A 70,379-nucleotide genomic window follows, 5' to 3' on the forward strand; every position below is an offset into this window, starting at 1 on the left:
AAAAGGAAGGACTAGAGACAGTTGAGTCAATCTCAGCAGCCCCCATTGATTGAAGACAAATCAAAGAACAATCAAGACATTTATTACAATCACGGCATAGGAGCTTGTTTGTGCAAGGCGAGAATAATTCAGTGCATGTATATATTTTTCAAGTCCTTTTTACACTATTTACCCTGATTACCACATCTCCCTTAGGACAACTCTTCAAGTAAGGGTACTTGGTACGGGTATCCTTGGCATGTGTTACCTCTGGTGAGCTTACATGAGGTTGGAAAGGCTGAAGGGTAGGGGGCAGTATATCCACTTCACTCAGCACTACAACAGCCACATGCACCCCATCAGTTATTGTGTCTCACATGATGACGCAAGGATTTCCTAAAGCTTACTCAACTTCCTCAAACTTTACCACAGTTACAGAAGCAGAGGCATAGAGACCAAATAAAGCTTTCTGACCATTCATCTCAAAATAACATCTACTTTACGACAACTACAGCTGAGGGCATTTCTGGCAGGGGTGCTAATGCACGCTACTTTATTTTCCAGGTCTGACTGGAAATGAGACTGAATGAGAAATAAAAAAATTAGAAATACTGCTCTCCATTTAATGTGTTGCTACACAAAAAGTGACAGTAGTTCCTCAAGTAGAAATACAGAGAAACACTGAAGCTACAGCCAGCCACAAAAAGGTGTATTATTGTTCAGGCAATAGTTAGTTCAGTGTAAAAATTAAGTCAATGGCTGTCTGCAGCTAAGTCTATTGGGTTGACTCAAACTTTCTGATTAATATTTTTAATACTCGCCTACTTTTCATTTCCTTTTTGGCATGCCCAGCTCAGTGCACTTGCCTTTGCATATGCTGACAATCATATGGCAAAGTGATGAGGCGTCACGCAAGGCAATCCTTCAGTCTTGTTTATGTGCTGTAAACTCTAAAAGGACCAAACATCCAGTCATGTAAGGCACTTGGTGTTACAGGGTTCAAACCCCACTAAAAATCAACAGAGGTCAGACTACATGCAGTCATTGCAGAACTGCTACTCTGAAGATGAACATCTGCTAAGGGAAGCCACAAAATGATGAGTGCTCAGATTAGAATAATGCTATTGTTGTTATACCCCTTTTAACATATTTTTTCATTTACTATAAATGTTACTAGATATTTATTACTAGTATGGCAGAAAGTGCTAATGGGTTGCACAGCAGGGGTCAGCAATGCATAAATCCCTGGGATGATACTCTCCATAAAAAAGGGAGATATCATGTAATAACCCTCCTCAAAAGAGTCGTTAGGAGAATTGTGTGGTTTAATCACTTTCTCCTCTGAGGCCAAAGTTTGATGATATAATAAATCCAGCTTTGGGGCTCATGGTATCAGATCAAAAAAAGCTGTGGTACCCTGACGCAAAGCAATGATCTGCTGCAAATTTATTTTTAAACGTATCAACTGAGTAAGACCTCAGGCAGCTCCAATTTGTTCAAAAAATTCTGAGTGGTTAACTTTGAAACCTTAGGCTTTATGCTGGAAAAGTTCTTACTTCTTTCCCTCCACGCACACAGAGCCAGTGTTAAGAGTGCTGAAAAAAAAAAATCATTATCACATCTTACAGCTGGTTTGTCATAAACAGAGGCAAATACTCAGCTCTGGTCCACATCACTGTATGACTGTGTATGACTGGGTCGTCTAGCAACACACAAGTCCAGTGAATGACAGCCTGAGTCAATCAATCACGTACTAATACATACTGCAAGAGATGAAATCCCTACTCAGAATAGGGCCACCCTCAGATAAAGCTACAGGTTGCTTAAGGCCTTGCTCAGTCTATTTCCAAGTACTTCTAAGGACCAAGGTTCCACAACCTCTCTGGGCCCTGTACCAGTATCTGACCTCCCATTACGCACAAAAAATAAACAAATCTTAGTATTTCACTAGAATTTCCCTTGTTGCAACTTGTGTACATTACACAAGATCAGCACAGCCCATTGCACAAGTCACTGGATACTTCCAAGCTTCCTCTGCTTAAGAGCAGCTGTTCAAAATGCAGGTTAAAGATCCAGACACGTTTTTGAGATTATATCATCCAAGAACAAAGAAGAGGTTCTGCAGTGCAAAGCGCCAGTGCTGTTGAAGGGAAAGGATGAAGTTCCTTCAAGCAGTTAAGTCCGTGGCAGGCTATAAGCCACAGCATTAATACAGTGGCTTTTAGTGACAGGAACAGCAAAGACCAACACCTTTCCTGAGAGAGTGATGGAAAAGAATTAGATCTCTGCTCAGGAAAGAAGCAGTTGACTACACCTGGTATAAAGAAAAGTACTTCTGACTCACTGACTTGCACAACCACAACCACAATTTCTGCTCATCAAACAAAGAACGTCTGAAATTAATTAGGGATAAAGGCAACCTAATCCTGTAACAACTTTCTTCAAGCATGAAATCAGATAAATTAGGTTTTTATTTAGAATATAAAGATTTGTTTATATATCTAAATGCTGAGCACATTAAAAAGATACCATTATTAAAATACCAAAGCAGCTTACATTATACCACTCACTGAGTCTGTTTCATTCCTGTATCTGAGAAATTCTACTCAGAAGTCCTACAAGTACTGAAAGCAGATGAAATACTGTAACTTTAACAGGCCACAAAAAACAGAAGTGAGAGGAAACACGGGATACTTATTTAAAAAATAGTTTTTAATAAAAATGGAAACAACAGTTATCATACTAACGAATGAAAACTAGTGCTTAAAATTAACCATATTTAGTGTGCTTTACCTGATCCTTCAAGAATGCTGCACAGGATTTACTTTAGAAGCAGGAATACAAATACTCGACAGGTTGCCTGCATCACTAAATCACCTTAAATTTGAATTAGAAATAGCATTCATATTTCATATCTGAGGATGGAAACTAACAAGTACTAGATGCAGTCATTTCTGGTTTACCAGAAAGATGAGCACACACAAGGAAAAACTACGTGCTAGTTTCCATGTGAAACAAGCAGTGCTGTTGCTAATCAGCAAGAACTTATGTCTCACTGAAAGGCTTTTGAAATTTGCTTTGAAGAAAAACTCTTGGAACACGCAAGTCTTCTTTTCTATTCACAGTTTCTCGCTGCACATATTCATTGACCACTTGCTTGTATCCCTCAGCCTTGAAAAGCTGAGACAAGAACTCTGGAAGAGAATTTAAAAAAACAAGATGAAATATTACATTTAAGCTATTTTTAAAACACTAGTCAGCATTTATATAAGCATATGTTCCTATGTGTTACAGCACGAAAATCACACAGGCCTTCAGATTTCAAGCTGTTCTATGCAGGCAGACTGCTGAATAAAAGTCAATACAGATCTCCTTTAGAAACACCAATCTAACCAAAACAGCTTGCAAAACTGGGGCTTAAGCTAGTTACCCAGTTTAGCTTCCAAAACTCGCCACATCTCTTATTTTTATTGAGTCTCGTCATCCTCCTTGTGACTGACGCCAGTGCATTTTCACTTCATGCAGCTGAACTTTGCTAGCTGAATACATTGCTTATTTAAAATATTTCAAAGGTAATCCAGCCTTGTAGATGTATCTCTGCTTGAGGAAGAATACCACCCTACGTTACCATTCACATGCCATTGGCAAAATTGCAAAGGAGATATGGTGGTACCAAGCCTCCACTAAGTCAAACAGAAAGTATTTTCCATAAACAAAAGGATCTTACTCAAAGCATGTCTCCCCTTAGGGAAGGCAGAAGTACCTCACAAACAGGGTGACCTACACAGCAGAGAGGGCTGCTCATGCCATTAACTTGTCATGTTAACTAAAAATCATCCCTTTTCCTTTCCTGCACCTTGTTTCACTTACTCAGGCGGTATTTCACAATAGATTTAAGCCATTCTAAACTTGTGCTACTTGATAGAAAACAAAGACATGCCATGTTTTCATTGCTCAGGGGGATTGGCTCAGTGAAACAGCTGATCGTGTGGGTACAGGAACCCCAGCACTAGAAGGGGTGGGGTGTTGAGGAAGGACACTAAAACCACCCACTTTGGCAGTAGTACAGGCTTATCTAAGCCCATCATGAAGCCACATGCACTGGTTGTAAACACAGTGTGTTCATGTAAAATGGGGGACTCAAATCAATGAAATATAAATAAACAGCACTTAACTGTGGACCTATTGAAATCTCATTGTGAGGAAGTTACACATATTTCATAATACAAAATTACAACCATCCATTCATCATCAAATTTAGTGTTATTTCAAACAGTGGAGTGGATTTTTTTTTCCATGGAAGAGGCCCGGTGTCGTTATCTGAGGCCAGACAAACTATAAATAAGCATTTCAAATCATCCTATGCAACAATTACTTGGTGTACTAGTGTAGTGCAAAACAAATGAAAAATAGCACAGGTTGCAAACTGCAGAAATTATGGGAGTCATGTTTCTAGTAACAAAAGAATATTCAAACATTAAGCAATATTTATATGAAAATCAGCGAGATGAATGAGATCATAATGATGAAAAATGGGAGCAGAGGTGGTCCATGAGGCAGTCACAGACCAACCCAAGGCAAAACAATTGCTAACATGAGCAATATAATATAAATTCTCTCTTTTCTCCTTCCTTTCTCTTCCTCCTCCCTACCTCAATTCTTCCCCCAAAGCAAACATGCACACTAGCAAGGAATTTCTCAGTCAGAAACAATTCTAACACACCATAAAAATGGGATTTAAAATTCCACAGCTAGGTCAGTCTCTTAGTTGTTCCCTTTAGCATGCATCCTCTTTGTAAGAGCTAATTGTTTAAACAGAACTAAAAATGACTCAATAACAGTTCTAGAAATGCTTCAATGAAGCTGTAGCACAGCCTGCATTATCTTAGATTTCATCATTGTCCTATAAAGAATAGAGAGAGCTCAGACAAGATTAATGGGTTTTATATATCAGAAGCAATTAGGTAATATGTCATAAAATATGAATAACATTTACTTGGCTCCAAATCAGTCTCTTCAGTGGCTGTATTTGGCTTTAGAATAAGAACAAAGAGCCCCACAGAAATAAACACACAGCTCTTATTACACAGTGCCCGGTAATTGATAGGGGGAAGTAATGGCTCACTAAAGTTTAGCATGAGGAATTGGGAGTTAGAAGACAAGCTATAATCCCAACTCATTGTGAGAGTCTAAGCAAATTCCTTCATGTCTCCATGCTTCAAATTCTCCACCAGTAAACTGCAATAATTACCTTCCTTCCTAAAGCATTATGAGCACTGAACAAAAAACTGTTTAAATATTGTACCACACGGAAATGTTTTTTGCATCATCTTTACTAAAGTAACAGAAGACAGAGTGGCCACTGCTAGCCAGTGTTATCTCAGCATGATTTGTGCACAAGCTTCTCAGCCCCGTAGTCATGTTCTGCTTCAGAAGTCATCGACTTCTTCAGTAGACCTCATTCTGCACACCAGGAATAGCCTTGCAAAAAGAACGATGCCAAGACAACTGCTTAGTTGCTTCATGAAGATAATCAATTTTGTTACTGAACATCGGATTTTTTTTCCCCTTAGATAACAAATCTGAATGATATCCAGCAAAATCAGAAACTGCTGCTCTTGGCACATTATAGCACGTACAAGAAGCTTGTAAACAAGAAAGTGCTCCAAAAAGTCCTGCCAGTCTAAATACCCTCTTCCTTCCAAAATGGATGGCAAATGAAGTACACCACAATTTTAACAGTTCAACTGTTTAAAACAAAACTTCCACGGGCATGATGGCAATTCCCTGAAGCAAATTTCAACAGAAGATTCACAGAAAAGAAAGCACTCTACAGGATGTCTTACCTTCAGTAAAAAAGTATGATCTTGTCCCATCTTGCCTAACATAAAAGTTTTCTCCAAGTTTGCTGCCAGATTTAAACCTGAGCATTGCATGATCATACAGTCCATAGTCTCTGAACAAGACACACTTGCCTGGTTTTAATACCTGTCACATAATACATATATGCTTTAATAAGGTAAAAGGATTTAGCCACATATATAATTTTTTAATTTGTATACACATACACATATAACTAAGGCAAGGTATCCTAACACATTCAATACAGAAGTGATATATATATTGAATTAATTCCCTGTGCAACAAAAAAGTTGTATAAAAACTGGATTGTCTGCTCTTAAAAATGCTTCCCCATGAACAGTAGACTACAAATAGTTTTAACATATCTGTTTGGGTGCTGATCAGCTAAATAAGCTTTTTGCAACACTCTTCAAATACAGAGGAAAGAAGAAAATAATACAGTTTAACAATAAAAATTAAGTCCTAACAGGGCATTTTCTTTGTTGGGTAGTACACAGTCTAGCACCTGATTTTGCTTCACGATTAACAATAAAGAATATCACGACATTTCTTTTTTCATGTGAGAAAGAAAAATGTTTCAATATAATAAGAAATAAAAAAGGAAAAATTTCAAGACAATGGTTGCAGGTTTTTGTTTTGTTTTTTTTTTTTTAAATTGCTCTTCGATAAAGGAATCAAGCCATAAAGAGTTTAAAATTTAGAAATACATGGTCATTGGCCATGCTGACTTAAGATATTTGATGCATGCCACTTTCCTACCTCATCAAATGCCAGCTGTATTTGTTAGAGAAGAAAAGGAGTACTTGCCACTTGCAAATTTGTGCAGAAACCTACAAGCCAGTTAAAGGAACCAGGCATCTCCACAGAGAAAACAATAATTAGCCTTTTCATGTGCAGGAGCTAAGAACCAATCCTGACTTTGGAAAAACAGCTGGAGATATACCAAAAAAATCTAACACTCCCTTTTCAAACTACTGATGATAAAACAAACAGGTCGTCTGATAATATAAATCCCCAAATACACACATATGCATAAATAAAAAAAATATGTGGACTATTTCCCTGTGCAGTCAATATATGACATCTCAGGGAAATTCAGAACAATCACAATTCACACTGTTTAAACCACCCTCTGGACGGGCCTATCCTAGTCTATCAACTAACAAAGGCAGCCCAGGGAGACAAGTCTCTCTAGATTAATGTTGATCTCTGAACACCCCACTTCTAAATTACCACAGATCAACTGTGTTTACGAATAACAATAACTGCAAGTCACTGTATGTTTCACTGTCATTCACACCTGATCAAGACGGACATTTCTGCAGTCCATAAACATTATTTGTGGCATACAACCTAGGAGCCCAAGTCACAGGTTCAAAATACCTTTTCATTATGTTGATGGCATGCATTAGCTCAGAATCCAAACAACCTCACAATAACAAGAGAGAGAAAAAACATTGTAAAACATGTTGTAGTCCCATATACTAGGTGAACTAACTAAATACATCCATGGAATATAGTATTAAGAATCACCATTACAAGAGGGGTTATTTTCTCAGAAAAAAAATGTACTTTCAAGCTAGAAAGAAGGAAAGTGCTTTAAAGGCTGTAAAATCAGCTGGTTTTACCTTGTAAATGTTCTTCAAGACAAGATGCATTTTGTCAGGGTGAATGGCAGAAAGTACAAATATAAGTGTGACAACATCCACAGAATCTGCTGGAATATTTTCTAGAAGATCATCTTTGGTAAGATCACACTGGAACACTTTACATCTTTCAGTACTGTACAAGGCATTTTTCTAGGGAAATGAAAAGAGTATGCTTTCACTGAAAATTACCAGCATTTGTTATTGCAAAAAAGTAAAAAACTTGTGAAACTAATCAGTAGAGTGACACAAAGCATGGTGGCAAAAGCACATTAACTTCCAACGGGTGACTAATGCAATCGGAAATTCTTTGCTGCATACCACAACAGTGAAACTACAACTACCAGAATACTCTGTTCTCAGGAGTTTGAGAAGGAATGTGTGTTAAGACAGTTCAGAAAACATACCGTTTCTGTTTTACCGCTGCTTCTACTCTTTAAAAATACAGAAATATTATTAAAAGAACTTCTGTATTACAAAGTGATCGAAGTACAGCTCTTGAGCTACAAGTAGACTGTAAACAGTTCGAGTTCATGTCACATAATCTGCAGTTGGGCTGTTCTAGCCCACAGTTTTGCAGGGTAAAAGGAAACCTGCTCTTGGCAAGAAAGAAATTCAGCAAGAGCTGTGGAGGCTCCAAAACCCGGGGTACACACTCAGCCCAACCTCATCTTGCAGCGCAGCAGTGGTATCCCAGGGAGCTGCTGTCCCCTCTCCTGTTTGCCATACATATTTCTTCCCATCTTTTCCATGAGATATGCAGCATGTATCTTGTGGTTCTCAGTCACAATGTCCCACAAGAGAATGCTTTCAAATAACAGATACATAGAAATCTACCTGTGATTACAAACTTAATAAACCAGAAGACTTTTAAAGCCCAAAGCCCCCACCAGCCTCGCTGGAAGACTTAACTTCAGACTGCAGTACCCCCTACATATGAATAAGCATAAACATACTATTTCTATTCAGGCTACAAATTTCCGTAACAACAACTTTCACAGCCCTGTTTTCAAGATCCTCCTTGAGACTCCCTCTATCCCACAAATATCAACGGCAAGCTTCCACGCCAAAAAAATTTTCCTGTACTGCACAGTGAGCAGAGACATAGTAGTGCTCCCCAAAAACAGAGTCTTCACAAATCATTCAAGTAATATACATATATTACCATAACACTACGCTGAATTTGATGCTGAAAAACTAGATCTTGAGCAACGATTCGGCTTCTTGGATAGGAGCTCCACTGAAATGGACCAGTCTCCATTTTTTGGCAAAAGCTATTCTACCCTTCTTAAAAAAAGGGAGGGAAGAGAAGTCTGTCGTTCCAGTCATTTGTAATTTCAGATGTTTCTAAAGACAGTCTAAAAGAAGTTTTAAATATCACACCAACCTTCACATACTCAACAGCTCTAGGAGAGAAATCACAGGCATATGCAAAAATATTCAGATCTTCTTCTAAGAGTGGAAACAAGCAGTTCCCAACCCCACAGCCTGCTTCCAGAATGGTCAGTTTCTGATCTGCAAACTGGGGAAGAAGAAATCCAAGATAAAGCACATCATTTTTGTTTTCCTCATTATATGAACAGAGATGTTGTTCACTCAACATATTAAAAGCTACAATCAATTTTAATTACCATTGATTCAAAAACCAAAGTAGGCATCCATTGGATAATCTGACACTACAAAATAGAAATCTTGAGTTCTATAAAATTACAAATCTTTTTAGAATGTATTAATATTTCTTTAGTCATCTACCCCTTAAGTAATCGACAGATTGTTGTACCATTTCTGTCTTGTCTTTCATTCAACTATAGAGAACAACAGATGCATCTGGCTATTCCCCTTAATCATGTTTTGCAGTTAATCTGTAATTCTGGATGTTTTTCTTTAAAAAGCGTTCTGAAGTGCACCAACTTGTATCTGAAAACGACACATCACAGAGAGACAAGTTGTCTATTTAGGACACAAAACAAACATTCCAGATTTCATTCTCAGTATCCAGTATGGGTCAATTATAAACTGAAACTGAACTGATGCATCTGATTCTGAGCTGGGGTCTTTGATATTAAGAGAAACTACGCAGGGCACTGCAAACTTAACATGGGACAGCTCTTACCCTAATGGCTTTGTTATAAGTATTATTAAATCATTTGGAAACAATCAATCCCATCTTTTACAGAGGATGGAATCTTATTTTTATAGATTTATAGATCTCACCTCCCGACATGCTTTTAACTCTTGAAACTCTCTGGTTGTCCAATGTCTGTCTTTGAAGAAGTTGGTGCTGTTTCTTTTGTAAAATAGATCCCAGTTCTTCTGTGCCTCATTCTCCAGTTTTAGTTGTTTGAACTCAGACACCAAAACCCGGTCTTTTGCCAGTCTCTCAGCTTCTTCTGGGCTAAGGATTCTTGCACTATGGGTTTTTTTTTGGAAAGCATCATCTTCAGTAGATGTCGTTATATTTAAGCAATTCGCTGACACCTTTTCTTGGAACATCCTAGATTCTTTCACACAAATACGAATGCCAAAGACCCAAAGGTGATTTGTTTTTCTTTAGTGTATGCTTCCATCACTTAGGTAAAATAGCTGAGGATCTAGAAGCAGAAGAAAAAATGAGAAAGAGTTACAGTGTGCACTTACTACAATCTTACAGTGATCTGTCCTACCTGATGGACTGCAATGCCATCAGATTTCTCTTAATTTCAGAAATCCGCCATCCAAACTAACAACTGCATACAACATCACACTGATGTCAAAGTTAAAGAAGATACTTAACAGAGTCTGCTGGTCTTCCCTCTGCATCCTAGAAAGCTACCTAACAAAAGAGAGATGGTGCAGCTCTAAGCTTATTTTCACTAAAACTGACTTTAAAAGGAAAGCTAGGGCTTTGTTTCCTGTTAACCCCAGTTAGAACACTTCAGAAAAATCATAACTGAAAGGTGACATTTAAAAGTCCCATTAAAGTGGATGAAACAAACTGTATTCATGTTAGCATTTCTCCTTCCAGCTCTCACCTCTGCGAGAAAACACTGGTGAAAACATCAGCATTTATAACACCACGTCACTTGAACAAGAGCGCAAAACCAGTACTGTGGCCAAATTGCCCACAGCCAGCTTTCCACTGACTCCTCCTGAGGATCCACACCAATTTTAACAATTACAGGTAGTTTCATTTTCAGAAGTTAACAAAAACTGAGCAATGAAAAGAGTTCTGCATAGGCTGGGAAGGGATCCAAATCTTTTCTCTGATGTTAAACTAGTTCTGACTCTTGCCTTGCCAGACATCCAGATCCTGGATGATGGCACATGTGAATTAAATTCTGCATGGCCCAGTAATGCCCAAGGAAGCCCAGTAGCCAAAACGTGCCCCTCGTTTATGTCCATGTCCAGAACCAGGCATTGGTGTCATTTACCAAAATGAGAAAAACCCAACAATACTCATCCTAAAGCAAAAAAAATAATAGTACTTCACTTACATATTTATCTTACACGATACAAATACAAAATACAAACTTGTGCAAAGGAAATAAAGAACTGTCAAAATTTTGTCTGTCTTCACGGGAGTCACACCCCCTTTTCCTTTCAGAAACAACACAAAAAGTTACGGAGAAGCAGGTTCCCTTGATATAAAGTCTTCTCAAGAGCACGTCCTCAAAGCTTAATCACCAACTTTTTTCGTATATGCCTGGCACGCTACAAAAAGATCAACGTTTATATTTCTTCACAGGACAACCTAGGAAAAAAAAAAATCCGAACTAGTCCTTTCACTGACCCATTTGTTCCCAGAAAAAGCTGTGGTGGGAAGTTAGCACGATGATAACACGGTTTTAACAGCCTACGTTTAAGCTAAAGAGCCTTTTAAAGGTTAATCCAGCCCTAAAACCGCAAACAGATAGCACCTCTATGCACGCCCCCGGTCCCCCCACAGGGAAACCAGTTTCCCGCCAACAGCTGCTCCCTCAGAGGGGCCGCGGCCGAATACCCGGCAGGGAAGGCCCCTCCTGCCCTGCCCTGCCCGGCCCTGCCGAGGGCGGGGAGCGCCGGGCCCCCACCTCTCCTCTGAGGGACGCCGCTGCGGGGACCCGCACCCCCCCTGCGGGGACAGCAGTCCCCGATCGGCCCAGCGCCCCCGCCCCGCCTGGCCCCGCCGCACCTGCCGCCGCCGCCGCCGGCTCCGGAGCAGTTTCCCGGCTGCACTCGGTCCCCGGAAGGGCGCCGGGCGGCAGCGCACGGAGGAGAGGAAGGGACTGGCCGGGCAGGGAGGGGACGGGACGGGACTGGGGACATGAACGGCTCGGCGAACTCGGTGCTGGACAAGGAGGAGCACCCGCTGCAGCTGGGCGAGAGCTTCGAGCGGCGGCCCAAGGCCTTCTTCCACACCATCCGCTGTGAGTGCCACCCCCTCGCCCTCCCGACGGGCCCTGCCGCGGCCGCCCCTTCCTCCCCCCTCTCCTCCCGCTCCCCGCATCCCGTTCTCTTGCCGCCTGCCGCGGCGGCGCTTCCCCTTCTGCCGCACCCACCGCTCCTGCCGGCAAGCCCCCTCTCCTCGGGCCCCTTCCCGCCGGCCGGCCGCGGGGCGGGGGGCAGTACCCGCCCGGCGCCCGGACACCTCACCGAGGTTTCCTCCCGGTGTCCCGCCGCGGTTTCTAACTCCTCGCCGGCCTCGGGGGGGGCGGGGGTGGGGGGCCGCTCCGGCCCGCCACGACGAAGCCTTTCTCTCGCCCTGGACGCTCTGCTCCCCGCCGCCTTCTTCGCGCCGCCGCCCCAGGGCTTCGTCCCCCCCTCAGCGCCCGTTTCCCCCCTTTCCCTCCCGCTCCCCTCAGCGCCCGTCTCGTTTCCCCCCTCAGCGCTCGACCGCCCCCCCCCCCTTTCCCGCTCCCTCAGCGCCCGTCTTCCCTCCGCGCCACCCCCACGAGTGTTTTCCCCACAGACGTGTCCCACCCCGGCAGGCAGCCTGAGGGGGGAAGGGGAAGGTGGATGCGGGCCGGGATTGTTGGCGGGGAGGAGATTTGAGCGAGGCAGACCAGGGCAGACGAACATTTTAGGAAGTTTTCCATGAAGCGTGCGTGAATCGCCCAGGAGCATAAAGCGATCCGCTCCGTGAGGGGGTGGCTTGCGGGTTTTTTGGGATTTTTATAGCAGTCGCAGGACAGGTTGCGGGAGTGCTTGGAGAGGAGCGCGGCAGGTCTGTTTGATCGTTAACTGGCTGTTTTCGCGATGAGGCAACGTGTAGCCCAGCAGGCCCGTCCCTGGCTGTCCCCACTCCAGCCAGCTCTGATAAGTCACTTCCCAGGAAAGCGAGCAGAAATGACTCAGACACATACAGTGCTGCCTAATAAGTGTAAGATAAATCCTGAGGTAGGGTCGTGAGCAGTTATGAAGTTGTGGAATAATTGGAAGAACGTGGGTTTCTTTTAAGGCCACCAGATTTATTCCAACTGCTGTATTTAGCATTGAGTACATTTAATTTCATATTAGAAGATTGTTTTGAAGAATAGCTCACTCTTACCTTTGTGGGAAAGAAACTGCTTTTTCTTCCCTAAATGAGTCCAGGATTTAAAATGAGTAGTAAATCACCAACAGTAAATGAAAGTGATACTAAACATAGATTTAAGTAGCTTTGTATTAAGGTAGGAAATTTATATGGTTAACAGTAGGAATTTTTTTTGTTTTATGATGCATAATCCTAGGCCCAGTCTCATGGCCCGTATTCATACACTAGGAGTAAGTAATTTCAGTGGTATTAGTCACCCGAGTACGACTTGAAAGAACAGCTTTCTAGTTTGAGCTGTTACTCAAGCAGATGGTCAGTGACAGAGGCAAAGTTATTTTGCTCAACGGTAAACTGTCTAGTGGATTAACACTTAAATTTTGTATGTCTCACCCCTCTGGTTATACATAATGCCACCGTGCTAAAAAATACCATACCATATGTTTGGTACATTTAACTGTTTATACAGAACTCTGAACAGTTTTATCCAGCACTAACATACTAGCAGATCTACGTTTACAGATCAAAATTTTAAAATAGTCCAACTATCAAATGAATGAGATTGTTGTCTGATAGTGTGTGAAGCCAAGCCATATCCAGATAGAAATACACTGTATTTCTAGAATTGAAAGTGCTTCAATAATCAATTTCTTAAGGGATTGCAAAGCCAAAGCTCTTAAAACTGCATTCTTCCAGTCATAGTCTGATTTCAAAAGAACTTTCTGTGTGCTGTATTTTCCATCCATGACTTTCAAGTGAGATCTCTCATTTCCTGGTTATAAATTTTTTTCAAACTGTTGATCTGGAATTATTTATTTGGGATCCAAGCATTATATTGTTCCCGTAAACCTCTTTACACAAACTACAATAAGAGGATTTTGTAGGCTAAATTTGTTTCGGCCTTCTTAAAATACTTCATTCCTTTCCATAATGTTTATGAAATACTGTACTGAAAAACTGGATTATCCCAGGAAAACCCATCTTAAAAACATTGACTTTTGGAAAAAGGACTGTGGGTCCATTTGGAGGGACATATGTGCACTCGATCTACAGCAAGATTAGCCAAGCACGTACACCTAGTGAGCTAACCAAATGAAAACAATTTGAGTGTTTGTTTAGAGTAGCTATATTCTGCTGATACCAAGACAGAAGTCTGATAGTAATATTCCTTTTAATTTAGTGACTGCGCTGTTGAAAATCTTGATCCCTTTTTGGCAAAGACACTAGCTCTTGTACAGCTGGTTTGGTTTTTTAGCAAGCTTGCACATAAAGTAGGTGGGAAACAATAGCTAGAAATAGATTGCTCGGATGAAAATGAAGGGTATGATTTGGTCTGGCAGTTAAGGCATGAGGATTAAGTCAAGTGTGCCTGATTCTGCTTGTTGTGCTGTCAAACTAAAACTCAATTAGACATTAACATCCTCTTAATGAGAATTTATTACAAGCTGGGGTTTTGGGTTTTTTTCTGCAAATGTGCTTTTCATAGTGGAATTACATTTTAAATTTGTTCTGAGATATTAATTTCTTAACTAATGTAGTAATTAAAAGCCTTGATCGTGAATATAATTGCATCTCTTCATATCCAGAGATGCTAGAATTGAATGGAGGCTTATTTTAGAAACAAACAATGCAAACCAGCCTATATCTTATTTCACTTTGTCTAAATCCTCTGTCAAAATATTACAGGTTCTGACAGTTTTTTATGGGTTTTTTTTATGGCTCATCAGCACGACAGAATAATGAGGAGAAAATACTTTTAAGTTAAAATGTTCTTAGTTCAAATCACTAAACAGAAGTGCCTTGTTTGGGGGACAAAGCATTCTATACAATGCAACAAAAATACTTAAAGCTAGGGTTAGTTTAAAGCTATTACAGTGTCTCACCTTAGTCATGCTTTCCATCCACAGTGGCACTGGACTAGCAGGGAGCCTGCTGAAGTAAGATCGGCACCTTTTTTTCCTTATAGGTGAGAGCCGAGGTCTTGTCTATGCTTGAGGAGGTATTGTGGAGGCAGAATGGCTGCTAAATAGCCAGAAATATCAGCAAGGCTAAATTAGTTGGTGTCACTAAGTCAGTCTTTGTCACGGAGAAAGTCCTCAGGTTTGGAATTGGCAGGAGCCACTCAGAGCCCTGATTCGTGAAGTCAATACTCTTTTGAGATGCATGATACAGTTTTACCCTTGCTTGCAAAATTAAGTATCGCTCTAAGCCTGGCGTTTGGAGAAGTCTGCTTTTGGTCTTCAAACACAAGATCTAGAACCTTATTTCCATTTTAAAAAGGAAGTTTAGAATCTGTTGCCGTCAATGACTGAGGCACTGAGCATAGACACATTGTACTGGTGTGTTATTCCACTCCTGCTGTAAACACTAGCATGTTTTTAGCATTCTCTATTACTACAGTAAATATGCAGTGACTCTTTGCAGGGCAGGATGACACTTCTGAAGACTCCGAGGAATGTAATCACAATTGTTTTCCTCTTTAGATGATTTTAAGCCAGCATCACTTGATACAGCTTGTGAGGGGGACCTGTACGTGGGTAAGGGAGAAGATGTAACAATCACTTTGCCACATATTCCGGTAAGTTTGTTATGTATGTGTCCTTGTTTACTCCAACGAATTTGCAATGTAGTTGCAGCCTCATGTAAATGTTAGTTTCACTTTCATCTTTGTTAATACAAGTGGGTTCAATATTTGAGTTTGAGCAGCCAGACTTGTAGTGTGTTACCTCAGGAAAGGACTGTACAATTGAATCTTTGTAAAGGGTTATATTTTTTAAGGTTCCAGTCTGTTCTTTACTTTTGATTCCTTCCTTCCTGCTCTTCCTTGAATAACAAGATGACTTTTACTGTTAGCTGAAGCTCTGTGCCTGGTTTCCATCTATTTTTAGTGCTATGGCTTAAGGAAGAAAGGCAGAGTAATTTGGGCTTTAGTCAAGATTCAATGTTTAGAAGCCACAGGTTGGCCTGTAAGCATGTTCTTCCCTTTACTAAAACATGTAGAGATCATAGAGGGTTCCCTGCCGTTAGCTTCATCAGTGGAAGCGAGGGGGGCGGTCCTGGTGAGTGGCAATGAAGTGTTTTCCTATCCGCTTCCTCCTCAAATGATGCCATAAAGATCTACTGTGTGAGGATGATGGTCAAACAGCAATAAAACAAGTGATCAAACTTTATAGGTGCAGCTGTTTTCCAATTGAAGATTCCGTGGTTTCCTTACCAAATCAAAAGAAAGTGCTTGCATGCTGGAACTGGATTTGTTTATTAGCTGAAGTTAATGCTATGTGTCAAGCCAATAAACCAGAATTCACAGACATCGATGGGTTTAGTGGCTTCAGGGGGGCAGCAGTCAGTTTGGAAGCTGAGTGTCAGATCCTTTTGGTATTGTTTATTCTGGCATGTTGGTGTTTTTAATTGGTAGGTGATGATACTGTGATAATTCTTGCTGAATGAAGCTTCAGCTTGCTTCCCCCCACTCCTGTTTCTTATATGGCTTTGGTCACCTTTAGTGCTGCAGAAGGTCGCAATACTGGTTTTTGTCTATAAAAATGATGAGCACGGTAGTGTGATTTGAAAGCAGGTAACAATACGATTAGTAGCAGTGGCATTCATCTTGGGTTGACTGAGAACAGTGTTGTTCATTCATCTTTTGTGTTGAACAACAGATCTCTGTACTGATGAGTTTAATTTGATTGTCTTCCCATGAGTATGAGCAGTTTTAAGCTCCTAGTGTGCTTTGGAGGCTTAGGCAGCTAACTGCACTGAATGCAGCCACTGTGCGTGCGTTGTTCCAAGGCCTGTGGTCCAGACAGAGAGCTGGAAAACACTGAGCACACTGGAAAAGAGTGAGAAATTTTGAGATCATTTCATCCTGACAAGATTCACTGAATTTCTTGGACCTGCTTTGGTTCTCAGTTGCCCAACGACTGTATAGGATTCATATTCTAAATTGTTTCTTGAAATTGTCTGGTCCCTGAGGGTATCTCTGATAATTTGTTCAGTGGAGATATTTTGGTGTTCCTTGCTGCTTGAATAAATTGAAGTACTATTTCTACATGTGACTTCAGTGGCTTTAGTATTTGATAAACAGTTTTGGTTGGGGAAGTGAAGAATTTCTGTTTGTTAAAAAAACCCTCACACATGAAAACCAATTGATTAAATGTCACCTGTTTCACCTATTGTCTGTAGTCTTCTATCCTGTACTCGGCAAAATCTGTAAGCCAGTGTTATTTAGGCACTAACATAAAACCTAAACATTTAAAGTAGAAGGGTGGGATGATTAATTTGCTTAATCAGGGTTCTATTTCTGCTTATTTTTTAAGCCAGAAATCACAGTCTTTGAGTTAGGAGGCTTCTGGGTAGCAGAATGATAGCCAGCAAACTTTGACCAATTTTCGTTACATTTGTGCATTATACATTTCCTGACGTAGTTGTCAACAGCGAGCAGGATTAGACTTTCAGCTTGCTTTTTATTCTCTTCAATGTTGCTTTCCTCTCTTAAATGTAGGAAGGCTAAAAATGTAACATGCCTCTGAAGATTAGACTTTCTTGAGACTGAATTTCTGAATTGTATCTGTATCTCTTACTGTATCTTTGTGGGAATTCAGATTTTTCACCCTTACGGTTCTGAAGCCATTTTAAATTCAAACGTATTCTATTTATTAGCAATATGGAGAATAGGAATTGCATTCTGAGTGGTTAAAATATGATTGCTCATTTTTGCTACTCGGAATAAAAGGTAGAAGGGTGTGTTTTTTCCTTTTCTCCCTGATTTTGGTTGCTTTCCTGTGGCACGTGCAAAGATGCACATGAATAAACCTTTTAAAAAAAAAAATCTTTGTACAGTAGCTGTACATTACAGAGAAGTCTGAGGCAGTTTCATAGCTGAGAACATATTTCTCTATATCCCCTTTGAGTAACATGTCCTTTTTTGACATGGCCCTGTGTGCGTCCATGCTTCTGTGTGCAGATAGACCATAGATTCTGCCTCCCTGTAACCCCAAAACCAGGCGTATGAGCCAGTGTGTGTTCATGGATGCAGTTTACCTGAGCATAATCTCAGCAGTGTCAGTTATGCACCACCACATGAAGTTTGTCTTTATTGCTTCTCAGTCTAGGCCTTTAGACTTTTGTGGTTCTATGTAGCATTGTGTGGACTGGGGGACTTTCTGGAAGGCATCAAAATACCCTATTTGCGTTTGAGAAGACTTTTTGTTATAATTGCATGGGATCTATGTGCTAATCTGACTTTGAAGAAGGCAGCTGCTGTTACATAGTTTGTGACAGTTGCTTGTAATGAAAATACTGCCTTTTTATATATATATATATATATAAAAAATACAAAGCAGTTTAAATTATTTTTCAATTGACCACATATTTCTTTAGGCAGCAGTTCTGCTACATGAATAATTAGAACTTTATTTCTTATTCAAAGCCAAGATTTCCAGAGGAGAAATGTCAAGAAGATTTCTGACACTTGTCGGGGCCAGCTATGCAAATTCAGTTATGTTACCATTTTGGGAATGAGAACTGTAAATAATGGCAACCATGGAGATGATGTTTTGTCACTGCAGAGACACTTAAAATGATGAAAGGCATAATATTACTATGAGGAGATGTCTGATCTACTGCATATAACTAGTCTTCCCTTTTCATGAATGAACATCTTCTGTAGGAACTAAACATTAACTGCTTAGCCTCTTGGTCAGAACAATACATCTATTCATTTCTCTTAGTGTTTATAAACTTCGGTGTAGGGAAATATAACCAAACAAATGTGTGCTCTTTCTTTGATACCAGGGTTCAACTCCACCAATGACTGTGTTTAAAGGAAATAAAAGGCCATATCAGAAGGACTGTGTGCTTATTGTCAATCATGACACTGGGGAATATATGCTGGAGAAACTTAATAGCAGCATTCAAGTCAAGAAAACAAGGTAAAGCTGGGGACAGGACTGTTGATAGGATTAATTCTTGCTGAAGTTTCTTTTTCAGACTGTCTTTTGAACCAGAACTCAGTTTCCTTTTATTTTGTAGTGATGTTTAATTACTAAGCCTTATGGGCTTTACATGGGCAATTATCTTGCCTAAAAATGCAAATAGGAGTGCAAATCCAAGAGTGAAGAATTTGTAAATTCTCCACTGCTGAAAGGACATAATTATAGTTTGCGGTGAAACACCTCTGATGATTTAAAGCCTTGGAAGCTGGCTGAAGGATGGGATATGTTTCAGGAATCTCTAGTTGGCTGAAAAAGACCATGGAAATATTAGGCTGTCAAAAGGATTGTTAGACTTTCTGGGTTTGTTCCCTACAGCTTCCAGTGGGACTCATGATGCTTTAATAATACAGTCTTAGGGAACAAGAAACACTCATCCCTGTATTAGATCAGTGATATATAAAGTGTAACACAAGTCCAAAGCATCCAGCTGGGGGGGGAACTGTAGAAATAATGGTTATGAGGTTTTGCCTAGAAGAATTGCTGAGGCCAGAAATCCTCTCTGAGCCAATATTCTCACTTCACTGCACAAATGCTACAAGTTTTACATTTAAGAAAACCCGCTTTATTGCAGTGTAGAACTTTCAGCTGCTAAAACTACTGAAAACATGGGTTGCAGCTCATCAGAGGTTGGCTGGAAGCTTGCCGAGAACACCTTGAGTTCAAAGTAAATGGCCTGTGACACTCCTCTGAGTCACTGATGTGAAAACTCATCCCTGTGGCATTCATCTTGTCCAGTGGATATGAGCACGTCCTAGATGAGATTTGAATTCCCAATTTAAATTCTGCTGGACTTTGTCTAGATGAAGCTTAAGTCAAAAAGGAGCAAAGAAGTGCAGGAGGGCTTGGATTCAGTGAGGTGTTTGGATCCACTGAGTTTTGCCTCTGGTGAGGTGAAAAACGTTTCAACTTTTCTCAAGCAGAGGCAGGGTAGTAAGAAATTGGGGATCCCTGTTTTGAGGAACAGTGCTTTGCAAAGTCATTCAGTTTTCTAGATCAGAAGTGTCTTTTTTTTTTTCTTTTTTTTCCATGGCTACTTTAATCTGTAATGACCTGTTGACACTCTGTGGGAGCAGTTTTTAGTGTTAACGTCCTGATGACATCCAGGGGGGAGTAATTGCACTTTTTCTACATAAAACCTTCTGTGGTTCCAAGAGCATAATTAATACTAGAAACAATCTTTTGCTTTTACCTTTCACTTGGTACAGTGAATGTATTGCCAAGTCCTCACTTCTATTGTAAATGACTGTGTAAGCTGCATTAATGTGGTATCTAATAGCTGCATTTCAGTGATGAACAAAGAGGTGGTTCTATGATTAATTTTTGAGGTTACATCTACAATTCAATAAGGCACAGAGATACCTGAGTTAGTGCTAAATGTACGAGCTCAGATACCAGAAGCAGTTTAGGTGAAGTCCAGGAAGTTCCTCATGGGCTAGTTTAACTTGTTTCTCAGTGGGATTAGCTCACAGGCACAAAGTGTCACACTGCTGAGCTGGGACCGTCCTAGAACCAAAACTGAGCTCTAATACCCACGTAAGCTGCGTCTGTGCTGCACGACATAAAGCCATACCCCCAAAGGCTTTGGTGGTATGTGATAAATACACCACACACTTTAACCTCATCATGGTGTACCGCAGAGGGGGGTTTTTTTCTGCCAAATTTTTTTCTGCCAAATTATTGACTGTCCTACAATCTCAGTCACATCACTGATTCAGTAAAAGGAAGAAATACCTGATTTGAATTTGAACAGCTAGGCATAGTGTTATTCTGGAGACTATTGCCCACTAAGGAAACAGCTTAAACTGTTTTTAAGGGATAATAGCAAATGAATGAAAAACAGGAACTAAATGCTTGTATGCTGTATTTAGCAGTAAGAATGATTGCTCTAGTCAGGTTGACCTCTAAGAGTTCGGTTTGAGATGATTTATTTCCAAGTGAGAAAATTGTTTCTTTTGCTGTGATTGTTTTAAGTAGGATTTTGTTAGGAGTGGATTTGTTTTATCATGCAGTTACTTTAAATTACTGTGATTGCTTATTCTTTTTTAAAAATACAAATACTAATTGCTAAATTTAAGCCTTCATTGTTCTTCAAGTAGAGAATTTGGCACCACTGAAGCACATCTGGATTTGAAAATACATTTTGTAAGAGTGTTGCAGTGTAGCTGTATATGTTTATTTGTATTGAAAGCAAGTGTTGCATACAGAAAGCTGTAATTCACCATTTATAAAACAAAGTAGAGATCTGTACAAAAGGAAGTCACAGATGATTCATTAGTACAAGGATACTGAAAAAGCTGGACATAGTTGCTCAGTACTGCTGAATGTCTCTGGTTGTTTTTTCAGAGCAGAGGGCAGCAGTAAGATCCAAGCCCGAATAGAACAACAGTCTGCCCGAGCATCTCAGCCTCCTTCACAGTTCAGAGCCCCAACCAAGCCAGCAGCTGGACCTAAAACTTCTCCTTTGAAAGATAATCCTTCTCCTGAGCCTCAGCTGGATGACATTAAAAGAGGTAAAGAAGGGTTTGTAGTTTCTGGAGGTTTCGTTGGTTTTGTCTTTCTTCTTTCTAATAAAAACTATGACTGTGCAATTTATAAAAACGTTAGAGTGTTCAGGGATTAAAAGATGGTACTTGACAGCTGGTTTGTCATCTTTATATCTCGTTTTAAGGCATCTTAGTGAATTATTTATTCTCTTCTGCCAGCATAGATATTTATACTGCAGTCTTCTCTGGCATGAGAGAACTTCCTCTTTCTGGATTATTTTTACTCTTCCAAACTATTTTTCTGTTCTGAAAAGAAGACGAAATAAGCATGAATTCAGAAACCTGTAGCTGAGTGCTAGACAAGCTGAATGGGTGTCTTAGGCAACAACAACAACAACAAAAGCTAATGGTCCAAGATCTAGTTATGCAATCAGATAACTTGGACAAAAGTTATTCCTGCACAGAGTAAGGTTGGAGCCATTTGTCAGTAGGATGGAAGGGCTGGGTGGCTGTGTTCCCATCACAAGACCTGAAGCTTGTGCCGTGCTAAGTAGTGCTAGTAGGGGAGGGATGAGGGAGTGAACAACCCTGCAGCTTCCCCTTTACCTCAACCACTCCTCTGTAGCTTTGATCACATCTGCCATATGGTTGCTATACTTTTGTTAAAGTACCTTGAAGGGATGACTGGCTCAGCTTAGTCTCCTGCTCCAGCAATGCTTTGTCTCATTGTTCTGCTGTGGACGGGGCACACTTTCTTTGTCCATGTCCTTCCTTTCACACTGGTGTGATAACCTGGTTTTGCTGTGGATACCACAGTCAGAATGAGGAAGAGTTTAAACTTAGATTTTTATTTGCTTGTCTTATGTTTCTTGTCTGGCACCAGATGCAATTATTTTAAGATTGCTCTTTCTGTCTAGTGGGTTTTTTTCTGAGTCTCTTTTTCTTTCTCTTTTTTCCTCTGTCCCATGTAGCTATTTTTGCCTGTAGACTTAGCCTATATTAATTGCCCAGACTATGTTAATTACTTAGCAGGGTATTTTTTCAGTTCATGGTAATCACTAGGTGACATTTTTACTGCTAAGCTATCTGTGTGTTTGCATAGGTGCTGACTGGTCTCACTCTTTTGCAGCAGTAGTATTTTCAATACCTGGATGCTGGTCAACAGACGGAATCAACATCTGAGAGTCTGTTAGCTACAGTTCCCTTAGCTGCATTGCCATTTTTATTTTCTGTAAGGAGAAAGATAACAGGTGATATGTCAATTTAAAAATTGAATTAGTTGTGCATTTTAAATGTCTTGTAGTGTGTAATAAGTTACTTAACCATTGGGGCACTCTTGTATACATACAGCGATCTGTAAAGGTCATGTTATAATAAAATAATTATGTTTGTCTGGGGTGACATCTGTTCTACAAAGACTGTTTTCTAGTGGTCTAAAATATAAGTCACATTGATTAGAAATGTCTTAGGAATTTTTTGCCACCTGATCATCTTTTACTGGAAAAGTACCCCCAAATAAATAACCTTTAGAGTTTTGTTTCCAAAATCAAGCAAAAGAACACCTGACTTTTACCAAAAATAGGACTTTAAGTTGGTGTTTTATAGGGAAACTTGTTCAAAGCCCAAAAAGAGAGCAAATCCCTGAGCAAGTTCATTTTTGCTTATAGTATATGCTCTCTATAACTTTTTTTCCAGCATTTATTATCTAGAGCATCAGCATTACTAAACCATTTATATCATAAGAACCTACTTGGGAAGGGTAGAACTAAAACAGCACCATTCTACAATGAAAATATAAAACGTAACTCTAAAAGCTGTGAGATAGTCTTCAGTCCTGTTATCTTCCCTTAATGTGTCTTTTTATGAGCAAAGGCTTGTAAGTTCTGAAGAGACTGTGTTCTTTCCATTGAAGCAGTAGATTTCCTTTTGGGTGAAGTACCTCCTTTGTATGAAAGAAAGATAAAGCTGAAATTCTGTGTTTTTTCTTTAATGGATGCAGCACAGACCTTACAATCCCCAAAAGAGGTGGTTGAAAGGATCTCTGGTGCTATGACACTCTCTTGCTCCTAGTGTGCCCTACTTAAGGGTGTGCTAAGACACGCAGTCTTCGTGATGTTTAGCAATAGCTTTCAGGTAACCTCAGCACAGGTTTCTGCTTTCCCCGCCCCCCCCCCCCCACCACCACCCGGTACCCTCAGCTGTGCATTCCCATAGCTCCCCTTACAGACAAGCTGAGAAACAAACTTTCAGGTAGGTCAGTTCTCAGTCCCATTACACAACTGTCCAAACAGCGGTGGTGCCTGAGGACAGAGTCAGAGCCTGTGGGATTTGAGCCAGTCCTTTCCTTCATGCAGAGAGGCCTTTGGGAGCCGGTGTCTAGGGCCCTGCAGCAGAGGAGTCTTTTTCCCTGCAAGCTTTTATATTGTCCTCCTGCATGAAGGGAGCAAAAGAGAGGATAAGAGCTTGTTCTTTTGAATTCTTGGCTACATCTGATAACATTTCATTAAGCAGTGAACATTTGCAAACATCTACCGCAATCCAGCCATTTATGTGCCTGAAATTATCAGCATTTATCAGATGTATTTGACCACAACAGAAATGTTTTCAATAACATTGACATAATTACAGCATGATGTACTTGGGGAAAAAAACCCACAGAAACATATTTCTGGTTTGGAGACTGTAAATTCAGTGCTTAAAAATCTGAGCAGATCTTGTTTACCTAAAATGCAGCTGTAGCATGTAAGGATTATGCCATAGCACTGTGTTTGTCTCTCAAGAACACCTCAATCAAATTTTTTGCACTTCAGTGTAAAATACTGCCTCTTCTTGCTGCCGTCTCTGCATGCTCAAAGTGCCAGTATCAAGTTTATTTCGCTCCACCTTGCATACCATTATTAACAGTAAGCGTTCTGCTATAGGCATGCAACCTTATCCTCCCTAAAGCTGAATGACTTTATTTCCAAAAGTTCTTGGTATTCTTGCAACCCAAGGTTAGGGCATTAGTTAAAATTCTGCATAGCTTATTGGAATTGAGAGAAGCAGTAAGAACCCTTAGACGTGATTATGGAAAGAAATTAGGGCATTTGATACTGAATATATACAGAAGACAGCCCTGTTGAGAAGGGCTGTTCTGTTTGTATAATGATTTCTGACCTTGGGTTTGTTTTTTTTTTTTTACTCTAAAAACTGCTAGTGTAAAACAGTAAGCCATTTTGTTTTCTTGAAAGAAAGCCTACAGTTGTAACATGATATGTGCACAAGTTAAGGTTCCCCTAGCAATGTCAGCCTTTTCAGATGATGTAGACTCAGTTAAGGCAAGTGTTCAAAACTGTACTATATGGAAAGCTTTTTTAAAAGTAACTGCTGCACATCTTAACACTTGTCATCTTTTAAACCTTAAAGGTGCATCAACATGAAGCATTTGATCTTACCATGCAAAAAGATCTAGGAAATGCCTGACTCTTTCATTGTTCAGCTTAGTGTATACATACACGTATACACACAACTATGTTAATTGGAGGCACCACAAGGAAATGTTTAGCCAAGGCTTCAGTACCTAGGACTGCACTAAGCGTAACAGGCAAATAGGAAAATGCAAAATTGGACAATTTTAAAGCAGATGTGTTTTTCCTACAAGGCTTTGGTGTCATCGTTGGCTTAGCCACCATCTTTGACAGTGTGACACAAGAGGGTTTTGAACAGGCTTCCTTAGTGGTCCTCCTGGAGTTCTGCCTGGCAGACTTGTAGCGATGCAGCAGCCACCATAACATTAGTGAAAACTCTTACTTTTTTCTCATCTGCACAGATGAGATGTTTAGAATTTTGGGCTCAAGGAATTAAGAGATGAGAGAGACCTGCGGGTAAGCTGACAGTCTGAGGCAAAAGTTGACTAGAAGATGGCTCAGGCCATGTTTCCACCCGTGACCATTGTCACTGGTAACACCCTTAACTTCCCAGTCCTTGAAGCTTGTGATATTGGCTCTGTTTTGCTTTTTTTGCCTGTATTCAGCGTAGTGGGCCTTAGCACTTCTTCCAAGGCATTATGTCTTCCCCTCCTGATAACCAAACCTCTTCTATGGGCTCTTAGTTTTCTGCTTTCTCAGCAGAAAACCCTCACTTTTCAATCAGACACTAATCTCTAATTCTGTTTAAAATTAGCCAGGCTAATCTTCCTTTCCCCTTCACCAGACTGCATCACTTCCTTCAGTTATCTCCTCACCTACTGTATCAAGATCAAACTTCTTGTTTAGGTTTTTTTTCTCTAGTTCTCTGGAGTGCATTTCTTGTTGTGTCTTTTCCCTTTCACCGCCAATGCCTCTTAAATTACTTCACCTTCTTTACACTATTTTATATGCTGCTTTCTGGGCTGCTATGTTCTCAGCCCGTGTGCCAACACTCCTCCATCTCAGCCATAGACTCTCTAGCTCTGTAAGTGTACGTGTGTAATTCTCAGACACTTGTCCTTTATTAGCCTTGTTTATTGAATCTTTTGGCAATATGAACTGTGGTCTGTAGGTGATTGTACTTGCTACAATCCAGGATATTCTAACAATGTATTATCATCACTATAACTTACAACTAACAACTCCATCACTAGAAGTATGTGGAAATTTTACATTATTAAACTAGGGAGAAAAAACTTTAAATCTGAGCATTTTAAAGGGAAAGAACCTTTATTCCTGTTTACCTTTCCTTTAGCTTTCCCCTGTGAATACCTTAGCCTTGAACACAGGGAACATTTACAATTTGAAGTCCTCAATATGGGTGGACGGAGAACAGTGACTTACAAGTGTTCATTTGTCTGTGTATCAGACTCCAGGTGTGAAATGGATTTTTAAAGCCTGCATGACTGTGTTGGAAGGGAATAAGGGAGAAAGACATTACAGTGCAAAATAACATCTTCTGTTGGCCTAATCATATATTCTTTCTCCCTCTTCCAATGCTCTCTCACACTATGTCTTCAAGATGAATGAGTAAGCTTTACCTGGCATACTAATAAAGTACAGAGAGCACGGGTGGTCTAGTCAGTGATCTAGATTTAGGAAGTAAGTTGAGTGAAGAGCCCCACTCTTTTAAATACGCCACTTGTTTAAATACGCAGCTGGAGTTAGTCATAGGGTTGTTCCCTTTCAATACACCTTCCTTGCCTCTGATTCAATATAACTATAGCAGTTGAAATTGAGCTCTTAACTTTGAAATTGAAAAACAGCAATTTTAAAACCGGCAAAAGAAAACTTAATTTCTCAAAACAATACATGCTCATCTAGAGGAGCTCTCTCCAGCAAATAATGTGGTAGTGTTAAGTAGCCCAAGGAAAATGGGTCTTATTAAAAAAGGGAAGAGTTCCAGTTGCTCAGACTTACTCCTGCAGGGCCTGAAGATAAGAAGCATTAAAATTGTGCCATTTTTACATAAAGTAAAGACTCATTTTAGATGATCTGCCTGTGCTATACACAAGAAGGATGTCCCCAGCTGAGGAGCTGGGATTCATCTCACTCTGACACACATCTGACCTCAGGTGAATGACTTCTGGCATCAGCTCTCCATTTGTCAGGTAGAGATGACAATACCTCATCTCTCCCTTCTTTCATTCTTGTCCTTTTAGCCTGTGACTTCTCCAGGGCGAGCACTGAGTTCTAACCCTGTGGGTATAGAACTGCTAACACAATAAAAGCCTAAATTTTGAGGGTTTTACATCCTATACTTAACATATATGTGAATATTGTTCTCTTGTGGAAACCTGCCTAGGTGAACTGAGTCATTAGATACTCAACTTTGTGGGTGGATACAAAAGAATTGTCCTCTAATAGTGTTTAGGCCACTTATAATTATGACAAATGATTTGGGGTGACTTACCTTAATAACTGTTTAGGACCAGTCATTCAGCCAACACTAGCTGTTGCTGATGTGACTGTTGTGGTGCTGTCATGGTATTCCAGTGTTTCTTTGCACTGGAAACCCTCGAGTTGGGTGTGTCTGACTTGAGTAACTTCCCAGTTTCAGAGTAGTCCCTGTATTTTCCTGGCTACTTGTAAGCTCTATAGCAGGTTAAGGTATTATTACCACTCCCCAGCATGTGGATATTCTCATCTGCCCCACTGCAAAGTTATCTGATGTCACCCATCTGCTTCTGAAGTTTGTTCAAAATTAGTTGTGTGGCTTTGCACTGGAGCAGTTTCATACACTATCTGAAGTCAAGGCAGTTTCTGTTGTGATCATGTGCCTGTGCCCCCCCCCCCCCCCTTTTGTGTTTTCCAGAAGCCTAAATGTCACTGACACCTACCAATTTAGATTCCTCCACGTTAAGATGCTTTTTAAAAATGGGCCTGTAAAACTCAATCAGGAAAACTCAATCAGGAAATGTACTTACTTTGTTTGTAAAGCATATAACCTGTCGAAAATAATGAAGCGGGAAGTGTTTTCAGGAGTGTAAAGTATATAAATAATAATGGTGGAAGTGAAGGTTTTATGATACTAACCTATGCTGTTGCTTCTTTAAATTTAGCTACAACAACTAAGTAAAAAAGTTTTCAGAATTTTTTTGTTTTCCTTCCTGTCTCTTTCATGTGAGATATTTTTATGTGATAAATTATATTTGAGAAAACTATTGCATTTTCACATTCTTTTCCAAAATTCCATGGGCCCCTGTTTATGGTTTCAACCAGATGAATGTCCTTTTATTTCAGAGCTGAGAGCAGAGGTTGAAATTATTGAGCAGATGAGCAGCAGCAGTGGAAGCAGCTCATCGGATTCAGAAAACTCATCTGGGAGTGAAGATGAAAGCTCCAGCAGTGAGGGGGAAGAGCCAGCACATGTTTCCCCTTCCCAGCCACCGCACCAGCAGTATAACAACAGGAATGCTGTTGCTAATGGCACTAGCAGGCCACAAGGAAGCAATCAGCTCATGAACACGCTCCGTAAGTAAAGGCTTGTGTCTTATCGCTGTGGGAAGCTGCTTGAGACCACTCATTTTCTTAGCATGTTAGGCTAACTCCATGAAGTGCAGTTTGCCATCCCAGGGAGCTGGGCTGGCTGAAATATGTGGGCAGGTTTTTTGAACAGAGGGCCGAGACCTGTCTGAAGGGGTGGAGATTGCTTCAGGTTGGTCTAGAGCCTGTGGGCATGAGCACAATGCCCCCCATTGACTGTGCTGAGCCTGGATTCAGGCCTCCGCATGGAGCGAGTGGGTAGAAGAGCATCAGTGTGGGAGGATCTGGTGCACCAGAGGATGGGAATTATTTTATTGTGAAAACACAGATTAGACATAAGCAGTGGGGATGTGTCAGTTAAAGGCCTGTAAAGCATTGTGAATAGCACAAGGCTGTCCTGTGCTCATAAATGCACAGTCTCTGGGGTCTTCGTTATTAGCTGTATTGCATTGTCAGAGTATTTACTTTATACTGTGTTGGTCACAGCTGCATTTTCACAAATACCACATTTTGAAGGGAAATTTGAAGTGTCATGTATTTGGTTAAAATATTACAACTATGGTGTTTGCATGCATTGAATCAATACAAATTCAATCCACCCTTTAAAAAGTGTAAAAAAAATGTTTTTAAAGCATAGTTTTGTCCCGTGAGACTTTCTCTGGGGAGATGATGTACATCTGTGTTGCTCTTTCCTTATGCTAGATCCGGTGTATTCTAACTCAATGGAGTTTAAATAGTGCATTTACAAGAAACTAGAACTTAGTTATCATAAATTGTTCTTAATTCCTCCTGAGGCATGTTTGCGTACATCTCTTGGCACCCACACACTGGGAACTGGTGGAGTTTAAATACAGATAAATGTAGGGTTTCCAGCTTCAGGAAGACAAGTATATTACACAGACAACACTGAAAAGGCCTGCTGTGGAAAACTGGAGAGGGCCCTCAGTCTTCCTGTCAGTAATGAATGTCTAAGTGAAATGCAAAGTTAACAAAGTCAGTAGGACTCTTTCCATTTCCCTGTTTCTGGTTGTGAGCTGCCTCTTCCCTGCTTCTCCTGGGCCATGATAACAATACTGCAGAGGTCATGGAATGTCCAGAAGCCTCTGACTCCAGGAGAATTTGGGAACTCATAGGGTAGCTCCTTTTTTCAGGCAGTGATTTCTGCCTTTGGATTTACAATCCTTTTGCCAAGGATTAATAAATATGTCCTTGAGCATTCAAGTCACTGGTGACCATCTACATGGGGAGAGTCACCCCTAATGCAAATTCTTGTTTCATAGAAGGGGAGAGGACATGAAGAAATCAGGGTATAGCCATTGCGTAGCTGCTCGGCAGGTCTTTGGGACAGGGCTCTGGGAGAACACTGGAAGAGCTAGGTTCAGTTATCAGAACACAGGCGTGATTCTTTTGCCCCCTTTTATCCCCTCCACCTCACCAAATCACAAGTGCTCTGCAAAACAGGGTCTGAGACTGTGGGTTTGATCCATATCCTGGCCTTCTTTTGTCTGCTCTCTCTTTGCACTTTTTGGGGGGGGCCTTCACCATCACAGCATTTGTCAGCTTAGTTCAGCCGATAGCCTTAAGTTGTGATGGCTTTAACATTTCTTTTGGTTTATTGACATGTGGAGGCCTTGCCTTGCCTACCCAAATGGCCCTAAAACAAAAAAAAATCAATTTTAAAAGGGCCGACAAAGCCAGGGGATTTGCCAGTGCCTTGTCCCAGAGCCATACAGGGGAGCTTGGCTGTGTGGAGCAGCTGCTAGCATGGAGAGTGCTGTTCTCCCACCAGGGAGCAGCTTTGGTGGCTGTGGAGCCGTGGACACTCGGTTTGGTTTGGCCTGGAGCCGACCGTAGTGTTCTTGGGCATGGAGAGCAGTTCCATTAAATGACAGATGATGTTTGCATTCATTTCTTGTGATATTCTTATTTAAATCTTCCAGCATAAATGTGACTGTTCTTTGGTTTGATTGCCATGAAATGTGAATTAACACCTACTCGCTTGTTGTGTTTTGTTGTTTTTTTTGTTTTCCATAGGAAATGACTTGCAGTTGAGTGAGTCTGGGAGCGACAGTGATGACTAGAGGCTGAGCTTTTGCTGTTTCTGTTACATGTACATGAAGAACTAATTTACCTTGGAAGTGATCCTATTGCTTATGAAGAGGAGCTGGCACAGAGATAGTTCCACTTGCAGAATTTCAGTAGAAGAAATGCATAGGCCTACAAAATAGCAGATGTTGAGGGCTCTTTTACTATGTGAATTAAGTGTATATTTTGTGTATATTCTTATTCTTCCAAAACTTTAAATAGATATGTACAGTGGTAAGCCAATACCTGTCCGTCATCTGTAAGTTTAATGTGTAACTATATGATGTCATCTAAAAATGTCTTGTTTGTAGAAGATATTCAGCCCATCATGACTTTAGGGGTGGACTTTTGTATATAGGGTGAGCATGAGCCAACAATGAGTTTAAAAAACCGTGCAGGAGCTAGTGTGTGCACTGAAGTGGGACTGTTGTAAACTAAGTTTCAATAAGTTGATTTCTTTGATTTGGGACTTTTCTAATGTCTTTTTATTGCTATTTATGGTTGATTTAATGGACTTACTTTTAAACAGTTGGAACATAGAAATCATAAAACCATGTTCATCACAAACCTTGCTGCACCAGTGCCTTATAAGCAGGTTTTTTAAATAGTGCTTCCATTCCTACCACCTTTCCTATAGGGAGCAATACTGAAACCTCCTCAGATTACTTTTGCAAACAAGAGCTGTATTTCACATACAGCCAGCTGTACTCTAAGAGCAGTTACTCTAGCAAGATAAAGGATATACATCAGTCACCTGAACACATCCAAATTAGAACCAGATCAGCATTTTCTCTTGCAACTGAAGTGTCTCATTTAACTCAGACATTCAGACCTGGTCTTCAGAAATACTTAGGAGCCCAATTACCAATGAAATTGCAGTGTCACAAACACAAGATATTGGACTTACTGAAATTGTAAGACCAGAGCCCTCTTTGCAGTTTCCTAGAGAATGCAGAAAGAAGAGATAACTAAACATTTAACTGTGAAACAGCAGAAGTCTCTCTCCTACTACAGTTGTCCAGGTAGACTTTAGTCCATATTATTTGTTGGATAGGATCTCTGTGCTTGGCAGGAGTACACAGAACGTGAAATATTTGCCTGGGATGAAATTCACCCCTGTTTAAGGGGGTTTAAAGGGTGCTTAGTTGGATTATCATTAACTTCTTTTGCTTGCGTGGAAAATGAGTGCCACAGGCAGCCTCTTATAGCTTGAGCAGCGGGCTGACTTTTTAAAACCAAAACTTAACTGTCATAGGACAAGTGGCACCATAGTGGTGGTGTAATCCAGGGGAATGGGAAGCTGAATAGGATGCCTCTCCATTCTTAAGTGTCTGCTTTGCACTGCTTTTGCCTGTCTGTTAGTTTGTGGTTTAACTCCTATTTGTTTACTGAGCTCTTTCCTTTATTTTTTAAGGTGTTGAAGAGCAAGGGAACATTTGAAGGGAGATTTATTAAATGGTTTATTTTTCGCATTAGATACATATTCAGGCATATTTTTGCATTGTTGTACATACATTTAAAAATACTTGGTTTTTTAAAAGTGTTTTGTGATGTGGGTACATATTTTAACAGACAATTTTGAAATATACTTGATGTAAAGCCACAATTGCTCTCCTTTTTTTTTTTTTCTTTTTTTTCCCCCTGTTCTTCCTCCAACAGTAAAAGTGCTCTGTTTTATCCAGCTTGTACCAATTTGGGGTTTTACACTTCAGTGCAGGAGATCTGAATGGTAGTTGGCAGCCTAATTAATGCTAATACTGCTCCTGACTTTTCCCCAGCTGAAGATCTGAATAAGCAGGGAGACATTTCTCCATGCCATTTCCCCATTACTGGCGCTTATTCCTGAGTTCTGTTGACATTATTTGCCCTTAAATGAAAAAGCAGCAGTGCAGCATTTTCATTGCTTAACATTCACTGGCTACTCATGCATTCTAAAAATCCAAGACATGTCATAGGAAATTTACTATCTATGTGTAAATAAAATATATGAAACTGAAGAGGATAAGACAACACCAGGCTACGTTGATTTGAATCGCCAGTTTAATTATCGTTCAGATCAGCAAGTGGGAAAGCTTCATTCAGATAATCAATTTCTGCCTTGTTTTGTATTTGTCCTCCAGGTCACGTTGCCCTGCTATCCCTCCCTAAAAGATTTCTTCCCCTCCCTGTTTGTTGGTAACCAAAGCAACAAATTTTCACACAACCACACACGTTTAAACTACGTTTGGCCATCCTTTGTATCCCCGGAGATGCATCATATCAAGGGTGGCCAGGCTGTTGGTCGTGAGCTGCGTAGCTGCACATCCCACACCCAGACTACAGCACCTGGCTGCCCACGGGGCTGGTGAGTAACAGGGTGGCCCGCAGCCTGCCCGTGGGCATAAGGAGGCCAGTCCCTACACGTGTCTGACCAGCCTGTCCCCTCTCCCTGCCACTGTGTCCTGAGCAGCTCCCGGCAGCTCCTGCCTGAGAAGCTCTCTGGGATCTCCACCCTTCCCACAGCAATGGGATGTGTTTTGTGAGGGCGAACCATGTGGAGACTTCAGTAGGCAACTTAAAAGATCAGAAAGGGTGGCTGCCACTTTTTTTTCCTTTTTCTAAATACACACGAGTGTGTTTTAAAGCCATTACCAGCCTGACATTTTGATTTGGGCTCTTAAAATTTTATGTTTCATACATTAAGAAATAGTAAACACTGTCTATCTGCTCCTATTAGATGGTTGTTTACTTGTTCATGATTTGCGGCAAGTTTTATTCAGATGGAAATTGAAATTCAAATTCCTTGCAGAAAAGCAGTCATTTAGAATTCTTTTAATTAGTTGGCAATGTCTTTAACGTGTTCATCTCTGGGCCTCCCAACATAAGAAGGACATGGACCTGTTGGAGCGAGTCCAGAGGAGGACACGAAGACGATCAGGGGCTGGAGCCCCTCTCCTATGAGGACAGGCTGAGAGAGTTGGGGTTGTTCAGCCTGGAGAAGAGAAGGCTCCAGGGAGACCTTATAGAGGCCTTCCAGTACTTAAAGGGGCCCTACAGGAAAGATGGGGAGGGGCTCTTTATCAGGGGGTGTAGTGATAGGACGAGGGATAAAGGTTTCAAAATGAAAGAGGGTAGATTTAGGTGACATATAAGGAAGAAATTCTTCCCTGTGAGGGTCATGAGACACTGGAACAGGTTTCCCAGAGAAGCTGTGGCTGCCCCCTCCCTGGCAGTGTTCAAGGCCAGGTTGGATGGGGCTTTGAGCAACCTGGTCTAGTGGAAGGTGTCCCTGCCCATGGCAGGGGGGTTGGAACTAGATGGTTGTTAAGGTCCCTTCCAACCCAAACCATTCTGTGATTCTATGCCGGAGAAATAAGTTGACTAAAGTATGCTTTGATTAAACCTATTAATGAAACACAGTATTCCTGACTATTCCTGGAAGGTTCTAATCCTGCAGGATTTTAGCACAAACAGATTTTACCACCTTATGCTAATTTTTCTGCTAACTTTTCCACATAAACTAGGAAAATCTTTTGTATGCCAATTAGTTTAAATGTGAATTAACAGTGCATATGGAATGCAATTATCTGAATGAATTGAAGCTGAGTAAATTTTCTTTGCATTCGTGGGAGAGCTGCCTGCTGGCTATGGCGAGGTTAGCAGTTCAACACAGCTCTGGTTTCTGATGGTTTCTTCTGCTCACTGACTTCATCCATTTCAGTGGTTTGACTTTCCTTGAAACTTCACCAGCAAGCATGGCCTGCTTGTGACTTTTCCCATAACTAGAACTGCTTTAGGAGTAATAATCAATAATGATTTAAACTGATTCAATTAGATTGTCACAATTTCAAATATTGTTACGATTTTTTTTTTAATAAAAGGGCTTGGTTTCCAAAGGGGCAAATTCACTCACCTGCTTGTCCATGTTGGCCACCTTAAAATACGATTGCAGCAATGCCCAAGCTGTGTTTCAGATTTTAGTCATGTGCAGAAAAGCTTCCACCCACCTCTGCCCTTGTTCCAGCCTGGAGGGCTTACCAGCCCTAGGAGCAGGCACAGCTTGACTCACCCCAGCTAAACCACAGGCATGGTCACCTCCAGGCGAAAGGTGTCCCAGTCCCCTGCTGAGAGTCACACCACCCGTTTGTAAGAGCATGCCGCACTACCCTTTCTTGTTCCAGCAAAGCATCCCCCTCCTGTCATAAGTCTTGGCTGAACTGATTTTGTTGAGAAGGCAGACTGATAGGAAAATGTTTGTTTTCTTCAGCGTTGCTCGGAATAGCTCAAAGCTTAACTGTGGGTAGTACATCTGTTTTGAAGATACTGTGCCTAAGTAGATTTGCACAGTTTGCTTTATTATAGACTAGCTATGTGCCTGTTTACAGCTATGTATAGAAACAGTTTGCTGTGCAAAGCTTTATAGTCTCCTTTTCCTCCTTCAAAGTCCGTTTATTTGAATAAAAAAGAATGAAGTTCAACAATCCATGAATGTCTTTTTTTTTCTTGTCTCTTTTTTTTTTTTTATAATTTAGAAACTAAGAGAAATGTAGCCTGGAATTACTTGTAATGGAGAACACTTATTTTCAGTAATTGCCTGTGCTTCATTGTTCAGTGTGCTATGCATTTCCTGCTAGCCACTGAGTCAAAGAGAACCTATGGAAAATACAGCTGCCCAGCGATGGGCGTCTTGATGGGATGAAGGCTTCTGCTGGTAACTCTGAGGGTCTCAGGTTCAGCTCCTAATGATGAATAACTACATCTTGAATCTACCTGGTAATTTACAGGGTTTTTATACACACTCAAATACATGTAATACCAAAGGAAAAAGAGCATTGCTGATGCTTGTCTTAAAAACAAAAGCTGCGATGTTGGGCAATCGCTGGGACAGACATGTGAACTTCAAGTAGTTGATTGCTATGTATATTGCACACCCAAACCCTGTTCTCAGAAGATAAGCTGATTAACAAACTAATAGTTAAGTTAGTTAGCTGATAACTACCTCTGGTTTATGTGAGAAGGGTGTGTATATAAATTGAAAAGTATCTCTTCAGCTATTTCTTCCCACTGCTTACACTCCCTTTCTTTTGTAATTCCATTTTTCTAGCACATGTATGCTTTCTGCTGCCAAAGTCCTGCAGGAATTTACAGGAAAGGGGGTGGTTGTTGAAATGTTATAAGTGCATTAGCTGGGTGACTTGCTCTAAATTTATTGTAAATGACAAAGACCTTGTGAATGGACCCATCTTCTTCCCCCTCCTTGGCTCTGCCTTTATTGGGACTGAACAGTATTCCTTTGGACAACAGAGGAAGAAAGGGCAAAAGATGTGAGAGGGTGAAACACCTCAAGCTGCTACTGCCTACACTGAGGATGCTCTCTGGCAGAGCCACGGCCTGAGCAACCCTGACCTGTTCTTGCAGCATCGCTGTAAATAAAACACAAAATTCATTGCTACCATTGTCCTGTGGCTGGGAGGAGAGAAGTGGGATTTGGAGGAAAAGTAGGTTACAAATACCTTGCTAAAGGTATTTGCGTGAGAGTTTTGGTGAGATGTTTGGCCCTGCTAAGGTTCACTTGGTTCTGCCAGTGAGTTTTCGTGTGCTGTGCGTAGTGGGGGTACCATGTCTCCCTTTTTAGGCAGATGCTGGAGCAAAGCTGATGTTTTTTTACTATGTGCTATTGGATTTAGTTGAACTATATATTTTAAAAATGGCACTGACAAGCTAAATGAGACAACTGATGGGATATCTCAGAAGAAATCATATGAATTTGACTTGAAATCCCAGAGAGTCTGTAGGTTCTGGTACATCTGCCAGTGATTTTAATTCTTCTGAACTTTTGTAAAAACAGGGCTTTCTGAGGGCTTTCTGAAGGGCAGAGTGTAAAAATGCACAAATTATCATGTTGACAATTTTGCATGAAAATTTTGACCTGTGTTTCTTCCCAGACCAGCTAGCTTTGTTGTAGGACCCTGCATGAAAACCTTTGAGGCACGCTTGTACAGGACCTGCTCTGAAGGAAAATGTTCCGTGCATGTTTCAAGTAAGATATAATTGTTCACGTCTCTGCAATCCCAGCCAGCCCGTAAATTCTGCCATCACCCCTTTGTAACTTGGGAGTTGGCTTTTTCCTCCGTAGCTCTGATACCTTCGTAACATTTTCCTACTGCCAGACATTATAATCACTAACAAAAATAAACAAGCATCTGCTCAGGAAAACAGCTATCAAATACTTCAGTGAGCTGCAGGGGTTTTACTCCAATGCTTCAAGTCTCAGGATTGTGATAGTCTGCTAGGAATAGAGCCTGCGATATGAGACCTGGACACTCATCACATGTAACAAAGGTGGCCAAAACTTAGTAAGCATATGGGATGCATACCAAAATGTTCAATTACGCCAGAGACACGGGCTGCGCTCCGTGCGCGTTGGGAAGCTGACCGGGAGGAGAGGTTTGGGAGTGGTTTGCACAGAGGAGATGACAGCAAGGCCATTGATTGAACTGGGGTGCAGGGGCCATGAAGGTGAGAAGCCAGTCACAGGATCCCATCAGCTGGGTCACACTGTAGCCCTGTAGCAGCCCAGCACAACCAACGTGAGAGATCACCGGCATGGGGGAGAGGCTTTGACTGACCTGAGAGATGCTGGTGGTTGTCACCCTTTCTTTCATGATGTAAGAAATATATTTAGGTACACAATCATTGCATAATTAGGGAAAAGACCTGGTTGCTTGGGTCTGGATGCTGGAGAGCAAAGGCAGAAGGGAAGAGTAGGGATGGGGACCATGCAGCAACAGCAGGCTCTGGTGGCTCCCTGCTCTTTTCAAAGGGGAGCTAGTGGGTCTTAAGACAAGGGAGATCACCGATTCCCACTGGGAGAAAAGATACTGATTGAGCCTGATCCTCAGAAGTGAATGGGCACTTCCAAAAACCAGCTCTGTGGTAACCCTGTCTTACTCCAAATTCATGCTGTCCTGGTTTAACCAGGATAGGGTTAAGTTTCCCCAGCAGTGGGGGGGGAGCTCTAGCCGAGTTATTCAGATACCATGGGGAAGTCACATCCTGGTGTGTCACATCCTGGTGCACTCGTGGTTTTGTACATCTGCTCCTCTCACTGCTGTATTTGGTAGCTATTTTGCTCTGTTCATTGCTATCACTATTACTGTTATTGTTATTGCTGTTGTTTGTTGTGTTGCTATTGCACTGTTGTATTAAACCTTTCCTTATTTCAGTCTTGGGCCTTTGTATTTCACTCCCTTTGTGGGGGAGGGGCAGCGGCCGCATGGTCTCAGACCCCGGCAGGGGCTAAACCACCACACGTGCTTTCAGGCTTACACAAAAGACTAAGGTGCTTTACCTCAGGAACAGCCAGATTTTTCTTCTATGCTACTGGGGCTGGACTCAGCATCATAAGCAAACTGGTGTAAACATGAAAATAAAGCCCCTGATTAAACATTAGCCAGTTAAGATACCAGGTTTGGTGGTTAGTTAATCCAACCAGTGAACTCAATTCCCAAATGCCATCAAGAGATTTTAAGGTGCAGTAAATACGCTGTAGCTGTGTCTACGCTAGCAAGTAGTACAGGCTGGGAGAAGATCCATAACGCCCAAGAGTGCTGAGATTGCAATGTGTAGGCCATCCACCTTTCATCTGAGAGGAATCCACCTCGTATGCCCTCTCCATGATGCAAACCACAGCAGGGTAAGTGGGGATGATTGAGGCATTCACTTTCTAAGTGCTCTCCTGACCTAAGCTAACCATTAAGTGTAGGCACCTTGCGTGAACTGGCCCAGTTCCAGCTTCTCTGCAAAAATACTGGGATAAGAAACACATTAAGAAATATTGCTTAATCCCAGAAGCATAATATTAGGCTTTATAGAGACATTCTCAGTATGATATTAATATATGAATCATGCTGAATAATAATCATGATCAAATAGCTGAGACTTAACCATTTTTAAAAAAAAAATCTTTTTCCACAGGAGAAACTCGTATTTTCACAAGCTTTAAGGCATTAATAGCATTCCTATGTAATACACACAAATCTCCATCTTATAAGGTGCTAAGTGACTATGCCAAATCAAAAAGAAGGCTGTCAGCAGCAGAGCTAGGACTAGGCTGCAGATTTTCTCATCTAGTCCTAACAGCAGCCTCATGCCCGCAAATCGACACAGGGCTTGCCTGTGCAGGAAGGTATCCCAACAGACTGAAGTTGGGAACCAATCTGACTTTCAGAGAAGAGCTTTTAATTGCAGATGAATGTTCAATGTTTGTTGCTTTCAGAAGCTTAGGCTAAATTTGGGAAGGGGAGCTTCCTTTGCCATGGGGTGTTGACCTGGCCAATGTCATTGCTGTCACTGCCTGCACTTGGTTTTTCATCGCTCTTGCCCTAAAGCAAGTAACTAACAGAAATAAGTGACGCTTCCAACATCAGTGTGGACCTACTGACAGAGCAATTGCAACAGAAGTTAGGACAAGGTCTGGGCCAGTGTCAGTGCTTGGGAAAAGACCCCCAGGGTACAACGTGCCGGATACTGCCGTATCTGTGTCAGTTCACACCAGTGCTGTACAAGTGTCTTTTTTTCCTCTGTATACAGTACAGTCAATTTTCCTCTGCTTCTCCCAGCCTTTAGAAGGAAAATAAATCACTCTAGTTAAAATCACAAGTCCTCATAAAAACCTGTTTGTGCCCAGAAAGCTAAGTATCAGAGCTTGCCTGAAGCTTAGGAAGAAGTGGCATCTTCTTCAATAAATTTACATCTCTAAATAGATGATAAGTGTTGAATCAATTTCCATATGTTTAAAATAGCAGAGCATTAAGGATTCTGGCACTTCAAGCAATCAGCTAATTTGGGACTATTATGAGAATATCTTTTATACTAGTGGAGCAATCATCTGAAAATCAGGGACAGTCTGCAGTTCTATGCCCTTTCAATATCATAAAGGATTGCAAATCAACAAAAAATCCTGTTTGTTTGCCTGAAGACATTATGGTGCCTTATGACATTCAGCAGGTCTTTGCAAAATCACCTTTCAGCTGTTAATAAGCCAATTCATAATATACTCCACACTTGGCTTGCCTGGCCACAGGGTCTGCTCATGGCTACACAGATCTAACAATAAACAAGAGTGTCAGCAGATACTTTCTGGTGAAAAAGGTAGGAACTGGGGCATACCGACCCCTATGTCCGAAAAAGATGCAAGGGTGGAAGCTGTCCAGTGCTCTCCTCTCAGTTTCTCCCATCCCTGATCCAGCCTGGGCTTGGTAAGCCTCATCTCTGGGCATGTTTGGCTGGCTGCTTGCTGACCCTCAGCTGGCTGGCATTAAACAAGGTTCACAACTCTTCATTCCTACCATCACATCTATAGTTGAAATGAGTCATACCATTTCAAAAGGGCACTGAATATTAAGTGTGTATGCAGCCTGTGTTTCAGAAAGTTTCAAAGAAAATCAACTTCTTTCAAAATCAGCTGCTGTTGTTTTTACCTGCATGCAGTAGGATGAAGGCTTCGTGCTGGGCTTTGAGGGTCAAAATAAAGGGAGGATGGATGAAAATATCTACAGAGCTTCAGATGAAGTGATCCACTGTGAATCCAGCCTCTTGTGTCACCTTGTTTGCTGAGTCATCTAGTATTTCCATTCTATTTCAGTACACCGCTCACAAATGTAATGTGCCATTGCTTTAATAAATGCACAGCACTATCAAGCCTGGAGACACGTGACTGTTACTGCACAGCACCCAGCAGTGTGGTGTGATACTCCTGGTCTGGGTGTCAAGAGCGATGGAGACTTCAAAACCACCTGCCTGCAGGACCAGGAAGATGACAGGGCATCAGTATATTCTCCCTCACATTTGGCACATGATCCTCCTATTCCTAAAAAGCAGGGACATGAAGGAGGGCAGATTTGGGGGTTGTTTGATGACTTTTTTAAATTTAAATTCATATTTTGGAGCAGGCAATGACACCAGGGAAAGCTGCTAATTAGCAAGTGGGTTTTGCATAGCCCAGATCTTCATCGCTATTTATGAGCTTGATTTCTTACTGCCAAAGCAATAGGATGTTCAGCCATTGACTTCAAAGGGAGGATGTCAGGATTAGTGGGAGCAACAGGGTCTTCATCCTGTATAGATTTTTAACTAATATTTTTTGGTAGTTTAAAACTTAATTGAGAAACCGTGCATTTCTAATTTACCTTCCCTCTACAATACCTTCTTGGCTTGGATCATTCTTCACAGTTTTCTTGCTCTTTCCTCAGCTCCATTTACCATGGCAATGGGTTAAAAAAAAAAAGACAACCCAAAGCAAAGAGGACAGCCACAGCTGCACTCCTCATTAAAGACAAAAACACAAATCGATGTCTAGACTCTGGAAAGCTGAGTATCCTCAGGAGCTGGGAAGTCAGGTGAAGAACAATTTGCAAGATACCAGTGTGCTGGCTCCAGGACTCCAGCCTCTGAGGATGATGCGGTTGGTGTTGCGTGCTTGGGGAGGATGCAGCACCCTGTGGGTGGGTTGGAAATATTTTATCAGCCAGGAATTTTTAGTAACCTCAGTGTAGATGTTCAGCAGTTAAAAACTGGTCTGCTGGGCAATAGTCGCTCAGGTTGAGTCCCTGGAAGAACCCACTGCTGCTGTGCTGCAGTATGACTTTTAGTGCTGTTAGAGGCTTGGTGAAAGTGTATGTAGAGCTGTGATGGTGCAAGTACCACTGAAAGCCCTGCATAGACTAGGCTTTTGCAGGGACAGCTGTTTCAGCATCTCTCTCAAGCAGGTGCAATAGTCAAGGCTTTGGACATATGAAATGCATGCTGCGAATGAGCTGGTACTGATAACAGTAAGAAATAGGTTATTTTTCAAGGTCCACGGTGTAAAGAAAATCTATGAAGGGATCAGGTCCCCTCGCCCATTTTTTTTCACCCTAGGATTTCCCGATCATTGTCTCTTCTGGAGCAAAGGAACCAGTCTTTCCTTAGGAAACCACACTGTGGAGACAGTGTAGAGATTCAAGAGAACAAGCCAACGCAGCACAGCAATTAAGGGTGTATCTCTAATAATTTACTGGAGCTCACCCTCCTGACCTTTCTGTATTTAGATCAGCAGGAGGAGTGTGTAATGAGGGCTGCAGGAGGGCAATCGGGTTCTTACAGCTGGTCAGGCGAATTAATGTGGATTGCTTGGCAGTTCACCAAAAGCAGACCAATGAGGGCTCTTCATGAGAAAAAAAGAGAAAAAAAAAATCTCGAAGGTGGCCAGTCCATGCACTGGATTTGTCAGATTTCTAACCCACTGTAGAGAACAGTGGTTCAGTGTTTCGGAGAGACACCACAGCCGCTGCTAAGTTGCCTTTGTCCGACACATTTCAGAAACCCTTCCGCTCCTCCACCTTCTGCAGCTTCTCGCTCCCCCTCCCCTGCGTCCCTTTTCCCCACATCATTTAATGTCACTGTGTCCTGGAGAGTAGGGGAATAGTAAACACCTATAGGATGCTCTTCCCTTCCTCACTTGAGCACAGGGCTGTCAAGTTTCCAGCCTTCTAGACCATGCTCATCAACAGGCATCTCAGAGGCAAAGGCTTTTGTAAAGGTAACTCCTGGGAGCCCAGGTATCTGATACTTTAAAAACTTTCTCCTCCACACCTCCTCCAATCCATGCAAATGGCAGAAAATTGGTTTATCCACTCAACCCTCATGCTGTCATTCACCTTTGACCTGACAATTTCATTTCTAGGACGGTGGAGAACCTTGCATAAAACCAGAAGTCACCTGTAAAATGCCGATACTTATATTTCTGATTCAACTAGCATGGCTGTGGCAGTGCACATGCTCTCCCTTACTAACACTCTCCATACGCTCTTCAAAGTGAAATGCTGTTTCCAGCAGGCAATAGTTACTGGCTAGGGGCATCTCTCTGAAATGATCTCACAACATTTCCCTGACCTCACCATAGGCTGGACCTGGCGATGGAAAAGCACCAGAGCTGTTGTGTCCTGGAGGGAGATGCAAATGGAAGTACAGCCCCACAGGGTAGGGGGAAATACCTTCCCCCTGGTCCAGTTTCCCTTCTGCAAGCTGTCCTTGTCACAGCAGACAGCTTTTTGACCTCCCCTCTGCTCCTCTCCCAAGAAGACAGCTGCTCCCTTTGTGGCCATCCTTCGGGGCATGGATGCTCACGGGTATTTGGAACAAGTTGGAAGCAAAACCATGCGCGTGACTTATACAGTATTTTGGAAAAGCTGAGGCATAGTACATCACTGCTGGCCATCTACCTGTCTACTCAAATGAGCAGCAAGTGCTTCTGCTTTTGACTTGCAGGGAGGCAGAAGGGTGTCACGGGCACTGCATCTGCCTCACGTCCTCATTGCCATCCCTTGGCCCCTGGCATCAGTGTGATGGCCAGGGCCACGGAGCCTGGCTTGCTCTGCAAGCAGCACTTCTGCAGGTTGCTTTCTAGCATTGCCAAACTCACCATCCTTTACCCAGTTGTTTTTATAATCTGCTTTTGGGGTACAGGTGTAAGGGCAAAGAGACTCGTCACATGTAAATAAACAAATAAGCATGGCTGTCTGGTTTGAATGGCTCTGCTGTCAGACATGACAAAGGATTTTGCGGCGCATGCTGCAATAAGATATTTAAAATCTCATTCAAAACCCGTCAGCTTCCCTACCCCACAGAAGGGAGATAACGAACAGCACATACTTCAAAGCGACGTTTTAAGGACTAAAAAGACGTTCACGTGGGGCTTTGAAAATGCACATAAATCATAGGTGTTAACACCGAGACCTCGTTTATTTGAAATTGTGGCTGCTTGCAACGCAGCTTTGACCTCCCCTTGCTGCTACGGGCCAGGGCGCTGCCAGACGGGAGGACATGGCTGCCTGGCTGCCCGCCTTGGGGGCCCCAAACCCGGGTGCCAAACCCTGCGCACGGCCCCACCAGTGAGAAGGAAAGCCAAGGCTCCGCTCCCACCACTGCGTCCTTACCCAACACCAACACCGTTTTTGGGGAGGACAGAAAACAAGACCGGATCTTGGGGAAGCACAAAGAGACGGTGGGATTGAGATCGACCTTGGCGGCTGAGTGCTGTGGTGAGGAGATGTCTGTCTGGGCGGTGGCACCCTGCCCACCAGTTGCAGGCAAGCTGACAATGTCAGGTTTTAGGAGAAAGGGCTGTATTTTTCCATGTCCTATTTTCATGCTAATTATGTAAATACATTTGGAGGAAAAAAACCCACCAAACACCCAACACTGAAAGAGTGTTGAAGTTGCAAAGCCCTGTCTGTGCAGGACTCACAGCCTGTGGTCACATTTGGGTTTCTGCAGGATCCCTGCCTCCTTCAAGAAATGGCAAGTGGTTTAGGATTTCCTTTCTAGTTGTTCAGGACTCATCGCTCCGGTCCCGAGCTGCCTGCAAAGCCATGGATCTTCCACAGGTGCCCCACACACCAAGTGCTTTGCGGGTATTACTGGACTCACCTCCCCCAGGCCGGTGTGGTAGGTGGGAGACTGATGTTGCCTCATTTTCCCCTGACAAAGGGAGGTGAGGCGAGACCAGGGTAAGTACCTACAAGAACACCCCCATATTCTGGGATTTGAGGCACCTGGGCCAGGAGTTTTGGAATATCTGTCATTTTTACCGTGCTTTGCACAGTCAGAGCGTCGCTCCAAGTGCAGTGAGGGGTGCTCAGCACTTGCCACTTTAATAGCACCCCAGGAACAAGGGCAATATCCAGAATATCTGCACAGAATAAATGAAACGTCCTTTGGTGGAAAAACCAGCAGGCAATCACATCTCACAGGCACAAAGGGGCTGAGTTACAGTTGCAGGAGCACTCATGTCACTGGCATTTCCTGACACCTCAGTGCTCGAAGTGCCAGTGGAGGTTTTTCTCTGTGCTATCACCAGTACCCAGCCCTGCTGCACCCATGCCTGGGGGCAGATGATGATGATGGTGGGGCAGAGCGCAGCAGCGTGGGTGCTTGGCGCGGGCCCCGGGGCCAGCCAGAGGCAGGGTGGGTGCCTCCTTGCTGCAGCCATGCTGGCGCTGTCCCGCTTGCCCTCCTCCCCCCCGCAGCTTGTGACCTCACCGGTAACTTTGGTAGCGGTTGAATGATTTTGGCACCAGCTAATACGTATGATGGGAACGTACGATGCCAAAGACAGACCCCATCAGCTGGGCATTCGGTACCTGCGGTGGGAATGCAGTTAAACACCGCTCTGGAGATGAACCACAGCGAGCGCGTGGCATTATTTAGAGGCCAAGCGTCGCCTTCGTCCGTGCAAACCCTTCTACCCGCTGCCACGTATGGGCTCTGCGCTACCCGGTCACCTCCATGAGGTCACAGGCTGCCGGCCAAAACCCACCCGGGTCTGTGGGGATTTGTTTCCCTTTGTGGCACAGCAGACACGGACGCAAAGCTGAGGCCCTTTGTAAATGCAGATCTCCCGTCCCTCAGGCGCCTCGCTAGACATACAGACAGTCCCCTGGGACTGTAGGAGAGTAGCACGAGCCCAGCTGCAGACCCCCGGCTCCCGGCGCCGCTGACACGAGCCGTGCAGCTTTCCCTCCTCACGGGGTGAGCCCGGGGCAGCCTCGCACCTGGGTGGCTTCCGCGAAACTCGGCGCAAGGGGCAGCGGTTTAGTTCCGCGCGGAAGGGTTATCGCTAGGCGGGCTTTCTCCTCAGGAAAAGGCGGCTTTCGGGATCGAAGGGATGGCGATCCAGAGGGAAGGAGAGGCGGGGGGGGGGGGGGGGTGCGACGGGGACAGGAGGCGGCCCCGCTGACACCGCGCTCCCAGGCGGCCCTTTCTCCCCCGAGTCGCCAGAAGCCGCCAGGTCACCCCCGCCCTCAGACAAGTGCCCCCCCCCGCCCCGCGCCCTCATCCTCGGGCGGGCGGGGAAGGGGGGCGGGAGGTGGGGGGGGCGGTGCGCGCGGGGCGGGCGCGGGGCGGCGCGCGCGGGGCGGCGCGCGGGCGGGCGCGGATCGCGGCGGCGGCGGCGGCGGCGGCGTTGGCGATGGCTTTCGAGGCGCTGGCGGAGGCGGCGGAGCGGTGGTGCGCCCGCACGCCCTTCCAGCTCATCGCCGCCGAGGAGACGGAGCGGCGCATGGACTTCTACGCCGAGCCCGGCGTCTCCTTCTACGTGCTCTGCCCGGAGGCCGCCTGCGGCGACAATTTCGTGAGTGACCCGGGAGGGAACCCGTTGGGGGGATGGGGGGGTGGCGCGGTCACGGGCGTGCGTGGGTACCCGTGCGTGTGCATGAACGGGCGGGCAGCCCTTGCAGCCGCTTTGGGACACTCCCCCCGGTCCTCCCTCTGTCCGTGCAGGTCCCCGGTGCTTGGGGGAGCACCCGAGGGGGGAGCGCCACCGGGGGGTGGGGGCGGAGGACGGGGCCGTGCCCGGGAGGGGCGGAGGGATGCGGGGATGGAGGGCGGTGGTGCCGGGGGCTGCGGGGGCTCCCGGCGCGTGGGCCGGGGGGATCCTCCCCAGCGCGCACCACAATCTGCAAAATGGAGTCCGCTGCCGGTGGGGGGCGGCCCCGCGGGCAGGGCTGCGGGCAGGGACACCCCCCCCCCCCCCCCCGCCTCCCCCGTCACCCCGGCCCGGGGAGGCTGCGGACTCCGGGGTGGGGAGGGGGGAAGAGGGGTGCGACACCCCCCCCCCCCCCCCGCTCCTCCTGCGCCCCGCGGGGGCTGCAGCTGCAGCTCCCGCCGCCGCCCCCTCCATCCTTCCGGGGTGCCGGGGCACGGCGCAGGGACGGGCGGACTGACAGGGCTGTCACGGCAAATGGAGAATGGGCAGGAATAAAATGGAGTCAGGATGACAGGAGGGCCGCGCCGCCCCCCCTCCCCCCCGCCGCTCCCCCGGGCCCGCCGGGGCTGGGGGACCCGGGCAGGTGCCGGCCTGGCGCCGCCGCGTCCCCCCCCCCCCCCCCCCCGCCCCTCGGCGAGTTCAGCGGCAAGTTTGTGCAGAAAAGGCACCGGTAAAACGACCCTGGCTTTGGGACGGGGCGGGGGTGTGGGGGTATGGGTTGTACCCCTCCCCCAAACCCTCCCGGTGGTGAGCAGAAGTGCAAGAAGAGTAACCGAAAAGCAGCACCTTGCCACGGGGTTTGTAGCCTGCAAAGCTCCAGCTAACTGTAATGAAAGGATTTTATTTTATTTTTTGAAAAAATAGCTCCTAGCACAGTCCATTACTGTAGGAATGTTGCAGGTCCTTCCCTTCCCGGAGCAACTTCATCCCTCGACCTGCTTGACAAATGTTCATTAATTCCCTTCCCAACAGGTAAGTGCAGTGTGAGCCCCTTTGACAGACGGGTGCATGGAAACAAAGAGCAGCGAAGTGACTTCTCCAAGACTGTGAATCTCAGCGAGCAGGACATTTATTTGTTGTGTCGGGCAGGTGGACATGCTGAATTATGAAGGAAGTTATCTGGAGTTGTTATGCATCTGTCCAGGGATACACAAGACCTTCAGCCGCAGTCCCAGCCGTGGCAGTGGAGCATCTCTGGGTGTGGATTCTCCCAGTCCATGGAGGGACTAGCCCTGCACACCCATCTCCCAGCACCCGTGGGCCTGTCAAACCCTGCGCTTGTTCCCTTCTAGAGATGCCTGTGCCCAGAAAGGGCCGTGCCGGCTGGACTCTTAAGCAGGGTTATGTATGAATCCAGTGCAGGACTAGGCTGGAGCTGTGATTGAATGCTAACATCAGAAATTGCAAAGAAAGCTCATTATTTTTCTTAGACTTGTATTCTTTCTTTATAAGCTGCTCTTTCAAAACAAAATCTAGTGAACTTTAAAAAAAAAGCTTAAGCAGTTTCAGCCCCTATTCCCATGCTTCCAACACTGGCCAATTTTTGTGGGTTTGTAACCACATTTCCCTTTTTTTTTTTTGGCAAATATTTTCATTCCAGGGTTGCTGCGAGAAGGACTCCCTGCCCAAAGCTGCCAGTAGTAAAGCAGAGCAAAAGGGCCAACTGCTGTCAAATGGATAACGTAAACAGCGGAAAACTAGAAGCAGTGTTTTCTTCTGTCTTTTTTTGGCATAATTACTTGAAGCACTTTTTGTAGTAATAATACTTTTAAGACAGGCAGATAGGTGTCATTCTTCATTATTTTCCTGTTGATGGTGTCTCTTTAATGCGATTAAGAACCACTAATGAGCTGATTCACCAGTGTTTTCTGCTCCTAGTGCACTGTTGGAGCTTCATTTCTGCTCCCAGCTTGGCTATCTTGTTTTTTGCAGTCATGTTCTTTTTTTATGTTCCAGAAGATATGTTTCCTTTCTACGTGCAATTACAGGCTAAAGTTTACTTTAAGGAGACTTAATACAAGCCAGGGGACTGATTCTCATTTGCACTTGAGCCTTGTTGCATGGCTCCAGTAACATAGTGGAGTGTGAGAGAGAGTAAATATAAACAGAATTCACAGTGGCACACTTTACAGCCTTTTTGCACCCTGCGACTCTTATAAAGGAGCCTCACATTTAATAAGCATCTGGTGCCTGGTATTCTTGTTCTCTTTCTTTAGGTCTTCATTTCATAATAATGCAACTTAAAAAGCTATGTAGGAGGTGCCAGAGAAGTCCATGATAACCCACTTGTAAGGAGGAAATGATGAGCATGATGAACTTAAAAGGGAGGAGGAGAAAAACATGGAAAGATTGCCAAGATGCAATCTGGGGGAGAATAACTATGAATTTTGTATAAAATCAGAGATTCCCGACCACAGCAGTCATGCAATTTTAATTTCCTGGAAAGGTATCTTTGGGCTAGGTTTTTAACATGCTAGGGATGCAGAAGACACATCTAGATGCCTGTTGGCATTTTCAGTACCACCTGGACACTAAAACTCTCTGAATCAGCATTTTAGATAGCTGAAGTAGGTATAATTTAGCTCCTGAGGCTCATGGTGTTCTCAAAAAATTAATTGGACTTGTATAGCCATAACCAATGAGGGTGAGGGTTACAATGCTATTCTTTATAGTCTGTCATTTGTTTTGTCACTGTGTTATTTATTGCTGGTATTCAAAGTAACTGATAAAGCAAATTAAAATATGATGCCACCTTGATGCAAGATTTCCTGTAAAATATACAGTCAGTCTGAATATTTTCTGCAAGTCAAGTTACCCCCACAAAGAAAAAGTTTTGCTGCCATGTTCAAGAGGTGGGCTGGTTAGAAAAAGGTGATCCAGCAAGTGGCTGTCATCCAGCAACGCTGAATCCTCTAAAGGCGTGAGGGAAAGCAAACCCCTCCAGATGCAACCCTATGAATTGCCTCGGCTATGTGCTCTGTGTAGATGCTGAACTAAATAATTCAACCATGATCCTAGGTCAGCTGAGGTGGAAATTAGTGGCTGTGTGCTTTTGTAGTGGCACAAAAGCAACTATGAGCAAAACTGGGCAAGCTTGGAAAACACATACTCAGATGATGAGGTTAATATTTTTTTAATTGCGCAGCCACGGCCAAGCACTACGGTCCACTGGTTTGCCAGCAGCCTGCTTCTCCCACTGCAGAGATCCTCAGGCCTCGGGGTTTTTTCAGTAAAAGCGTCTCTGTATGTGCAGCCTCACTTGACTGCTCTAACTTTCTAAGCAGGAGCTGAATCCTCAAATTACCTTTGTTTTTATTTTGAGGGGCCAAAATTCCTTTTGCATGTTCCTCTGGAGATGCATGAGTCAGTGGTGAGACTCAGTTCCTGCACTGCCGCGGTGCAGCACTGAACGTCCACAGAGAGCTGTAGATGCAGCTGAACTTAGAGGTGTTATATCCCTGGTCTTTATTACAGTAGAGTTTTCTTGGGGGGAAAGATGAAATCAAGCCATTTCTGAATGAGATGCCTGCACTAATGGCACGTGAGACCTTTCGCAGTGCATGTGTTGCTACAGCCAAAGTTTTAAATCTTCTGCAGATGTGGAAATTGTTGGAAGCCTTACTTACTGCCTTACGATACTATGCAAAAATGTCTCTTCAAAGGCTCCGTGATCAAGTTACTCGCTTAGGTTTTCCCCTCCTGCTAGATCATCTTATTCTGCGCTACTGCTGACAAATTCACAGTGGAGTCTAAAATGTGGTGCAGCTTGAAAAGACACTGTAAACACGTGGGGTTAACTTTCCCTGGGGAACGAACTAGGTGTTATTTATAAAAGAACAGGGCCTGATTTTCATTTTTATAAGCTCCTGTGTATAGCTCTGGTAGTCAAAAGAAGCCACAATTTAAACAAGAATCAGGATGTTAGCAGTCATAATCATTTCATATATACAAACAATTGCAGCAGGTTTAGCATGAGCCATGATTTGCCAAGCTGCAACATCCAGCTCTTAAGTTTGACGCAAAGATTAGAAGTAACTAAACGGTTATTGATAACCCCAAATACTAAGAAATTGTGGACCAGACCTCCAAAATCTCAAGGCTATTCTTAAAATGTTGTGATCTGAAAGTGTTCATTTGATATTTTAAAGAGGGTTCATTTGAGTTCATTTGAGTTCATTTCATTACCTTCTGCCTTTTTAGGCCATAGAAATCACAAAGTGCAGACTTTTTTTTTTGTAAACAGAAACTGAGATTTGGTTGTCTATTTATAGAACTACAAGGCCCATGACTCTAAGATGGCATGAAGTATCATGAGACTTGTGGTATGTGCCTTTGAGAGTTGGCAAGACTGTAAAGAACTTATTTTTATTGCCAGACTGGTTAAGAGATGACTGTGATTATATGGAAAGAGCAGAACCTACTCAGCAAGGCAAGGCTCTTTTCATAACAAAATATTTCACTATGTTTATGCTTGTAAAATGCAACAAGCAGCAAAGAAAATGTAGGTCAAGCGAGGCTCATAGGAAGGCAGTTACAGTTTTTGTCTTAAAAGATGCAGCTTAGGTGATGTTAAGTAGTGTTTTCCTTCGGTAAGTGTAAAACTGCATCCCTGTCAGGTACTCACCACTGAACAGGAAGGCAACATGCAAGCCTTGTGTTAGGGACTGAAACATCTGTCATTCTTACTCTTTCTCTGAACATTAGTTAAGATTCAGAGAGACTCTCCTCTTCCCTTGTTTAAGCGTAACCTACTGTTTGTAGCACAGTAAAAAGCTGCGTGACACTTTGGGGAAAAGAGCTGCTGTGCAAAAATAGAGGTATAAGAGCCTCAAACCAATTTTGCAGTATTAATGCTTCTCTGTGTAGCAGACTGCCTAAGACTGTCCCATGCACAAAGTCTTCAGAAAGAAAATCTTTAAAAGTATGCATTAGCTTGTGCTGAGTGCGGCCCTTGCGTGCAAGGAGCATTGTTGCCTGAGTGCTTCCACCATCGCTCACCAGCTCTGTTTCAAACAACATCGTAGCAGCAGAATAAGCATCAGTTTTGGGAGAGGCCTCACAGATTCATGCTGGGGAACCAGCATTTCCGAAGCAAGAGCAAGATGAGAGGAATATCACAGATGGGTTTAAATGTGCCTGCCTGGGAAGAGAAGATTTGGGTCTAGGAGGAGTAAACCAGAAAACAGGGAGGGAGGCCTGAAGTGTCAGGATGTTGTGAGTGTCCAAATGTCTCTCCTTGGCTCTGTGTCTAACCTGCAGGTGTATTTTGCATCTTTTCTTCTGCATCCTCGAGAGAATTACACATCAAGTTCCACCTCCAGGGTCGCATCACACTTGCACAAACGCCAGGAAGACGAAGAGATGCTTTAGCACTTCCTGAGGGCTTCATTGCAGCGGTTGATGCAGAAGAAGGGAAGACCCGACGTGACTGGCTGATGTCAAACAAAAACACCTTTACTAGTAAAATGCCTGTGTGCAAGGCGTGTGTACCCTTCATTGCTGGTGCAGTCATAAGGCGTTTTCTCTTCTGGATGAATTTCCCTGCTTTCTGAGCATCGTGTTAATAAAATCAAGGTTCCTCCTCAGAAGTGTGGCTTCTGAAACAGCCTGCAATGCCTGTTCCTAGTGCGGGTCTGAACTGCAGGAGACCCAGTGTACTTTGGCAGATGTTTACATGTCACCTTATAAAATCATGTGGAAAGGCCAGCGTGAATTCTTATTAATGCCTTTTCTTTCTTGTGTTGCTGTTGACTTTCAGCACGTGTGGAGCGAAAGTGAGGACTGCTTACCTTTTCTGCAGCTTGCACAGGATTACATCTCCTCCTGTGGGAAAAAGACACTCCATGAAATATTGGAAAAAGTCTTCAAATCCTTCAGACCCGTAAGTGCCTCTTTTTTACTTGTAAGCATTGACAGTTACCTGTGACTTTTAATAGGAAAGCACTGGATGGAGCAAGGTGGTTTTTCTTCTGCAGAGACTTACATCTCCAGTCAGCTGCCTGAGCGCAGGGGTGTTAGCACATAAACTACTATCAGGCAACTGGAAGTTGTTTTTTGGAAGCCAGCTGCCTTTTTATTTCCATCTCTGTGTTTAAGAGGATGAGATTCCTGCACGGGGTGGGAGGCCAACTGGTGCGGCAGCCGGTGGCACCAGCTCCCCAGCTGCGCAGGGGCTCCTGTCCTGCTGATGCAGTGCTGACTCCGAGGAACAGGATGAGAGTCAGCGCCGCAGGACTTTGTGGCAGAGTTATTTCCTGGCACTGGAATTGGGGAGTTTTGCAAGGATCTGAGTAGTAAGAATAAACTTCTGGGAAGCTGGAAATAGGGTTTCTCCTTAGAGTGGTTTGTTTTATTTTAGGGTTGGCTTTTTTTTTTCCCCCCAGGTGGTCCAGATTTTGCTGTTAGGGTGGTTGCCACTTGGCATGTGCAAATGCCAGTTTGTTCACGTCTTGAGAAGAGGTTAGAGTAGAAGCTGGGTTTTGTGGGGAGAGGGCATGTTGTATTTTTCTGGTTTGCTGCTACTCAGCTTTCTATGTCCTTGTTTAACACTAAGATTTGGGTCAAAGCCTGGGTTTCGTCAGTGTGAGGTGATCTAGGCTGGCCATTGTCCTTCATTTTTGCCAAATCCTCCCTTTGTGCGGCCTCTCCTGTTGAGTGCCTGGGGCTGGGTAAGGGGCTGGTGCAAAGCAGAACAGAGGTTTGTTGCCAGACCCATGCTCCCATGATGTCCATGGGAAAGCTGACCGATGGATTTTTTTATACTCAGCTGAAAATGTAGACCTTTTTCCCTCCTCTCTTTTTCTGGCTGACTAATTGAGAAGACTGAAAACGTATCCCAAGTATTTAGAGCAAAAGGGAGGGCCTGGAGCGCCGGTATGAAAACAGTGGCCCTCCCTGTGTTACACCCTTGCATTGCCTTGCCACGGACCACCACAGCTGGTCGACATAAAAGAGCATCGTTTTAAAGAATCCTTTGAGAGACTGGAAATAAATAGAACAGATGCACACTTTTCTTAGAAAGGACTGGAAATCTGATCCGTCAGTACAGCTGCTTGTAATTGTGAAAACATACAAAAATATAAATATGTTTCCCAGAACAATATTCGGCTCTTGGATCTTCATAGCTGTTTTCTCCTGCTCAGAAAAGCTGTGTCTTTGAGAAACTTCCATTGGTTTAACTAAAGAGGACTTCAAAAAGACTTAATTAAATTGGAACAGATCACTTACTTCATTTAAATCACATATATTTCAGCATAGCTTCAGTTACTGAGAAATTGGCTTCAGTCAAACCAAGTTAAGTTACTCTTCAGAGTAAAAAGGTTCAAAGCAAGGGGAACTATTGCGCTCATTTAGTCTGGGCCCTTCGTTAATACATCACATTTCACGCCATGATTCCCACGACTGAGCACATAAATTGTGGTTGAGCTGGAGCGTGTCTTTTACGAAGACACCCAGTCTTGATGTAAAGTCTTCAGGTGACTTAAAGAATACAGCACTGCTGGGCACTTTTTCTTCTCATCATTAGTTACACTCCTGTGAAGAACTCTTTTACTTACAATCTACATTTTTCTAGCTTTGCTTCCTAGCTGTTGACTTTCATTATGCTTTTGTCTGCTCAAAAACAGTGTCCTCAACTGTTAGAGACCTCTTGCAGACTGTAATCAAGTACCTCTTCATTTTCTCTTGGATGTATCACAAAGATTAAGTTTTTCAGATTCTTCTTTGACCTGATATTGAGAGATTTGCATCGGTGTAACAAAACGAGGTTTATCATTTGAGGTATGGTTGTGTGTAGGTAAGTCTAATAAGGAATGTGTTGACGTTTTTCCCTTATTGTAATTATTAAAAATAGCACACATATGGTAGGATAGATTTTTAAAAGTGAAGGGTGTTACAATAGATGTATGGAAACAGTTACTTTGCACTGTCAGGCCTTTGCCAGAACAAACCCACTTTTCATCAATACTGGGAAATTATTTCCTTGGCGTTCCTTCATGCTGTCCCCCATCCTTTCTCTGCTGGACTTGTGTTGCTAATCAGACTATCTTGCTGTCAGCTTGGAGGTAACTGCATTTGCAGGGCACTTCTTGTCCACTATCCCAAACAGATCTACTCTCAGAGACCAGTCTGGCAAATTTCAGTTTGAAAAATGGCAGTTTAGGAAAAACTGCTGCTGCAGGTCAGACCGGGCTCTTCTGAAGTGTCTGACGGTCCTGACTACTCAAGTCGGAGACACTGAGGAGGGGCCAGGTTTTCAGCATGTGCTTGGTAAGTGCCTTCTGAAAATCTTTCCTGCTTCATTTGCAGCTGGACATCCAAGATTATTAGACAGTTTTGAAAGTCTTTGCTGGGGTCCTTCAAAGGGAAATGTTTAGGAGGAGACATCAGCGGAGCATCTGCAGCTCTCCATGCCCCTCTGCACGGCACAAGCACCTGCCCTCCCTTAACCAAGGGCTCCCAGACAGATCTTTGCCCAGTAACTCAGCTCAGCCCTGCTCTGCATATTTGTGATAACAGCTCAGCCCTGTCTGTGCAGGCTTACCCTGGGGCTGTGACCTGGGAAGGGACTGGCTGCTGGCACCACTGGGCCCTGTGTTTTGGAGGCAGTGAGAGCAGGGATGCCCAGCAGTTGGCATCCCTGTTGGTGAGAACAGAGATTTCCCTCTGCTCACCACTCTTCCCTGGGCACAGGGGGCAATGAGAGCGGTCTGGGGGCTACTCAGCAGCCCTCGCTGCTCTCAAGCATCTCTCCCCTTTGTTTTATGGGCATAAGCACAGTGCCAGGTCAGGATATTTGTTGAGATGAGATTTTTAAAAAGTGTTGGTTAACCCTTGACAGCTAAACAGCATCTCTAAATCCTCCTCTAGACAAGGTCAAGCTGTTTGTTTGCTGAAGGTGGTGAGGGGCATGTGGTCTCTGCCCATTGCTGCTTTCCTGGGTCAGTTTCCACAAAACTCTGTGATTTGCCTTATCACTTACACAGGGAGCATCCAAAAGTGCCAGACACCATGCAAGTACATGAAGCATCAATAGCACTGGGCTCAAATACCACTATTTGCCTCAGAGCCTCCCAGCTTCTCCGATGCCCTTCTCTCTCTGGTGCTAGAGGTGTCCATGCTGGTGCTTGTAAGGACATCTGCCTGGAGACAGCCCTTCACATCAGGATTCAACAGAACTGTGTTATCTGTCGGGTAGCATCATGTGGACCACTAAAGCTCAGTCTTGTACTTGGTTTATTTTTCAGTGTACTTGTACGTTAGCTTTTGGTAGGAGGCGATGTCACTCTGCTTTTGTGACTTAAAAACTACTAGGTTATTTGTATAAAATCAGGGTTCTTTGAAAGAGTTAAGAAAAAAAGACAAATAAAAAAAAGTGCCTGAGGGACATCACACCAAGTGGCAGAGTTCACAGAGAACCAAAACATGAGTCGTGAAATTCAGCAGCAAATTCTAGGGCTCCCTCATTGAGCTCACCTTCAGCCTAAAAAGCCTACATCCACACTGGGGAGTCTGCATGTAAAAGCTATTTATCCCGTATTCATTTAATTCATACACATCCCAGTGACCTCTCCTTTACCTCCAGATGGGTACTTTGGCCAGCAGGAGTAAATAGGTGTAGTTCAGGCAGTGCTGCCGCTGGTTGTTGTCCTCCCTCCCTCCTCACCCGCCTCCTGTCCTCTTTCTCTCCACGTGTCCCCACCTGGCAGTTTTATTCCCCTCGGCTGTTTGGCTGATGGATCAGCTCTCTCTTTCTACACCCCTTTACTGTTTTACCTCTTTTCTCTTTGTTTTCACTCTCCATTAAAGTCCTTTCCAGTCTGCCACATAGCTGATACTTTAACATATGAAGCAGACTAGAAGCAGAAACTAGTGTGTTTGAAAGAAGACAAAGTGGGAGTCGATCTAGGGTCAGCTGAGGCCACCTTCATCATCTTATTTTGTCCTCATCTTTTATACTCCCTCCTTCTGCTTTGGCCCAGTGTTTGTAGAGCTCCTTGCACTTTGGACCCTGATCCTCTCTCCTTGGGGTCAAGATGTTGGCAGATTTGTCATGCAGTCGAGAGATATGTACAGGGTTAACAGCAGTGAGGGACTGTAGTCCTGGGGGAGGCATCGAGATGTGACCCTTAAAAGCAGGACCTGTGTGGCTGAGGTCCTTCATGCCTTGGAAGATCCTAAAGTGTCCATGAGAGAGCAAAACTGTGCCTCTTGGAGGAGTGTCCCATCCCCAGCCTTCTTACACTCCGTAAAACCGCTAACGTCTACAGCATCACTGTGATTTACGCTGGGCCAGGGAGAGGAGAGCTGGGTTTCCCGAGGGTGAAGGGAGAGGGGATGTGTGAAAAGGGGGACATGCTCTCCATCCTTTGGGGTTGTGTGCGTCTTCGCGGTTCTCATGGTGTATGTTGTGTTTTCTGCGCTAATTTTGCATGGGAAAGGCTTACAGTATGCCATAAAATGAAGACTCACATGGCTCATTTCCCTGCAAATCAAGGAGGAATTAAAACCAGAGCTGGGCAAAAAAAAAGTGATCAAAGCTCTTTCTGCTGGCTGATATAAATGGAGCAGTACAACACTCACATTTAATTTGAATACACCAAATCAGTTTAGTGAAAATAATACTGGTGGATAAGAAAGTCTAGAGGCCTTGCTTTTGCATTTTAAAAACTGAGTATTTTAGTTTTAGCTTCAACATGAAACAAAACCCCCGCATTCTGAAGATAAACCAAGTAGTTTCACATTCAGTTAAGCATTTGTTTTGAAAAATATATACGCATAGGAATATTTACTTTTTGTTCTGCTCAGAATACAAGAACTTTTTCAGCTTGGGGTCTCTTGTAGGTATTTTTACAATGCGAAGGAGGGGGTTTAGTCAGCAAATCCTCTTGCCACTTCACTGCCGAAGAAACCCTGCAACTAAAACACTGTTTTTCTCCCAGTGGCAGTGAGGAATATAAGCTTTGTTGGACCCAGAGGCTAATTCTGTGCATTGTATTTGTGAATAATTTTGAATGTTGATCACAGACTAAATTAGTTTAGGTCCGTTAAAAATCTGCCTCGTCACAGCCTTCTCCTGTTCATGCTACCACCTAGCAAGTGTCACCCTCCTGCCGATTTTTCTGGGCTTTGCCTCTTTCAAGAGCAAACAGCTGCATCGCTCTCCAAACAGGGTGTTGCATGCAGCTGTGCTGCTCTTCCAGCCCTGGCAAGCTAAATACATGGTATTCCCAATAATGCCTCGCATAGGATTTTGCTTTGTGGCTATTAATAGCTGCTGGTGTAGAATTCTAATATGAGATTTCCACAACAGATGCATTATTTTGACTATTACTTCGTTTATCTGTCTTCCTGACTTCTGTTGGCTTGGCAGCCTTTTGGAGGAGAGGGGAAGAGTTCAAACGTCGCTGTTTGCTCCCTTTCCTGTAGCAAGCAAGTGCTCTTGCAGTGATCGGAGCCATCAGGTGAAGGTATTCAAACATTGTCCAGGGAAGATGGGCTGGCAGTTCTTCACAATCCCAAATCTAATTTTCAAAAATTGAAAGGGACTCAGACGGTTTTGAGTTGAATACACAGTATTTTTCACCGTGAGGACTTCACCCAGCGTGCAAGACTTTGGTGTGATGGAGTGAAGGGTTCAAGAGAAGCACTTAGCATGGTGGGATCTTAAGGTTTTTAGGGACTCCTTGCCTACTCTATACTAGCCAGCTCTGCATGAGGATGCTTTCTTCTTTGGATTTTATAGGATTGCCAAACACAATCTTAAACCGAGATAACTACTGCTACAGTATTATCATGGTTGGTTGTGAAGTTAAACCACTGCCAAGTCTAAACACTCAACAATTTGTGATACGACCTCAGGGAAGAAGGTGAAGCTTTTTGCAAGTGCTTTGCTATGGTTTTATTTATCTTCCAGTCTCTGAGCACTCAATTTGGTGTGAGGATGCATTTTCAAATCTTTCTCTATCACAGGAGGGAAAGAAGGAGAGTGGAGAACATTACCCAGCGTTCCAGGGTTTGTGGTTCTCGGGAAGTGGCACCTGGAAGATTTGCAGCGAAACTGCATGAGTGGGTAATTCTCTATTACACAGTATTTTCTCTTCTTTGTAGTTACTCGGGCTTCCAGATGTTGATGATGATGCATTTGAAGAATATAACGCAGATGTTGAAGAAGAGGAACCAGAAGCCGATCACCAACAGATGGGTGTCAGTCAGCAGTGATTTTCTGAGAAGCTAAAAAAATTTGGAAGCCTTTGGTACCAGGTGGGGTCAGGTGGTCCCACGTTAGCCTGTTCGAATTAGCACATCACATGGGGATATCTGGCTCTTAGGATAAAAGTTTTACAAAATGGTTTTAAAAAAAAATTAATAATAATAATAATCTGTGATGAGCTTTGCTAAGAAGTGACCTGAATTTTGCTCCTGCTTCAGTGGGTTTTCTATGGAGTTGTCTTGGTAGCATTCTGCCGTTATCAGTCTAGAGGTAGTTTTGTCGCTGACTTGTCTCTTTGATTTGTGTTCGAGGTTAGCGTTTGCTGACATGAATGTAGAGTACTGAGAATGTAGGAGGCGTGTGGTGAGAGTGCCGAGTCCTCACCGGTGACCTTTCTGAAGAAACCAGCGCAGAGAGCAAACGTGACCTGTGCTTTTCTTTTTAGTTCAACAGCTATGGTTTTTGACAAAGTACCAAACTTGGAGAGATTTCTCCTGAAAAACACTAGTTTAACAGTGGTCGGTACTGCAGAAGTGCACGTGAAGGCTTAACAAAAATAATGGGAAGTGGGAAATCCAGGGGAGTATTGGTGTCAGACGTATTTATGTTGTTTTACTGACACCTGAGACTACAAGTGCTGGATTAATAACTGGGAGTAATTAGTATCAGCAGTACATTTTATAACCAGCCCTGGTACTCCGACACCGTTTGATCCTCTGACACCATTTGATCCAAAGCTAAATGCTGCTTTTGTACAAATCAATTAAAAAATAGCCATGGCCTATCCCACTTCTGCATGACACCAACTTTAAGCTTCGCTGTTTTTAATAGACTGCTAAATTACTACTCAAACCTCATGGCATCGTGAATTGAAGTGCAACTTAACATTGAAGCCATAAGGGTGTAAACCAGCACCTGGCTCTTAAAATTATGCTGGACCTGTTCCTCTCCGTGGGCCTTTGAACTAGTCTGGACATTCACACCTCTTTGTAGGGGAGCTAAAATACTACTACTTTGGCTGATATAAAAACTAGTGAGGTTTTACTTAAAGCTGGGGACTTGCTCCCCAGAGGGGTTTGGTGGTGTCTTGTTATAAAGGAGAAGACAACCCCTCATATTTTATACTTATTTTGCATAGATTTAAGTGACTCGGATGAGTGCCAGACTGTGAAGATGCAGGGTCTCTTTATTTCTTGCCTTTTGTACTGAAAATATAAGAAGCAAAGGGGATTCTGTTGTAATACAGCTCTTTTCCACAACTGAGCAAAATGTTTCTAAATTTACTCCTTTTTTCCAATTTTTTAAAAATCATGAAATGAAGGTCACACGCTTCAAAAGCCCTTTTATACAGAATTAGCTTTATAAAAACAAAAAGTGAGCAAAGAAAAAATGCTTGGACAACTCCTAGAAACAACTCACACCATTTTGAAAACCCTGTTGTTGGCGATGTCTCCTTTTCAATAGATTTTTTTAAAGACTTTTTTTTCAAGGTTACTTAAGAGAGCAAGTTTTCTTGGTGGTTTACTTTTCTGATGATGGCTTGAGAGATGCATCGCACTTGATTTTTCCAATCTGGGGCAAAGACCTTCCATAACCGGGATGGTGTGTGGTACCAGAGTATGCACAGAAGTGTCTGCAACACTGTAAAAGTCAAAGTTTAAGAAAATCAAAAAAAAGTGGAAGAGAAACAGATCTTAATGAAACTTTGTACATTCTTTCGGCATGCAGGCATAAACATGGTAGTCGCAGCACATTTTCTATGGACTAGTGACGTGAGAACCGTGGCAGTTCATTGTATAACACTGTACAGCAGCAATAGGCTTTTTGCTTACTAAAATAAAGTGAAAGACCAGTGGTTTCCATCCCTGCTTTAAGTCCCTAAGTTGTTTCTTTACTCTCCAGCTAAAACAAATGCCATAACCTTAAAACAGAGCCTTGCTTTGGGAGAACCTTTCTCTTTGTAGCATCCAATCCTTTGGTTGCAGCTCATACAAGTAGATCTTTTGGGGCTGACTTTCCTCTGCTGTAACGTAATGCAAGACATAATTTACAGTAGCACAAGCTGGAGGCAAAGTCCTGTTCAGGTTTGCTAGCCACTTGCACCCATTTTGCTTAGGTGCAGGTGGCTGGCAGCGACACGCACGCACACGCACCCAAACACACACCTGCCACAAGCCCCGGGCGCGGCTGCGTTGTGACCTGTGGCTGGGAAATAACTCCGCCTTTTTACAGACAGGCAGTTTTCCAGCCGGATCAGTCCCGCCATCTGGTTCAGTGTGTGGCTGCACAGCAGAGGGGAGGGTGCAGGGTGAACGTGGGTGGTAGCTGAGGACCCGCAGCCGAAGGCAGCTTGCACCCCTTGCACAGTGTTAGGGGCCCGTGGCGGAGGTGCGGGCGCAGTCTGAACCAGCCTGAGGGCTGTGAAGGATTGATTCCACGAGGCTCAGTGGAGAGGTGGGCTCTGGGTGGCAGCGGAATAGGCAGGAATTCGTGAAATGAGGAAAGACTGTAAGATCCAGTGCTTGTAATTGCATCCAGGAGGTTGTAGTATGTACTGCAGTCTGCTACCTTTCCCTGCATATTGATTGAATTATTAATGAGCGGTTGAGCGTTAATATGGTTGCAAGCAAACATAATGCTGTAAATTATGTAGATATATTATTTTCTGTATTCACTAACTTACTTTTTTTTTGGAATGCCATTTGGGTGACTTCCACACCAGACTGCAAGTACTGGACAGCTGGGGGGCCCTTCTGCAGCATTCACCCCTGCAAAATTCCCACTGAAGCCAGCGAAATTTTGTTCAAAGGGGACCTGCAGGACCAGGCACTCCAGGGGATGTGCGAGGCTTGGTCCTGGAGAGCGCTGGGCGCTCTCGTCCCTTCTCACTTTGCTGGGAGCCGAATGTGTTGAGCCTTGCTGCTGAACTGAAGCATGGACAGGCAGCACCAAGAATAAACTGGAATTTTATACGTAGAAAATTTAATTTACATGTGAATTAAATGTGAATGAGCATTAATATAGAATGTATTTTACCAAAAAATATTGATTGCTTACTTTGACCAAGTACATTTCTGTATTACCATGTTACTTATTCCATACTTACCAAACGATGCAAGAGATGCGGAACTGGTTTAGTTGTATTACAGAGTATTTTTATATTTTATTTGTATTTTATTTTTCCCTCACTCCCACCACATATTGAGGTTAGTAGCCATTCAATAATTAACCACAAGTAGCATGACCCAGTGGCTAGGCTGCCAGACTGAGACACAGGATTTGCGAACACATGCATAAATGCTTGCAAGCCTGGGGACTCGGTGAAAAGATGTGGGTTCAGAGCTCTGACACTGTCTTGTCCTGAGCTTCGGATGGATCATAGTGGCTGGGAATTCAAGGCAGGCCTCCAGTTATGCATCCAGGCCTCCATGAAATTCAGTGGCAGCAGGGTAACTCTTTTGAAAGTCCCACCTTAAGCCTTTTGTATAAGGGAACATCAGTAGTATTTGCCTACCAGTGTACAAAGTGCTTTTAGATCTGTAGGTGAAAAGAGGTATGCATCATCATTGCCTATCCTCAAAGCAAACCATTAGTGAAAGCACACAGAAGAGTCTCCCTTTTTCCTCACCCTTCTCTCATAGGTACTTCATGCTCTAGCCAAATATAAATTTACCAGAGCAGAGCCTCTTGCAGAACTGGCGCTTCAGAATATGAGTTGCACGAGTGCAGTGAGCAGAGTGCTGCTTGGGGGGATGAGAAATACATGGGATGCCAGAGGGAAGAGCAGATTTCAGAAATGTAACAACTGGTTTGGGCAGCAGGGGCAAGAGTGAGAAACGCCCCTTTTGGAGAGGTGCTGGGATTCCTGAGACAGCCCAAACCATCCTGCGAAGTATCTGCTTATTGAACCTATGCAGTTTATAAAAAAGCTGCTCTGGACATTATCGGGGCCTTGAGCTCATTTGTGTTTTTCTGTTACTGTCTTGCCTCATGAATACATTGAGATGGTTGAGAGAGGAAGTGATGGAGAAAAGGCAAAACTAAAAAGCCCTCTCCTCTCTTCCCCAACATTATTATTTATGATATTGTGTGAGTAGGTAGAAGCAGCAGTCAGGGAGCAGGAAGCTGCTTTATTAGGTGTGCAGTAATATCTCTTACAAGGATTTGCTCATGGGAGAAAAAATAGGCAGACTGTTTCCTCGCAGAAATGCGGAGAATAGCGCACCCCTGAGCATGACAACCTGAACCCTACCAGACTTCAGCTCCACCTTCTGCCCAGCTCTGAGCTGTTTTCCAGGCAGTTTCCCTCTGTGCATAGTGCTGTGCCTTCGAAAGTCGCATGCTTGTGAGAATGCCACTTTGGATGGGAATAGCCAGAGTTAGTTTTCCTGTGGCAGTGACCTGCACGCTAGCTGCTGCATCTTGGTGCTGTGTCCCATGTGAGGTGTGCTGTGCAAGATGGTGCCTGGGGGCAGCAGGCAACATTGCTTAGCAGGTAACTGCCCTTTCCCTCTCTGCAGGGTGGGACATGAGACTCTGACAGTAAAAGTGATGGCCATATCATGATGGACGTTGCTTTGGAAAGCTGCCATACAAGGCAGATTCCCAGCCTCTTTCAACATGTTTCCTGATCTTTCACTGGGACCCAGCGCTAACACTTGGTTAGTTTACTCACAGCTTTAGCTGTGGCAGGAGGTGAGGTTACCACTTCATCCATCCTTACCCTGTGTCCATCCTTCCCTCAGGTTCATCCTTACCACTGTTCTCAGAAATTCCCACTCGCAGAAGAGGGGAAGCAGAGGAAGGGGGAGAGAAACACCTCATCTCCTGCAGCTTGCAGCCAGGTGCATTAGTGAGAGCTGCAGTTCAGCGCAGTGTGTGTTACTGAGCCACACTCCTTTCTGCACAGGCAGCACCTTCTCACAGGGGGATGAGTTGGCATGGGAGGCCTCTTACCCCTTGAGTACTTGTGAGTGGTCCATGCTGCACAGGGGTTATGCATAAGAGCAGTCATTTTAGGTGCCAGGCCCAAGATGGTTTCACAGGGAGAAATGCTTAGCTAAATAATCCGTTCTCTGAAAATCATGATCCATTGAGGCTTTCCAGGCTGGGCATCCAGAAAATGAGACCTCTCTGGCTGCTGGTCACTGGAGAGCCTGACTGAGACTGCAGGTCTCTTTCTCAGTGTTGGCTGGTTTTGGGCTGGCCACAGGACATGAGAAATTGGGGAGGATCCCTTCAGGGGCCCTAGCTGGATGCCCTTTTCTGTAAATCACTGAGCAGAGGGAAGTGCTTTGTTTTATCTGTTTAATTCTGGCAGGACCTCCCTGGCAGCTGGTCTCTGCAGCTGGGAAGCCTTCGCATGACAGCCAGGCAGGAGTGACTCAGGGCAGCAGCTCTTAAACCCTATTACAGGCTGGTCTTGAGGTGGTCTCTGCAGAGTCACCACAGAGCTGAGGGCTCAGGGACATCATTTCCAAGGCAGATACTAAAATAGATTCCTTAAATTTGGTCCTTCGCTCTGATAGGAAAGACTCTGAGGGCAGACCCTGTCACCTCGGGTTTTGATTGGACTTCTGAGACTTACTTCGTTGTTGGTATCTGATGTCTGTGGCAGATGTACGAAGGAGACCTCTTAGTGACAATCACCCATTCAGTGAGCCAAATTATCATTTACATGCTCTCTTTGACTTTTTTCTCATTGCTGATTTTTTTTTTTTAAAGAAAACCCCTAAAAGCACATCTGCATTATTGCAAACCCCAGTTTCTACAACACCATGTAGCACTGCACTGTCAGTACGATCTTGGTCATATACAAATATACAGATTAACAAAAAGTATGTTCATTTGTTTGCAGAAAAAATCTTCTTTGAAGTAGTTACTGCTGACTATAGTAAAACTCACTGGTTTAATGTAAAATACATTGAACTTTGAAATTCCCTTTCTGTACTGACATGCTGTTGCTCATGTAGGCAAAGATCTGCGGTAACACTGTATGTAAAGGAAGTCTGCTTTCATCTTCGGGGGTGGTGGTGGAAACATCAGCTCTGGATTTCAGTCAGTGCAAATTTTTTTGTTGTCAAGTTTTCCTTTACTAATGCAGGGACCAGTCAGACCTCAACATGTCAAGCAGAAATCATGTTGCGCCACGCCATGCAAAGGCTGTCTTTGGTGTGCTTTCCACCTTTTTTCTGGCTGGAAGATCTCTCTGTCTTTGGGACTACAAAGCTGTGAAACAGGTCACCAAAAGATGTTGCCCTTTTGTTCAGTGCTTTAAAAGGTGTAAGCCTTCAGCGGAGCCCTGCCTTTCTTCTGATCCTCCTTCCTCTCCCACCACCAAGGCATCAAATCCAGCAGTGTCATTACACCGTGAGCTTGCCATTAAAGAGCTTACCAAACTCTGATGACTGATGGAGTCTTCTCTGGGAGAAAAATCAACTAAACGGGGATTTTGAGGGGCTAAAGCATAGCTACAATGCGTGTGGCAAAAGGAATGAGAGGCTTGCATTTCCTGGGCAATGTTGGTGTGTGATGGGATAAACACAGTGTTTGCAGGTGTAAGGAGGAGAAAATTATTTCATCTGAGCTTTGGGCACTGCAGAGTAAGCCCTGCTTTGCAGGACAGGACCCAGAACTGCCGGGTGGTTTGGTTTGGCACAGTCTGAGGCAGTGGATTTGCTGTCAGAAGATGGGAATTGGTGGTAATATTTGTGGAGAAGCCAGTATTTCAGACCTCCCAGGTCCTCTTCTGTTTTGCACAGATTAGGGAGACATCTGTTCTAATTAAGAGACATGTAACGATGCTGAAATGAAAATTGGTGGTTCTGTTCAATTCATTTGTCTCTTTTCTTTAAACATTGCACTTTTAATTGCTGCTTTGACATCTTCTCACCCTGATTTAGTTGAAGGAACACTGTCAGTCGTTACCTTTTGTCATGAGCCTCCGTCTGTGGGTTGAAGAATATCTTCCAGCCCGTGGAAGAGCAAGTGCTTTAACTTAGCACTTGCCTTGTATTTTTGGCACTTTCCATGGCATGAGCACTGAGTAGGAGCATGCCAATTAGGTGCCCTGTGGTGTGTCCAAAGCCCTCAGGGTTGTCTGTAGTCTATTACTGCAGCTGGTGGACTGCCTGCCAGGACTGACTCCCTCATGGTGGTGCATGGTCCCAGCAACACAAGCCCCACAACCTCTTGAGAGACCTTTGCATATAGTGGAAGCCACTGTGACAATTAGGCTCTGGCTACAGATACAGCTGCTCTTATGGAAGAGGTGATGGTCCCAGTGTGTGTTCAGCTACTTGGAGCCCACTGCCCACTCAGGGCTGCTGGATGGACTTCTTCCTGCGTCAGAGGGTCGAGTGAACTTAGACGGTTTAGATAGCAGGTCTCTGCTAATATGGACCTCAGCCCAGGGACAACGAGCTGCTCTGCTGTGGTGGGGAGCTCTCACACAAGGTGGTGGCTGCAGCTGGGGACACTCTGCCATGTGCATAGCTTTTGCCCTAGTCTGGGTCTGTCCACACTCCAGCTCTCCAGAGTTATGTCACATCTTCCCCAAGTCAAGAAATGGGAATATTCCAGGGCTATGATAGGTTTTGGCTTTGTATCAAGGAGAACAGATCCATTAGAGATGTGCAGTTTGTGTTGCCTCTGTAGGCTGCTGCGTAATGCTTTGTCTCCCACCACAGCTGTCCTCAAGCGGAGTCATCTGGGAAATGCAGTTACCCCTCTCAGCAGCTCCCATGTGCTGTTTTAAAGAACACATCAGATTTTATGCTTACTTTATCTAAGTCTTCATGTTCCTTCTTCTCTGTGACAAGGTTCTTGGTTCAACCACTTGTTTAGTGAGTGATGAAATGCCAATAAAAAGCACATTTAACTGTATTTCCACTGCCTAGGTGTATGCATCCATGCTTTTGACTGAGTAGTACTGTAGTTGTGACACCAGGGCAAGGTTTTTATACCTTTTATTAGTCAGACTGATACAGGAGGGGCTGAAAGCCACAAGCTCTCAAGTTCCCAAGTGCTTCTCCACACTGAAATAAAAGCAGCGATTATGTGGGGCAGTCTGATAGCAGGTAATACCTCTCCACAACAACCTTACCTTGCTTGTACACTTAAGTTATTGCTGCTATAATGGTGCGATGGAAGAGGCAGCGTTGGAGCCAGGTTTTTATTTACAGCCTCTGGTAGTGCTAAAGGGCCCAGAAGTGGGTGTCAGCTATATTATACTCACCACAGGGTTCCTTAAGAGCGTGTGAAGGGTTCTAGCATGCTTTGAAGCCTTTATGCTTTTGGGTTTGTAGCAGTCCCCTAGAGGTCAGCAGAGCCTAAATTTTGAAGCAACTCTAGCCGATGGTAGCATTGCAGGGATGATAAAAGCAAGTTTGCTGCTGGCCTGCAAGACCCTGCTTTCCTCTCTTGCAACTTCAGCTGTTGCTGGAGAAGGGGTCAGGCTGGGAAAAAAAGAATTAGCGCATGGGACAAAAAGCCCTGCTTTGGAGATGAATGGGATGGGGACTTGCCATGAAGAAAGACCATAGGGAGGAGGGGGGAGAAGCAGCCTGAAGATGGGCACCAGCGTTGTCAAAGCTGCACAGGGCAGTGGCAGCCAGACCCTACATCTCTTGGCCCCAGTGGTACCCATCCTTCCTGGGACTGTGGCTGGACTGCAGCGCATCAGGAGCTGCAGCTCCCATTAGAGTAAGCTCCACTGCAGCTGCGCTTTGTGCACATGTGTCTGCGCTCCAGTGTTGCAGTGGTGTGGCTGCTGGTCTCAGCTCTGCTCTCAGCCTTGAGCTGCCTCCCCGACGCCGCGCTGGCCTCAGCCACGCTGCAGCCTCTGACCAGCTGTCACCTCTCTGCACACCCAGGCCCTTGCAGTCCCAACCTACCTCACTCATTTTGCCTGTCACCCCTGCCCAGGACGGGAGGCGGAGCGGAGTTTTCCCTAGACCTTCTCAGCTTCTGGGATTGGAGTGTCTGTGTAAGGGAGCCAAGCTGCCACATTCAGAAGCTGACAAGCTGGTTGCAGACAGCCACTCTATGTCTGGTCAGCTTTCCTCAGTACCAGGAAAGGGACAGAGTTTTGGCACAACGGACCAGCAGAGCCCTAGGCTAAAGGGTGCTGAGGAGATGGCAAGTGGTGAGCCCTACCCTGCATGTACTAGCAATCCAGGGGACAGACCCCAAACCAAGACCCTAATTCCTGCTGCCAGACCCAGCGGGGAGACCCGAAACCAGTGCTGCATTTGCCTGCAGGGCCCTGTCAGCATGTGCATTACATTTCTCAGTAATGAGAAAATGAGTTACCTCGCGTGGATGTGAGCTTGCATTCACCCTACATACTGCTCTCCCTCTCCCCAGCTACAGCTGCAGGCTAAATAACTGGGAGTGCAGTTGGCAAAATATGCCACTTTCTCTCCAGTTTTTCTCCTGGTCAGCATGCCGAGGACTGTGGCTGCCCTTTCCCCTATTGTTTAGCTGGCCACCCTCCAAGCACAGCTCTCCATCCTTAAGGACCATACACTCAGATCCAGCAAAGGCATTTGATGAGGACTGAGCCTTGCAGGCTTTGTTCAGGAGGACATGTTGTACTGGAAATGCAGCGATTCACACAGAAAATCAGTGCCAGTTTTTATCCCACCACGCTGTCCCTTTTGGTTAATAAAAGTTAGGAAATTTTTTTATTGGCTCTTCTTGAAGGGTTTTTTTTATTATTCTGTTACTTCTTGTTTGCTGTATTTCATTTTGTTTCTGCACAACCTTGATCAGGGAAGGTTTTGAGCTGCCTGTGAGTCACGTAGCAGCAATGGGGAGTGGCAGCACAGAGCTGTGGGAGCCGAGCATGCGAGTTTGTGCCCTGTTTACGTCTCATGACAAAAGCTGCTGTTGGGTCACCCAGCTATTGATGGACTTTCTGGCTGCAGTGCCTAGGGTGGCCAACCATGATGCTGGTCACGTCTCTCCTCCATGTGCCGCTGGCTACAGAAAGTGTATGCCTCAACCCTGATGAATTCAGTTCTGGTTTTGAGCCTTCTTGAGCCTTCTGAAGTCAGTGTAGCAGACTACAATGAAATTATTTATGCAAAGCCTAAATTACAAAGCACAGACCCGTGGATCCTTTTTCACCTCCGTGAAATGTCTGAGCCTGAGGGCAAGACAGTTTTATGGATGCAACAAGCCATGAGCTGAAGATGTAAAGTGGGATAATGAAATGCTCACTAAGGCTTCTCAAACTGTGAGGCAGGACTTCCTTCCCCCTAGTCCCAGTGCATGGGTACATGTTTTTCCAGCTCTGCAGGATAGCAGGAGGCACCTTTCTGGGAACCACCACAGCAAGGCTCTTGCTAAATTCCTTTAGGCTTTGTCAATGTGCAGTTTCTTTGTCGCGTCATCCAAAAAAAGGAGGGAGGACGCTACCTGCAGAACCGGTAACGTAATCCCTAATTGGGCTTCATCAGCGTGAACCCTCCCAAACACACAGGAACAGTTAATTAGATAACTGGCCCCATGCAGCGTCCCTTGTAAAAGATAGATTGCAGCGCAGCAGCAGATCAGCAAAGGTGTGTACCATCAGCCCTAGGAACCTGCTTTCATGCATCAGCACACAAAAGAGCTCGAGGGTAACTAGGGATAGACCTACCATCTCTGGGGTCCTCAGAAACGTGTAAGAAGTAGTGGAGATAGGATCTCAAAACTGGGGTGGGGAGGTGTTTTTGGAGGAAAAAAAAAAAACACATCTTTGTTACTGTGGAAACCAAGCAATGAACAGCAGCTTGTTTCTTCTCTTGCTTCACAGGGGGGATGCTGGCACAGTCAGCCCTTGAGGAACAGCAGCATCGACCTTGGGCCAGCAGGCTACAGCTTGAGGCAAAGGGAAAGAGCCAAGGAGGAAGCATTTGGGAGGTCACAGACCCCACCTCAAAGTGGACTGTGGTTCAGGAGCTGGCAGCATACCTGAGACAAGGAAAGGGAATGGTAAAGAGGAGATACAAGAGATCTGAGATGAGGAAGAGGGCATCATAGCAAGGGACTGGTGAAGAAGGGGATCAGTTTGCTCTGCGATGGGACTGGAGAAGGCCTTGTGACAGCTGAGTGCAGCCTGGCTTGGCCAGAGCAGGCAACAGAAATGGACGTGGAGATGTAGCAGCATCTGATGGAAAAACATGCAGGCAAACATGGCTGTAGCAAGTGCCTCTGAACAGTGATCACTGCACCTCTTCTTCCTCCTCACTATCCCTCAGCGAGGTGCCCTGCACCTGGTCCTGCACCAGCCACTGTGGGCTCTAGGAGCTGCAGCCCACCCCGGCCCCCTCCCCTGTCATTCAGCTTCTTCTGCCTTTGCAAAAAATAGCATTGGCAGGACCCAAAAACCTTGTGACTAAGCACCACCCTGCTGCCACAGTGCTCCACACCCAGCTGGCCAGCACACTGAAAAGAAAGGGCTATTTGCTGCTGTGTGAGGCAGTCTGCAGCTCTGGCTAAAGTCCCCCGTACCCTTGGCACAGCTTGTCACCATGTCCGTTTGCATGGTTCACAAACTTGCATGTGTTATCACACCGTCGGCACTTTCACCACCGACTGTTCTTTCAGAACAATAAAAATCATGTTTTCCTTCCTAATAAAGTTTCTTTCCAGCCACTGGCCCCACAGCAAGGTTGTTTGTACAATGTATGGCAAGCCTTGTCCATAGACAAGGAACCTGCCCAGGCCTGCAGGTCCCTGTGCTCACCCAGGCCGAGGGCGGAGAATTAATGGGACGATGGTGCTGAGAGTTAATACAACCAAAGCAAAGTGACCAAATGCTGTCATTCAGTCATCTGCAGTGGCCTGACACATGCTATTGTATCGGACATTAGACATGCAAGCAGATTACGCAGAAGACATGAATAATATGTTTCTGACTGCTACCACTGAAACCAGCATGTCTAATGGGCAGCTCACGTGGTCTTGCAGGTCCCTGAACCTCTGCTCTCCTTTGCCTTTGCAGCTGCTGCTCAGCAGAGTAAAGCTTCCAGTCAGCGCCTGTCACCTACCCTTCATTTCTCAAAATGCATGCACCACTCTTATCCAGCAGTGGTACTTAAATAGCATCAATCTGCAATCCCAATATCCCATAAAATGTTTCGTTAGCCATGATGGCAGAGGAGAAGAGCTTCAAAAGAGAAGGGGAAGACTGCTGATATCACCAATGTCCATATTATCTGTGCTGGAAAATGAGATTCTTAATTAAACAGATGAGAATTCCTGAAAATTTTCAAGCAGATATTCTCCAGATTGAGCTCATTTTGCCTTGTTAAACTTACGCTAGAGCACAGTGAAAAAATTGCTATCTCTATAGATGACCACTGAGGGACGGTGGAGTGCAGCTAAGAGGAATGGGAATGTCCTGTGGCACTCCCATGCAGTCCT

At 44.0% G+C, this 70,379-nt stretch overlaps 3 protein-coding genes across 8 annotated transcripts; 2 read left to right on the top strand and 1 right to left on the bottom strand.

Moving 5' to 3' along the window:
* Positions 1-2,669: 2,669 nt before the first annotated feature.
* METTL6 (methyltransferase 6, tRNA N3-cytidine) lies at positions 2,670-12,226 on the bottom strand. 3 transcript variants are annotated; one of them, XM_074860325.1, is made up of 6 exons: positions 12,099-12,226; positions 9,702-10,078; positions 8,875-9,009; positions 7,470-7,640; positions 5,826-5,967; positions 2,670-3,173 (listed from the first exon to the last, which is right to left on the bottom strand). In XM_074860325.1, exons 2-6 carry the CDS (start codon positions 9,978-9,980, stop codon positions 3,025-3,027), a joined length of 876 nt encoding a protein of 291 aa, XP_074716426.1. In that variant the 5' UTR covers positions 9,981-10,078; positions 12,099-12,226; the 3' UTR covers positions 2,670-3,024. The 3 variants fall into 3 exon arrangements, with proteins under 3 accessions (XP_074716426.1, XP_074716419.1, XP_074716424.1); XM_074860318.1 differs by lacking the exon at positions 12,099-12,226 and adding an exon at positions 11,638-11,790; XM_074860323.1 differs by lacking the exon at positions 12,099-12,226 and adding an exon at positions 10,961-11,193.
* Positions 11,762-34,930, top strand: EAF1 (ELL associated factor 1). The gene is made up of 6 exons (XM_074860338.1): positions 11,762-11,872; positions 15,459-15,553; positions 18,769-18,905; positions 21,312-21,478; positions 28,141-28,371; positions 30,418-34,930. Exons 1-6 carry the CDS (start codon positions 11,770-11,772, stop codon positions 30,462-30,464), a joined length of 780 nt encoding a protein of 259 aa, XP_074716439.1. The 5' UTR covers positions 11,762-11,769; the 3' UTR covers positions 30,465-34,930.
* A 10,475-nt stretch (positions 34,931-45,405) lies between these two features.
* Positions 45,406-69,593, top strand: MTURN (maturin, neural progenitor differentiation regulator homolog). 4 transcript variants are annotated; one of them, XM_074860362.1, is made up of 4 exons: positions 45,406-45,619; positions 51,513-51,635; positions 57,863-58,015; positions 68,767-69,593. In XM_074860362.1, exons 1-3 carry the CDS (start codon positions 45,458-45,460, stop codon positions 57,971-57,973), a joined length of 396 nt encoding a protein of 131 aa, XP_074716463.1. In that variant the 5' UTR covers positions 45,406-45,457; the 3' UTR covers positions 57,974-58,015; positions 68,767-69,593. The 4 variants fall into 4 exon arrangements, with proteins under 4 accessions (XP_074716463.1, XP_074716483.1, XP_074716474.1 ...); XM_074860382.1 differs by lacking the exon at positions 68,767-69,593 and adding an exon at positions 64,069-64,185; XM_074860373.1 differs by lacking the exon at positions 68,767-69,593 and adding an exon at positions 60,688-61,126.
* The last annotated feature ends 786 nt before the right edge of the window (positions 69,594-70,379 follow it).

Source organism: Strix uralensis, chromosome 1 (assembly GCF_047716275.1).
Source record: "Strix uralensis isolate ZFMK-TIS-50842 chromosome 1, bStrUra1, whole genome shotgun sequence".
In the NCBI taxonomy this organism is placed as follows: Eukaryota; Metazoa; Chordata; class Aves; order Strigiformes; family Strigidae; genus Strix; species Strix uralensis.

Bases quoted from the DNA above. Each gene is read 5' to 3' on its own strand.
- METTL6 (XM_074860325.1), bottom strand. From the start codon at position 9,980: ATGTTCCAAGAAAAGGTGTCAGCGAATTGCTTAAATATAACGACATCT. The intron at 9,010-9,701 runs GTGAGATCTATA...CTTCTTCCCCAG, and splicing joins AGTTAAAAGCATGTCGGGAG to TTTGCAGATCAGAAACTGAC. The intron at 5,968-7,469 runs GTAAAACCAGCT...ATTATGTGACAG, and splicing joins TCTTGAAGAACATTTACAAG to GTATTAAAACCAGGCAAGTG.
- EAF1 (XM_074860338.1), top strand. From the start codon at position 11,770: ATGAACGGCTCGGCGAACTCGGTGCTGGACAAGGAGGAGCACCCGCTG. The intron at 11,873-15,458 runs GTGAGTGCCACC...TTTCCTCTTTAG, and splicing joins CTTCTTCCACACCATCCGCT to ATGATTTTAAGCCAGCATCA. The intron at 15,554-18,768 runs GTAAGTTTGTTA...CTTTGATACCAG, and splicing joins TCACTTTGCCACATATTCCG to GGTTCAACTCCACCAATGAC.
- MTURN (XM_074860362.1), top strand. From the start codon at position 45,458: ATGGCTTTCGAGGCGCTGGCGGAGGCGGCGGAGCGGTGGTGCGCCCGC. The intron at 45,620-51,512 runs GTGAGTGACCCG...GTTGACTTTCAG, and splicing joins CCGCCTGCGGCGACAATTTC to CACGTGTGGAGCGAAAGTGA. The intron at 51,636-57,862 runs GTAAGTGCCTCT...TCTTCTTTGTAG, and splicing joins TCTTCAAATCCTTCAGACCC to TTACTCGGGCTTCCAGATGT.